Source organism: Anomalospiza imberbis, chromosome 1 (assembly GCF_031753505.1).
Source record: "Anomalospiza imberbis isolate Cuckoo-Finch-1a 21T00152 chromosome 1, ASM3175350v1, whole genome shotgun sequence".
Classification (NCBI taxonomy): Eukaryota; Metazoa; Chordata; class Aves; order Passeriformes; family Viduidae; genus Anomalospiza; species Anomalospiza imberbis.
In genome coordinates, this window is record NC_089681.1 from 48,266,220 (window position 1) to 48,324,493 (window position 58,274).

At 40.3% G+C, this 58,274-nt stretch overlaps 2 protein-coding genes and 1 long non-coding RNA gene across 3 annotated transcripts; all 3 read left to right on the forward strand.

Annotated features, from left to right (window-relative positions):
* Positions 1-2,346: 2,346 nt before the first annotated feature.
* On the forward strand, positions 2,347-10,429 carry LOC137478391 (uncharacterized). The gene is made up of 3 exons (XR_011001554.1): positions 2,347-2,485; positions 4,955-5,082; positions 10,329-10,429. It is a non-coding gene; the product is annotated as an uncharacterized lncRNA (long non-coding RNA).
* Positions 10,430-25,869: 15,440 nt separating this feature from the next.
* CLUL1 (clusterin like 1) lies at positions 25,870-42,522 on the forward strand. The gene is made up of 9 exons (XM_068191026.1): positions 25,870-26,064; positions 26,997-27,106; positions 28,433-28,581; positions 30,211-30,378; positions 32,446-32,890; positions 34,145-34,282; positions 38,603-38,817; positions 39,923-40,093; positions 41,842-42,522. Exons 2-8 carry the CDS (start codon positions 27,004-27,006, stop codon positions 40,088-40,090), a joined length of 1,386 nt encoding a protein of 461 aa, XP_068047127.1. The 5' UTR covers positions 25,870-26,064; positions 26,997-27,003; the 3' UTR covers positions 40,091-40,093; positions 41,842-42,522.
* Positions 42,523-44,232: 1,710 nt separating this feature from the next.
* On the forward strand, positions 44,233-52,425 carry TYMS (thymidylate synthetase). Its single transcript, XM_068191038.1, has 7 exons — positions 44,233-44,453; positions 44,711-44,784; positions 46,081-46,255; positions 48,445-48,546; positions 49,738-49,913; positions 51,250-51,321; positions 52,143-52,425. The coding sequence occupies exons 1-7, from the start codon at positions 44,282-44,284 to the stop codon at positions 52,278-52,280; spliced, it is 909 nt and encodes a 302-aa protein (XP_068047139.1). The 5' UTR covers positions 44,233-44,281; the 3' UTR covers positions 52,281-52,425.
* Positions 52,426-58,274: the final 5,849 nt, after the last annotated feature.

Sequence of the window (58,274 nt, forward strand, 5' to 3'; positions counted from 1 at the left end):
TTTTCACATACTGGAAGCAAAAACCCATTAGGGTATGGGACAAGCCAATGAGTTACTCTGAAGTAACTTAAGGGCTGCGTCCTGGTGATAACTGCAGTTGCCTTCTATTTTCCCTTCATGTGGAGTAGTTTATCTGCAGTCCCAGCTGGACAACCTGCCTTCTGCTGGGCTGCAAGGTAGGAGCCCACACCAAACGGAACAGCAAGAACATGGCTTAGAGAATTTTTTTCTGATTTTTTAAGGTGCACCACAGTGGAGCCAAGATCACTGAAACACAGGCAAAGAAGTAATGAAATGCCATGGGAAAGAAAAAGGAAGATGTATGTGCTTCGTTTAATAAATGCATCTTTGTGTTATGCTCCTTCAAAGTGCAGTAAATGAACACGGCACAGAAATACTGCTTCATGTTTCCTTCAGATGTGGGATATTTGTTAACATTGTTAGATGGACACAAAGACAGATGACTTCATTTTGAATTGTTATATGGTGTTCTTTTTCCACTGTGCCTAACAAAAAATCATTTATGAAGCAAAAGCAAAAAAAACCCTCCTTATATTACGTAACTGTTAATTCAGCCTCAAAACGAAGAAAAGGAAAAAAAAAAAAAAAAGAAGCCATTTGGGATCCCAGGGAAATATTATTGGATTGTTGCTGAAAATTTATTGCTTAAGACAAACATTGGATTAAATGACAACTATTATAATGGCACCTTCATGGCCAGTACATGTATTCATAGGAAAGTGGTTAATATTCCCTGCAAAGCAGCTGAACTTTTTCCTCTCTTTTTTCACAGAGGCAAAGAAATGTACAGTTTTTTTTCAGAGGCAGTCAATGTTGGCTGAAAATTCACACTGCTGTATGTGCCCAGGAGTTCTGTGAATATCTTCTGCTACCAAAGCTTTCCCAATGGTCCCCAGCACCAAGAGCACAGCCCAGAGTCCATCAGAAACAGCACTGTTGTGTGGGAAATAATGAAAATGAAGCAGAGAGGAGCTGTGCATTGTGTAATGTGATGGTGGCAGGGCCAGGAATAAACCTAGACCTCCTGGCTCCCTACCTTGTGATCTCCCTGCTAGACATCTTCCTGTTTTCCTTTGAAAATGTTGACAGCTTACTGGAGAGGAAAATCTACAAACATTACACATTCCATTGTCAAAAAAGGGGCTTTGTTATTTGATATAGGAACTCTTTTAATTATTGAGGTAGCTTCACAGCATGAGGTCACAAAGGGCAAATTTGTTAGCAGCATTTATGAGTGATCTGTCCACGAGCAGCACACAAGTCCAGAAGAGCTGGCTTGACATGCTGGAGTTTTTTTATGCAGTCTCATTCAAGAACATTTTAAGAACAAGCATCATAACTTTGACTGGAAATAGTGAAATTGGTACTGATCCAGTAAGAAAACTGACCTGAATTCTCATGCACTGCTTGAATCAACACCAAAAACTGTTCCAGCTCCTGATTCCTTGGATTTTAATTTCAGACAGAAAGAGATGCACACAAATCCAAAGAGACAGTTTTCCCGGTAGGAACCAAAAATTTAAACAAAACTTTGTACACTTCCATCACACTGAATGTACTTCAATAGTTTAACTTTTCAGACAAATACAAACTTGTTATTAGCAGGACCTTTTAGACAACTGGATAGTTAATTTGAATGCTTTCATTAGTCACAGAACATTTTTGTTGTTTCTTATGAATATTTCTAACAAATTACTTCACAATAAGCCAGTTTTGTCTCTTCATTATAGTGGGAATATTAAAGGGGTTAGAACTAAAATATGTCACAGGCTAAAATTCTTCACTCATGCACACTCCATGTACACCAAACACACAGTAAAAAGAAAAAGTATTCAGCCATGTGAAAATATAATAGGAAAACCTGATTGCTCCTAATCTGTCACATTTTTGTCTTATAACACTTAATGGCACCAGGCACACTGAATTCAGCACTGTGACAGACTGGGAGAACCTGGAAAGTGTTCTTCTTAAAAAAAACCCTTGAACATCAGCCTACACCTAACAAGCCAAAGCACACACCTTTGGGAGTTCTGCAACGTGCTCAGAATTTGGTTTGGGCCTCAATAAGGCTCACGGGTTTAATGGGGTATCATGCTGGGGCAACTCTGTAATCACTGGAACTTGTAATGAGCTCTGCACCCCATTTCAAGCAGGTTGTACAGTGACTGTGATATTACAGTGGCTGTGCTACAAAAGGATGCATTTTTTTCCATAGCTATATTAAAAAAGAGCTACAGTAAGCAGTGCTGATGCAAATGAAAACAGCAACTACAATGATGACATCATAAATATCAGCTCTTAAAGAATTCCACAAAGGGAGGTATAGATCTGTATCTTCATATTGGTGATGGAAAAACCCCCAATATACCATGTAGCTTCTTATGTCCAATCAAAGAGCGAGAGATGGAAATTCAGTCCGGTATCCTTCCCATTTCTGGCCACAATATTCAATATAGGTGTGTGGGTATGTAATTCCTGGGGGTGATCCTGCACTTCAGATTCCCCTCATCATCTGCCTTGTCCTGGATGTTTGTAGCTCCTGGGCAAGGCTCCAAGGTTGGCAGGGTTGGGGCTCCCAGGCACCACAGGTCATGCAGTCTGCTGTGCCCATGTTGCTGCTGTGGTGTCATCATCTGAGATCATGATGAGCTCTTCTCTTCGGAGCTTGCTCATATGCCAAGTTGCTTGGTCCTGGCTTGTATGGCCAGAGAAAGAGGGTTGTGACATCACAGCCAAGAAAACCCTTCTCTAAAGGCACTTGTGTTAGTGTAACCACTACAGCTATGGCATTACATTCAAGAGCAGTGAGGCATTGGTGCTCCAGTCCCTGTGTTATCCCAGCCTGCCCTGAAAGAGTTCAGAAGAGCAGTGGTGGGCTGTGCTAAAACTGACCATTCCAGGCTTTTAGACTAGATTTCATGGCTTCATTTTCCCTTTAATATAGAGGATGCTAGGATTTGGCAGCCTCAGGTTGTAGGTGGTGCATCCACAGGTCTCATGAGGCTCTTGAACTTTGACATCACAGTGGCACCAGTGTCCCTCTTTAGTACTTTACAGCAGCTCTGAATGTGGCCAGCATGTCCTTTCTAGCAACATGATCTGTAATTGTAGACCTTTATAATCAACCTTAGACATTCCCAGAGAAGGTATGGGGGGCTGCACATGAGCCGAAGAGCCTGAGCTTGAAACATCTCACCCTTGTAAACCTTCATGGTCCTGGCGGATGTTTGTGCGAACATAGTACCGCACCTTCAGGAGCAGGGCTTGTTTTCTGCCTTCACTGACCTGAACTTGTGAAATACTTTGGATCTTCTATATCATATAGCAGGGTCAAGCATTTTAATTTATAGAGGGTCACAGTTGTTACTCCCCTTAAACACCAATGGAATTTTTCAATATCCTTGAAGTAAATCCTTTTTGCAAAACAGTAAATGCTAGTATGACAGTATGTCAAACATGGATTTGTTCTGAGATTATTTACTTACAATTAGACAACTGTGCTGGCTCTCAGAGAGACTAGTCAGCAAAATCAACATTATTTGAAAGAGCAGCGGGATGGCCAGTGTTTTAGAATCCAAGGAATGTGGTTTTCATAAATTCCACAGCCTGGTGAGATGCCACAGAACCAGCTAATTTGTTCTTCAAAGTTTTTTGGGAGAGGCTATTTTACACATATCTACATTTTAAAGGGTTTCCATTTTGTAAGGAAAAAAGCTCTCCATTTTAAGCCTTGGGAGGTGGATATTTTCCCATTAAGAATAAAGTATTTTCCATCCTTCTTTTTTTTTTCCTATGTGTATGTATACACCTACATAACTCTTGGGCAGGGCAGAACAGGGAATCAGCTGTAGCTGCAGCAGCTGCCAGGAGTGAAATTACTGAACACGAAGGGACAGTCTGTTTGCAGCTCCAATCTGCTTCAGGTCACCGCTAGTAATTTTGCATCTCTCAGTTCAGACTATTCTTTGAAACTCCTTTTTCTTAATAAGCATTCCTTGTAAATCCTAGCTGCATGGTTTGTTCATTCCTGAGCTGAAAACAAAAGGTAGAGCCTATAGTTACATGCATGGAGGCAGCTTTTAAGCAGACATTCTTACTGGTGTATGTTTTCAATAAAATTTTAATTATCTTCTTTGCTAAACTGGCATGTTTGCCTTTGTGGACGCAGTGTAGTTCAGCACATACTTGTAAAGAAGGGCAGGGACAGCAGAGAAGCTGCAAAGCCCACTTGGGAGTTAAAAAATGGGTGTTTGGACATCTTTTACACACACATTGAGGGGCTGGCTTTTGATTTAGCACAACCCAACAGAGAAAAGGCAAAGCAGACATGGAGAGTTCTTTTCCAGTGCCAGGGAGAGCAGCAGACAGCAAACAGAGAGCTACTGGGGCAGAGCATCTGCATGGGAAAATGCCAGTGACCTGGGTGCCTCCCTTGCCTGGGTCACTGTTCAGGACACACAGACTCGCTGCTGCTTCTGCTACAGCCTTCAGAGCAGCAGTTTTGGCAGGGCCAACCTTCCCAGGGATACTTGGTGAGACCTTTGTCCCTGCCTGCCTTTGCTCTGCTGTCCCCTTGCTCCCCACAGCAGCCCTGCTTCTCTTGCCTCCTCTTTGAGACCATCTCTGGCCTCTTTTTTTTTTTTTTTTTGTGGCCATCTTGCAAATCCCTCAGAGCCTCTGCTTATCTACCCATTCCACCATTCTTTGATTTTCTCTGCAGAGTCAGGAGTGTCTATTTGTTGTATGAGAGGCTCCATATATAAGCAATATTCTGGGCATTGCCACTATTTTTCAGCTTCATTAAAATTACTCCTTGAAATTCCCCAAGTCTGGTTACAATACCCCAGTAAGTTATACTTGGTATTTTCAAAATTTGCCTGACACTTAAAATCTAACTCCAAGATAGCTTCAGTATTTTTCATTTACCTCTTAGTGATGAATTCTGTGAGGAAACACATTCCCTCCCTTTCTATATCCATCACAATCAGTGAGGACTTGGATCCAAATGGAAAAGCACAGATAAATGTATCAGACAGCAATGCTTCACATCAGGTGTGTCAGGTAAGGAAGTACAAAAGGGAGAGGAAATCAGAATTTTTCATGTTACAAAGCACTTTTCTAGTTGATCCTAAAGGGTAAAAGGGTTGGTGAAAAAGACAGCAGATTTTCTTACAGATTTACACATTTGAATTCATTTGCTAAGCTAGGTACAGTCTTGCTGAAACATTAAAGACATTTTTGGCACTCTGTGTTCACATAATGATGTGGAAATGCATGCCAGAAATAGTCTCAAGGGAGGAAAAAGAAACAGTGAACTAGGAAACCAGGCTCCTGTTAGGGCAGATAATTAGAATATCTGAAGAGTGACAAGATTCCAGTGCCAAAACAGTTCATTTCACATCACGGAGGAGGTTTCAGGAAGATGGACTATAACAAATGCCTAAGAGAATTTCTCCTAGTTTCTGTTAAGCATTTTGTAAAGAGCCCCTGTGCTATGAACTTTGCTTCACCAGCATACTCCCTCCCTTTCTAGCCTTCCCCATTTACGCGGTTTGTGCCTCCACTACTTCATTATCTATTCTTCAGAATTTGCAAGTAGACACTGACCATCACCTTGAGCATGTGAAATTTCAGGTGCATGTACCACAACCAGACCAGACCCAGACCAGCACCAGAGCTGGCTGTAGATGAGAGGGGTTCAACACTGCTGCCTGAGATCTACTCACACGAGCCAGCTCGATTTCACATGAGGAGATTTAGGGGTACAATAACCATCAGGACTTATTTTCCCTCCAGGAAAGGAGAAGCCTGTTAGTGCAGATCTCTTCTTTACACTTGGCTGTGTAAGGGAAGAGGAAGAAGGAGGCAGCAGGCAGCAAGGAGCAGAAAAGCAGGAAAGAGCAGGGGATGTGTTTTGCACTGCTCCATTGGGTAGCCCTGTCCTGGTCCATTTGTTGTGTAATTTAAAACTGTCTGTCAGCAACATTATTTATGGGACTGCACAGGCTGAGTCTCAGAATCAGGAAGCCAAATCCAGCTTCCCCGATATCTTTCCCCACCCAGACTATTACATTGTTAGCCTTATTTCTTAAGAAAATGATTCCTACGTGACTTTGGCAGCCTGTTTGTACAAGAATCTGTGTGTCAACTCTCAAGACTGGTGTGTCATCTTTTCTTAGAACTTTGCCCTGCAATTCACCCATTTCCATCAGATTTAGCTGAAAGGCACAGGCTCAAAGTCGCTCAGCTCCCAAACATTTGATTGAACCATTTGTCCACATAGGAAAACAAGAGGCAGAGGAGCATCTGTTCCTGATGGGAATGCAGACAGAGCTCAGCCTTTTCCAGTCTGGAAATGGCCATCTGACCCATGCCCACGTGCACATTAGGCTGGCCAGCTGGCATGCAGGCACATCCCAGCCGGCCACAGCTTCTGCTGCCCAGAAGATTTAGGGACACTGAAACATGCTGGAGGGGGTATCCATACTGCAGTGGTGGAAGCATGTGGGATGTGAGGGGAATGGAAATGTCCTGTCATGAAGACACAGAGAGGAATTGGGGTGATTCACCAAGAGGCATAGAGGCTATGGGGTGCAAATCTGAGTTGAGGCACTTCCAGAGTGTACAAATCTGAGGTGAGGCTCCCTACAGAGCACCTCAGTCATTCCATGGCTCCTGGGCTCAGCACGACCTGGCACATATCCACCTCAAGTGTGAGACAAGTGGTGATACCTCCAGAGCATAACTGAGCACATTTTTTGCTATTTTGTGTCAAAATGGCCTGGACAGCACACTGGTGATAAACCAGATGATGCATAAATTCACAGATCATAGTTCAAGAAGACTTAGGAAACAGGACTTTTGATATAACAAAGGACCCAAAGGAGCCTTCAAATTGGAAATAGTAATAGGACAGGTCCAGAGACATGTTGATAGCAGTGAGGGTTGCATTCCTTATCATAAACCAAGGGGCTCTGATTTAATCTATGGAATGACCAGATACAAAAGGAATTCAAGAGGAATTTTCTGCCTGCAGAGCAGTGGACAGAGCACACAGGAAAAACAGGGAAAGAAGAAAAAGGTGTAGTATGCAAGCATGAACTGAAAACTATTGTGGAATTTATCTTGAGACTCAGAAAGGGGCACACTTAATTAGAAAGGACTCCTAGCTTCCTTCTGTCCCAAAATGTCTCTCATTTGCTATTAGCAGCTCAGCAGGCGCTGTATGATACAATTACTCATTAAGTAAAGGAATTTCAAACCTTTGCCCTAAGAGGAGGTTAAACTTGTCACTCAAACTCCATCCTGCATTTTTTGATGAGCCTGAGCAATACTCAAACAAGGATCACAGAGCTGGGCTTTATTTTTGTTTTGTTGCAAGTGTTCAGGGTTTGAAATGGAGAGTTTGCTTCTGGTCGTAAGCCTGTGTTACACTGCAGCTGTCCTGCACACACCATCCTCCTGCCTGCTCCGTGGGCTGAGACAGGCTACTCTTATCTGCCTGAACTCATTTCTCTCATGAAATACATCAAATAGAGCCTCCCCTTTTCTAACAAAATTATTAGCTCTGAATGTGCTAACCATATTTTATATTTGGGCAGAAGGGAGGATGTGGACAATGAGGTTACAGAGGTTTGTGGCCATGTTTGCACAAATGATTCATCTTTTGTATCATCATAATGGTGTTGCTGTAACTTTTGTGGTTTAAGGGTACTGTTTTATTTTATTCGACTGCAGGACCTAATTAGAAAAATGGGCAGAGCATTTAGACTTCTCTCCTTTTTTTTCCCACTCTGGCAGCTAGGCTAATAAAAGATACTACGTCCCTCTACAAATCTAACTTTTCTGATTAAATCTCTACAAGATAAATACTACACTGATCTACAGCACATTCAACATTATTCCTGTGTGCCACTCTTTTCAATAACTAATAAATAAAATTACCAAGTTAATGTGCAATCCAAGGCATTTAGAATAAAGTCTTTGGATTAAACAGGAACACATGTAGCTCGCATATCTTTATTTGAATAAAGTATAGGGAAAAACTAACAAAGGTTACTATTTCAGCTGATTTGTTTTCCTCAGAAAACTTCGCTGAGTAAGACACTGAAATGTTAAACTTTGTTTCTCTTTCCACTTCTGTTGCTTAAGGAATTTTCTACAATACTGGGGTGGGGGGGGTGTTGGGGAAAAAAATGCTGCTTTAACATTTCTTTGTAAGTCACTTTGATTCTCTTTTGTTATGCCAGAGATTTACTGTTTCTTTTGACATCACAGTGGCTGTTTTTGCAAGGACTGCTTGGGACAGCAGCAAAGCAATCCTGCTCACTTCCACCCCCATGTACAGAACAAAAAGCTGAGAGACACCAAGTAGTTTTGACAATTGTTTGGTGAATAAAAAAGAATTAGCAAAATCATACAAAATTTTCAGGCAGGGATTAAAAAAAAAAAAAAAAAGAAGGAGCAAAGGGAGCAAAGTTATCCAGGAAAAACACGACTTAGTTTGTGACCAAACTTAAGAGCAGCATCTCAGGTTTCTTTGGGAGGCCACTGCCTGCGATCAGGTGCTCCTACAGGATGTACTCTGCAAGCCAAGTTTTCTCGCCAAGGCTTGTCAGTGGGACTGCTTGCTTTCCTCAGTAGAAATGCCACCCAAATAATCCAAAAACAGGCTGAACTTACCACATCTGATATTTCCTAGGATCCCTTAGTGGGCAGAAGTACTATCTCCCCTAGCAAAGCAGGTTATCTGTCAGCAGGCGAGCCATCACTCTGCAAACACCTGCCCTTTTACAGCAGGGCTACTTTTGTGCAACTCTGCGGTTTCAGACAAATCCCACAGAAATCTCCATCAGGAGATTCCCCAGACACTGAACTAATAATGTTCATTGCTTAATACATTGAAATCCAAGCCTGAGCCTGGAGAATTGGTACTTTCCATCTCTAAATACTCCCTTTTGTACAACTCCTTACAGAGGCAGTAGGATTAAAGTCCCTGAGACTTCCTTAAGAGGTTGCTCTTGTTAATGAGACATACTGAAAAAATGGAAAAGCAGATCCTAGTTTTTGGAAAAGCAGCCCAAAAGCTTTCAGAAAACGTATATTACCTCCACAATCTAAATAGATAGAAAGAAAGCACATTCAGAAAATATGATGAGGAAAGCAGTGAAGCAGGTGGCCTTAGACTTGGAGTTACGGAATATTGTGACAATGAGCAGAAATACCTTTATTTCTGGCATGCTAGGCAATGCAAATTTTCCTGTCCTGACTAACTGGGAAGAAGCTAAAATTAAGTGTGAGCTGGTTGTACCAAGCAGTTATTGCCATATTAGAGCCAATACTCCAGGCAAAGCAGAGCAGGCCTCATCTCTACAAATATTCTGGGTTACTTGAAGAAGAAACCAGAGAATAAAGTGAATGTCTCTGTTCTTCTCCAGTTTAGGCTCGGTATGTCATCAGATAGGAGGAGGCATTTACTTAGAATAGGCACTTGCTGGTGGGGTAAATTCCTCTAGTCTTTTCTCAGATCTGTTGTGCTTGGTGTTTTGATGGTGTAGGATTAAATAAAATTAAAATGCAAGATAATGCACCATATACCAAGTGCTCTCAAGGAATATAAAGCATCTACCTTACTGCAATCGCATTGGCAATATGCAGACATTGTCTGCAGTTTGCTATTATCAACACAAACAAATTTAAAGACAAGATGGTGAACAAAACACACTGTTTTGTGAAAGAAACCCTAAGAGCTAGGCGAGAAGGATAGATTTACCTCTATAATGGCATAAGGTCAAAACTCTTTACCCTGTGCGAAGACAGAGTGCTCCTTCACGGGTGGGAGCATAGCAGTCTCTCAGCAGTGGGTAATATCACTATTGCAACCCAATGCCATTCAGTACCACACTGCCACCTTGACCCACAGCATTCTAAAAGAGATAGAAAAGGTAGGAAATCCCATGAACACTTCTCCCAGCCCTAGGGTTTCCCCAGGGAAGTCTTCCTCCCTGGGCAGTTCCACCTTTGCCATACAGAGCCAGTACAGCTTCCTTTGGCATGGAGGGGTTAGCTGCAGCTCTTGGGGTGAATAATCCTTCCAGTGAAACTGCAAAATGATTTATAGAAAACATTTGTAAAAAGCTTTCGATTGGAGAGGCTCTGGGGATATCTTGGAAAATTTGGAGTGGAAAAAGCAGCCACATAACTTGGTTCTTAATATAAATGCCCTCAGCTGCATATGCAAATAGGGTTTTCATATAATCACAAAATGGGAGCTGTCTGGCAATAATGCTCTTTCATTTAACCATCAGTTTCTTGGCTGCTTGGAACACAATGAATAAGAAATGGAAGAGCAAGACCTTGGAGGATCCAGTTACCAAGTAAGAAATAGAAAAATTATGTGCTAAGGATATAGACTTGGTATTTCTGACAAATGTCCACATTTAAGTGGACTTTTCACATGATATGAATAAAATGTTGTGAGTTGTTGACAAAATTCATTTTTTCTGTTTTATTCATGACATGAAAAATCCCTTTTCTATTTCTGCAGTAAGTTCAAACACCAAGGATAGCAGATGCTCTTTAACCACAAGCAAACAACACAAACATTGAGTAAAGTATACTGCTTTGTTTGTTTGGGGTTTTTTCATGCAAAGAGCAACTACCTTAAGTGTACATAACAGAGTGAATACAACTCCTTGGCTGCCCCTACTTGGAAGACTGTTGCTATATGTTTCTCTTTAGTATTGACTAGTGTTGAAATAAGTTGATGGTAAGGCTTTATTCTCTAAACTGCTTCCTGCTCTGACAACAGGTGTAAGTCAAGATATATGAGGGATACGAGAGCACTTTACACGGCTCTTTCAGTCCTTGCCAGAAGAGGATGTTTCTGATGAGGTTACACGTGAATATTCTTCTGACAACCACTCATTGGTTCCTCACAGCAGAAGTGAAAGCATTTCATTGAAGAAGTTTCAGTTGAAGTTTCAGTTGAAATGTATCTATACTCATGTCTCTGAAAGAAAAAGAAAATATCATGTATTAGCTCTGAAGCTAGAACAGGAAGGAAGCTCTTCCTTGAGAGGAAAGGAATGGAAAAAAACTTCCCCATGTGAAATTACAAGGAGTGAATAAAGACAGTAGCTATCAGCAAAATTAAGCACACATCTTTCATTTCCAAACCCACTTCCGTTCTTCAAGAAAACTGGAAGTGAGTTTTGGACACAACCTGACAATTAAAACAACCACCATTTTCTAATACTGCTGTGTCACAGAACAGGACTTTTTATCATAATTTCTTTGAAAGCTGTTCCATTCTGAATTACATGGAAGTGTGTGCACTTCTCAAGTGACAAAATGTCCTAAATCTGTTGGAATATGTGAGAACTGAAGCCTGACTTAGACACCACAATCCTTGTCATGTGTAGCAAGAACAGAGATTAGCTGTGATTGCAGTAGTGTAAGCCCTTTGTTAACACAGTGACCTATAAGAAAAGTAGGGAGCCCCTGCTACTTACATGAGAGCATCTTAATCTGCTGTGCCCTTGCACATGCAGCTCTTTTAACACACACATTTCAGGCAGATGGGGAATTGCAGTGTATTTTTTTTTCTCATTAATGCCCCCAAAAATTATGGGACAGATTTGATTTTCTCCAGGTCTCAAGTCATGGCTATTTACACCTGTAAGAAACTATTGCAGTAGAAGATTATACTTCTAGTGAGAAAGTATAGATGCCATGAGATGGCAACAAAGGACTGTGGCAACTCTATTAAATGATTTTATTGAAACAGTGATATCTGAGTGCCCTATAGCTCCACAGTATCATGACAGTTGTTGAAGAAATAGGGATCATTTGTCCATTTGCTGCTTCCACATTCTTAACATGAAAACAAGTTTCGGTGATATTGCTAATATTTCAGAGGTATGCAAGCTAAACCACAGGTTCTTCTCTTAGACCCTTGTACTCTGGGTGGCTCACACAGCTCTTATCTAAAATCCAGATACTTGGGACCTTGGGAATGCTTCTCCTAGCTGCTTATCTGTATGGTTCCAGCAGGATACAGATAGCAGCTTTCAGTTGCAGTTTGTTGCCTTGGCTGGTGGCTGAAAGCAATGTCTAAAATTAGTGTCAGGCCTTTTCTCTTAGGTAAAGATTTTGTTGCATTTTTGTTTGTTGGGCTAAAGATTCAGAGGTGGAAAACATTTTCTTAGGAGAGCTCATAGGTAGAAACTTCTGCTAGGGAAGTTTTCATGAATAAGTGCCTGGATTTCTCAGTACTGCTGACTATCACCTAGAGAAACTATATGCAGAAATATCTAAACTGACTCCCTCTTGGAGCCATTGATGCCTTGTCAAGGCTGACCTAGAACGGAGGCTAGACAGAGTTAAAGAATAAAGTAGGTATTTATTAGAAGGCCTCAATGGATACACCTTGGAAAGCACAAGAGCCCAGCCAGGGCTACACCCAAGATGAACCCAAAATGGTCACAAAATGGACAGCTGGTCCCAGTGTTTCTCACTTTTGTAAGTTCTGGTCCATTAGCATCTTGGAGTTAATTGTCCACTTACAGCTTTACGTTATGAAGTCCCATCCTTCTTGTTTTTCTCTCTTCAGTCCACGTTGTTTATGCTCTTGGGACTGAAATTTGGATCAGTTGTCCTTGGTCCCAAGCTAGAAGAGGAATTGTTTTGTCCACCTACTCTGTGAAGAGAGCTTACTATCCCTAATATGAAGCTCAGAACTACACACTAAAGCAGTATAGAATTTGAAAAATATAAAAGCTAAAACTTAAGATATCACCATAGACAAACATCCATTATAGCTGGAGAGGAATCCATCACAAAAAAGAAAATTATATGCAAATGCTGTCAGCGGATGCCTTAAGTGGACTTAGCTTCTTTACACAAGGCACTGTAAGAATAAGAGACTCATGCTATGGCTGTAGGAAATGGTGAATAATGGCAAAGTGTGAGCTCCCATCAATCATGGTTTGGATGAGGCTGATAAATTTGCATTTAGTTAACCTATGTTAATATAACACCTGATCTTACCTCCTTTGCAATTTTATATTCTACCACAGGACTGACAGAAATCAAAAGTGCATCTGTGTTTCCCAGTAATACTAATTGCATCAGATTTCATCTAATGTCTCCACTGGCAGATAGTTTAACTATAGTTGTGGCCATATTCCATGAGAATGTCAACATCACTTCAAACTCCACCTAATCAATCCATAATGAAGTTTTCTGAAAAAGTCTCAATTTCATTCATCCTCACTTTTTTTTAACCAGGCACAATACTCCTTCCCAGACTGAAGAAATAAAGAGTAAATGACTGTTACTGTATTTTAATTTTGGAAAGATTCATCTGATTTAATGTCTTCTGTATGGATATATGTACCTGCCCCCAGTATTCCAGACAAAATTTAATGGAATAATGATGCCACCTTGCCTATTAATAGAATCAGTTCAGCTGATTAGTCAAGCTTAACCTACTTGTTTTGACAAGGTCTTCGAGTTTATTTCTGTTTACACAAGCATAGAAAGCTTCTCATTGATGTTTATTAAGTATAAATCCATATTTTTCTGTAATAGCAGTGAAAAGAAATAAATAGTTCAAAGGAGCAAAATAAACATTTTAAAGTATACTTTGTAAAGCAGGTGACCCCTGTTTGGTTTGTTTCCTCAGATGTTGTGAAAATATTCAACTCATTTAATAACAGGAGACAATCCAGCATCAAATTCCTTTGTTGCAAGTGAGCAAAAAATACTATTTTATATATTTATAGGTAAAAGCATGGGTGTCATTTAGTCTTAAAAATGCAATTTAATGGAAGGAGCTGCATTACTACTAGGAAACTATGAGTTGCAACTCTATATAATAAACTTAAATAAATTCTAGATAGTAAAAATTAAATTGATCTTGAAGACACTGAAAGTCTAAATGTTAGCCCAGGTCAGATGCACAGAAGACATTTAAGAAATCTGACCCTACTGAATTTACCTACTGAATTAAATGTACTGGCTAGATACTTTGTTTTCCACCAGTTTTCCTATGACTCTTTCTCTGCTATATCTCCCTCCCACAGACAGTGACAGCCAAGGAGACAAATAAGCCCTTAATGGAGGAATGTCACTGAGGCAGGAGAGGACAGGAGCCCTTTTATTTGGTAATGCATAACAGTGGCTGGCAAAACTACAGTTCCCCCGGAGCTATGGCTCTTAAAAAGCTGCAGATGAGTTCCTGTACAGCTCCTATAGCTGCTCTTCATCTCTCTTGGTCTCATCACCCACTTAGTGAAAGATACAGCAAGTCATGTGTGTTTGAGGTTGCACCTATGCCTGGATCCTCAGAGCCAGTACCTTGGCTGTGTAGGCTGAGTAGGTTGTGCTGGCATGTCAGGGTTGGGGGGACAGGGGAGATGGCTGGCTGGTGCACATCAGTGCCTAACATCAATCTGGAAAGAGGCCACAGCCTGGCCCCAGAAACTGGAAGTGAAGACAGCTCTGATAACTTACACATTGCCTAAGCATCCTCATCTGCAATGAAATCATTGCTTATGAGTCTGAAAGAAACGCAGCTCCTTAATGATCCAGTTCTCTTTCAGTCACAGCTCTGAACTGTCAGAATGAATCTTACCTGTCCTGGCTTGTAATAATACCCAGCCCTGTGAGGTGGCACAGAGGAACAGGGGGTGGCACCGACCAGCTTTCAGGTCTGGTGGTGCAGGGAGGAGGGAGATGTCTGTGCAATCACTCACAGGCAGCTCAGCTCCTGCAAGAAGCTTGCTGGAGGCAGTTTCTAACATCTGGATTGAGAAACAGCTGTGATTTGCTGATCTACATAATTGAGATGCCTCCCTGGAACTAATTGTCTCCAGAGGAAACTCAGCATCTGAGCAAATAAGACAACCAGGAAGGATGTGGTATTGAGATATATGGAAGTCAGGTCTCCCGTCTCTCTGTCCATGTGCTAAACATATTTCTCATCTTTCATGGGTACCGTGCTCCTTCACAGGGGATTTATAACAGGCAGTGTGAGTGCTGCAGCCTTGTCGTATCACTGTGTGGAAGCTACTAGCTCATGACCAGTCCTGTGTCTCTGGTTCTGGTATTTGAGCTGATGGGCATGCATCCATTTCTCTGTCAGTGCAGTGTTCTTGCCCAGGAAGCATTCTCAGATTCTATGTCCAGTCTCTGTCTTCAAACACTAAACCTGCCCTTTGGACTCTATACCAGCCCAACAGTGCCAGGATATTATATTTAGGCTTTTTTTTTTTTTTGTTATTTTGGTACCCCCACACTGTTCTGCTTGCTCCTCAGCTGCCAGCCCCTATGGTGGAGGTCCAGCATTTCCTTCCACACTCCTGTATCAAATGCTCAATTTCCTCTGCTAAGCCTGATCTTGAAAAAGCCTGTTCCCCCTGTCCTCTAATCAATATCTATTTTCTATGAAACTCCATGGGAATGCTTGTGAATTCCTGATAAACGTTTCTCCCCTCCCAGATGTTACTTTGGGTGGTGAGGGGGAAAGGATAGACAGAGGAGGCAGGGAAAAGCAGAAAACCAAGAAATGATAATGGAAATATTTTACATTCCTCCAAATGCATGAAACTGTGCCTATCATTTCACAATTAAAAGTGGGATTCAGCTGTCTTTCCCCAGAGTGTTGTGAAATGACAGGCAGCATTTTTGCAGTTTAGAGAATTCTAAGACATTTCAAAAATACACCATATAGCAAAGGCAGTCTTCACTGGATTTTTTTATTTTGCCAAGATAATTTTCTGTGACAGCTAATTTCTTATTAAAAAGCAAACACATCACTTTTAATTGTCTTGAGTGCATGCCTCTGGTTTTACACCATATGTGCCAAAGTTATAACTTTTCAGGAAAATGCAACAATTACAAATAATAGAATTGAAAAGAAATGCAAACAAAGCATAACTCACAAACAAGCAGAGGAAAAAAAAAAACACTTATCTTATGAAAACAGGTTATTTTATCACCCACAAGTAAATTTTCCAGGTTAGTCATCTGTCTCAAACACACACAGTCCTGCTATCTGACCTGCTACCACATTTTTTGCTCACATGTTCATAATTAGTACTCCATGTTTTCTAATGTTTCTCTATCACACCCAGTGTCCAGGAATGTAGTCTCCTCTGCTTGACAGTGCTTGAGGCTGAGCCAGACCTTGGGCTCTCACTTGTGCTCTGCAAGGGGTCTTTGTTATCATGCCTGGCTAACCATCTACCTCCCTAATTTAATATACCCACTTTGAGAAAACAGAGCCTAATCTTTATACTCTTTACAATTTTTGGTCTCATGTGGGAATTTTGAATTGCCAAGTAGAACAGGGTTACGTCTCAAATTACCTTTGCCTCATAAAGTCCTGAGCTTTTATATTCCACAGATGGAAGGTGTAGAAGGCAAATCTACTCACAAACACACAAACCCACCGTATGTAAATCTCTCTTACTATTACTATACATAAAGATAATAATAATGCCAAGCTGAAAGGTGTATTATTGTAACTTGTACAAAGTGAAATATTCCTTATTACCCAACTAACATTCCTAAATATATAAATTATATAAATGGGGTTATTTTAATGGCACACAGATAACTGCTTTATAAACACCTTTCTTATGACAATGATGACTTCCATTTATATGCAAAGATGCATCTATCTCTCAATGGTTCTATATCACTGCATAAAGAACAGGAAAATCACAGCTCAGTATTTAACAAAAAGCCCAACATTTAAACTGGGATCACTTCTCTACAATGAGAGATTAAGGCATATTTAAGTTTGGTATTTAGGGTAAAAGTGCACAGTTAATTGCTCCCAACACTCTGCCATGTCTTAGGTCGAAAGCTTTCATACTGAAACTTGCAGAAGCTCTGGCTTAAAATTGCAGAAAAATATTACTGCTATGAACTAGATCCTTAGGGTTATACCAGATGTGCTTCTGGCCTAAAGCATGAGTCTTTTCTCATTTAGAACCCTTTAAATTATGTGGGCTGATGTCGGTTTCTTCTTGGGAAATGGACAAACAGTGGTGAAACAGCTTTTTCCCAGTGGCTGAATCCTGTAGGGTCCTATAGTCCATCCTAAATTTTTGCCCCATAAGTAACTATAAATACTTTTAACTTCAGCAGACATTTCATACAGAAAGCTGAGAAGAATATCTCCTGCTGATATCAACAGCTAATTGAGCTTTCACACATTAAATTTCTGTGACTATGCTGTTACTAGTCCTTTCTGAATAGCTCTGCTTGTGGTCATTTAGGTGCATGTATTTACTGCAAGCTGAGCCACATTCTTTTTGGACCCCCCTTGGCTCGGGCATAGTCTGTACACTGAGCTGAAGTCTTGTTCATGCAGAGTGAAGTCAATACAAGTATTTCCAGGGGCTCAGATGGACTTTGATGGGCCCTAGCCCAGGACAAGAGTTTACAGCATTTGGAGCCAGAAAAAACTGAGTGAGGTCATCTGGTCTGGTCTCTAGTTAACCACAGGATATGCAAGTTTAATCCAGATATGACAGTATTGAAATAACATTTTTTTTTCCTTAGGAGATTAGAAAGCATGTGCCATGAAGAGGAGAAATGGAGGTCCCTCTGTCACAGTGTGGCACCCTGGCTGCTGGGACTTGCTCAGGAGAGCAGTTCTTGGATGACTCCAGCTCCAAGGACAGCCACTGAGTCACAGATGCCTGTGCAGTGCAGTACCCACTTCCTTCCCAAATCCTGAAGGAAGCTCAGGATTGTCAAACAGCGCCAGGAAATTTAATCAATGCTGTTTCCTATCAAACTCATGAACAAAGGGGGTAAGCACAAGTCAGGCTGACATACTATAGGGCCAGAAAAGACTGCAAATACCAGCAAGCTTAATACTCTCATGATGTGTGTGTATGTATAGTACAGTATTGAAAAGAAATATGATTGTACTAGATTAAATCAGAAATATGTCCAGCCAAGTAGTACTTCCAAAAGCAGCAGATGCTTACAAGAGATACAAAAAGTAGAGCAATATAAAATCATCTGTCTCACAATCAGTGGTTTAGGAGTCTTTTGAGCTGGAGGTTGGATGTGGACCAGTATGCTGCAATTAACTGGTGGAGGTGTCTCTTCTCCAGGAACTGTGCAATTTAATTTTTTAACTCCTTGAGTTTTCTCTCAGAATCTGGATTAATCTCCTTTTTCTTTTAATATGTTTAACCCCATCGTAAAAATTCAGTGTGAGGGTAAATCCACTCCCTTCTCATAAGCTGCCTCAATATTTTCCTCACAGCTACAAGGAAATGTCTTATTCCAAGGCTGGATTTTTCCAACTCTAACTTCCTAGTGCTAGATCTTATCACGCCTTTGTCAGTACACTTGAAACTGAGGATGGCAAAGAGATTTTTCTCCTTTTCTTCCTCTGTTGTACTGTATCCATTTTTAAGTAACAGCCATGCAGATTTTTAAAATCCCAATCCACCGGACCACTTAATCTCATGATTTGCTTAAGTACCTAAGTAATCCCATTGACTTCCACAGGACTGCTCTCAGGTTAAAAGTTAAATGCATGGTTAAGTGCTTTGCTTGAATAGTATTTAAGTTCTTTCTACTTTCTACTTTACTTTCTTTCCTTGCTCATGCTACTTGATCTGCACAGCGTTGGAAGCACTGTCTTTCAAGTAAATTATTCAGTATGGGATCACACAGGTTACAACACAGCAATTTCCATTGCGGCTTTTGTCTAGGACTGAAAGAATTCTGACTGATGGATACCAAGGGCTTTTCTTGATGTTATTTTCTCTGAGGATCTAATGCTCTTCATTCCTGCTAATTCCCTCTGCTGCTTAGTTTATTTGTTCAGCAGTGCCCTAAACAAGAAAGGTTTCCTTCAAACAATAGGCTGCTTTGCACTGTGTGTGTGTGTGGTTTACTGAATCCAGACCTAGTGAAAATGTACTGGTCTTCAGCTGGTATGAATCAGAGCTGTCTGCAGAGACAAGGGAGCTTTGCTTATTTACATCAGCTAACAATCTGACCTGTTTCCTACTGTTTTAATTTATAAATGTGTCTATGTGTGCAGTTAAATATGTAAGATCCAGGCAGAGGAACAGGCCTTCAACCATCTGCTCTTGGAATATGAGGTATAATATTGGAGGCGCAAGGGCAAAGGCTGAAATGAAAGTTAATTTCTTCCTCAGGTCAGGTGTGGAAATGCATAATGTGATATTGCCTCCCAGTACCAATAGCAAAATACTTCTGAATAATATTTACAACATAATTATGCCTGTTCCATGGATATTTGAAAGTTTTCTAGCACCTAAGGTGTTTCAAATGTGTCTGCATTATTGATAAATTTTTAGTAATACTCACTGACCATTCTTGTGCCCTACATACACACAACCAGGGATTTTGTCTGCTTTTGCAAACATTGTGAAGCAACCATTTCAGATCAGTCAGGAAGCTAAGTATTATCCAACTCACGGTTTCAATTGTTTTCTGAAGATTCCTGTATCTGGTCTGTTGACAAGATGCAGGGCCAAACCCCTGCTATAAGGTGGTGAGAATATACAGTGAGATTACTCCTTAAAATACAGTACTACCCCAATACTTCAGATTTGCATACCCCAAATATCCTTCCAGCAGGTGAAATTTCATGGATTTCTTCATTTGAGAAGCATTTTGTCCATTGAGAGCATTTTGTCCATTGTGCTAAATGTTCACAATGACCCTATCTTCTAGGATTTTTAAAAACATACTTTATCTGCAGAAACAAAATAAAAACATAAGGAATGAGGAACAAGGAATCCCTACAAACCACTGTCCACAAAGTAGGATGTGTGATACTGTTCTGGACACTATAATGTATCTGACCCACGTGAAAATCTACCATGACTTTGAAGTGTTAAGAGCCTAATGCTAAGTATATTATTGTGCTCTGTAGGAGTTTGCCTTCATCTTTTATGAGTTTAACACTTCATGTTTTCAAAAAGATAATGATTTAAACATGGTAGCTGCCATCTCATCTGACTGCAAGTTGTGCTAGAAAATGGCAGACTGGATTTTTTACAACTTGAAATAATTTCTATATTTGTTGTGCTGTAAGTATGAATGATCTGACCCTGCCAGCTTCCATGCATGATAGATGTTGCACAAATCCATATTCAGCAGGATATCCAAGTGTCCCATTTTGGCCTGTATTGTACATGTCACAGAACAATAGAATCACAGTATGGTTTGGGTTGGAAGGGACCCTAAATAATCATCTAATTGAACCTCCCTGTCACAGGTAGGGGATATCTTCCTATAGATCAGGTTGCTTCCTGCTAGCTGAGGAGCACACACTCACTGTGCACACACAGATATGGACTGGTGAATTCCACAATTCTTTTCTTTGTGTTTAGCATTTCACAGTACCTGAAAATGTATTGAATCCCCCCATCTTTCCCAGAATGGCTTCATACCAGAGCCAAAGGAAATATGAGGAACAATGAAAGATTTCAAGAGTTATCCTGTTCTGCCACATGCACATCTTCATGGGCATCCTACATTAGTTTTGCATGCAATAACAATTTGGCTGTTGGTAGAGGATATGAATTTATATACTTCTAATAAGAAACATTATTCTTGTCTGTGTCTCCCCTGACATTTTGTAGTTTGTGGTCTTTCCCATTTCACCTTCCTTTTCCTTTCTGCTCTTTTTCTTTCATTCCTAATTCTCATTTGCTCTGAACTCAATTTTTCTTTTTTTTTATTCTCCTCCCATTTGTCAGGTCTCTGCAATTACTGTTTTTTTTCACAGTGCTTTAAAAAGTTATATAAAAGAACAGCTGTAAAAACATGTGCAATGGCAATTAAGCAAGAACTCTTAGAAGCATGAGGTCATTAATCGTAATTGCAATAAGGGTCTTCTTAGAAATTGTCCTTAATATTTGAAATGGAGAAAATGTCAGCTTCAGGCAGCATTCCAGGTTTGCCGGAATCCACTTCTGTGCTACTGCAAGCAAGGGAACTGTGTGTGTCTGATTATCAGCTACATGAGGAAGCTTTATATTCAGACATCCTTCTATGGGTTTGCTGTCCCATAGGCACTGGAGCACAGTCCACTTGCAGAAACAAGAGTCCAAGCTAAGCAATTTCCAGTTTCTTCATTGAATATTATCAAGGCCCTATCCTGACTGCCTTCAATCCATTTCCAGCAGGTTAGGGCAGCTACCATCTTCAGGAGTTGTTCTGCACCTCACAAACTGGTAACTCAGTCCTCCCAATTTCAACAAACTCTGGAGTTGTTTTCAATAATCAGTCACTCTTTTAACTAGGTGACACAAGCTGAATGACAAAGATATGCTTAAGCAAACCAGATGAATACACAGAAGGAACCCTGTTCCTTTCAGTTGCAGGCTGAAAGCTGATATATTACATGTCTGCATGCAATAAAACTTTTTTGTGTTTTATGTTCCTAGGGAAGCTTGAAACTAAACCCTTGCAAAACATCTGGTTCAAAACTTCAGCATTTTAATATTAAATGCTTCCTGAAATCTGTTTGTGTAACTCTACCATGCAGGTTTGCTTCAGAGCTTTCTAATAAATTGTTTCTAGCTCATTTTGTTATCCTTGCACCAACTTTGATATCTCCTGCTGATAATATAATGTCAGTAATAGTGCTTCTCCAAATTTAATAGTTAGCTGATATCCTAAGCATAGATTCTGAAGACAACTGCATAGTTTTTAGCTTTTAGCTTTATACTGTCTTTCATTCAACCCTAAGGTTTAAACTTTTACTTTGTAAAGTGAATTAAATTTTTGTTACAGTTTTGCCTTCCCAAACATAGTCTTCGGTATCACCAAAGGTTCCTTCCTCAGTGCCTCTGGATAAGGTGGGAAAAAACTTTGCATGGCCCTGTGAAACAACAGTTGTCATGTTACAGCTGGGACTGGTATTCAGAACTTTGTGTCAAAGCCCTGAAGGGCTTGGGAAACAAAAAATTTCAGCAGTGAAATGGAAGATTTTTTTCCCCACACCAAATTGTCATCCTTATCATCCATGGATAGACGAGCAAAAGGAAATCAGAAAAGGAAGTTGGTCTTGCTGACCCCAAAAGCTGTAGCTTAATAATTCCAGCTAAAGCCACATTAACTCTCAGTGTGATGCTCTAAGTTTCGCAGGCTGATTTCTGTCTTCTGCTGGTATCATGTTTGTGCTGAGCACAGCGCAGCATCCTGACCTGACCCTCCACCAGACAGGGTGATTGTGTCAGCCTAACTCTGAGCTTCAGGGCTTGTGAACTTCGGGATCCTGTCATGCTAACACAGCTGTGCTACGCTGGGGGCCTAAGCTGGTGTTTTTGCAAGATGTGTAGCTTAGACTGACTGTAGCTATTCAGCTTAATGCAGCCTCATTAAGCTGTCTGAGGCCTTCCAGCATGACTGAGAGCACCTCAGGATCATGCCTCTCCCTCTGGGCTAAAGAAGGAGCCTTGGTTCCTATCTTCAGGTAACCAGGCAGAGCTCAAAGACTGAATACAGAACTTCAGGAGAACTTCGAGAGCCTGTGAAATACAGGAGAAAGCAGAAGCCACTAAGGGGCTCCTGAAGCACTGGGAAGAACCAAAACAAAACAAAACAAAACAAAACAAAACAAAACAAACTTTTGCAGCACAGAAGTTCAATTCTATACCCTTAAAACCCACACTAACTTTTAGCAAAGCTTTGTGCATGCTTTAGATTAGCCATGTAATTACACCACAAACCCCCACAAAGATTTAATTTCAATTGAAAGCAGTAGAACTAATAGTGTGCTTACAAATAAAGCTAATTAAGATTTCATAGAACTAGGGACTATTTCATACAAATACCAAGAGATTTAATGTCAGTATATAGCACTTTCCATGACTCATAGAGTCTATAAATATGTACAGGTATTTTCAGCCTGATCATTGTATGCCTGGCCCAGCTCAGATAGAAATGCTTAGGAAATGTATAGCATAGTAGAAAACAACTCTTACAAACAGAAAATAATTGTGTAAATATCTGTATGGAACAAAATCCTATAGCTGATGTACAACACAGGAAATTCCATTTCAACATATTTCTTGACGCTTAATCCTGCCAGGTGGAATGGATCAACAAAAAGGGAGAAGTCACAGTACATGGTGAAAAAATGTTACACATTTGTGGAGGTCATCCAGCGGGACCTAAGAAAAATCCACAAAGCAGCTACAACTCTCATTGCTCAAGTTCAGCTTGGTTCAAGCTCAATGTCTATATATCTTGTTACAATTATTTACTTTTCCATTTATCAGTATCTTGCAAAAAAAATCTATTTTAACTGAAACTCCTTTTCAAGCTATTTTCCTTTTTTTTTTTTTTCAATAAATAGATATTATTTCAATTAAAATAGAGTAGTAGTGGAATAACAGGGGTAGGAAGTTGGGGTAGGAAAAAAGACACTTTCTACATTTCGCTCCCAACAGCTTCTTCAGACTGTCTCTAGTATGACTCAATATTAGAAGAGTACCTTATTAATTTCAGCAGCATTGAATCATCTGCTTGTATAAGAGTGGGAAAAATTGAAAATGTCAGCATAATGTCATGACATGACATGCTATACTATGGCTGATCAAAGCACTCAAATTCAGAGGAAAATAAAATATTAAGAGGAAACTGTTGAACATGGCAGCTGAGATAAAAAACTGAGATCTCCACAATAGGTCACTGCAAATCAGATTTAGAATGTTAAAAGAAAAGAGAGTGGATATTTTACATGAAACCTGAAGGTATTATTGATGAGATTTTTGTTTAATTAAATTCATAACAGAAATGAGAGAGGAAAAGCTTTTCAGAGTAAGCATGATTAGGAATTGCCTTTCAGAAACAGGGTGTTGGTTTCTTAGGTGCATTTCTAAGGTTAAGTTTAAGCCCAAGATTAAATTTAACAGACATACTAGCTCTATCAGTTTTGTCCTTGGGTTCCTTACACCTCCTCTTTCAGCCATTAGATATATATGAAATAACATGAAAGCAAGGAACTAGGATTTTGTGGTTTTGTAAAAAGAAATAGATACATACAGTAGGGCCTTTTTCCATGTGGTTACATAATGGTTATAATAAAGTATGAGGAGTAACACCTAAGGTGATGCAAGGCACTTTGCAACGTTCAAAATCAACTGAATTGAGAACAGGAGCTCAACACACACCAGGACTCTGTCTCAGCATCAGCTTAAGGACTGGCTTTGCAAGGTGCAAGTGTGTGCTTGACCAGAGACTCCCAAGGAGACCGTCAGAAAGCAGACTATTCTGGGAGTAAGTGGTGGGATCTGTGCCACAGGCATTCTCCAGCCTCTTCCCCTGAGGCAGGAGTGCAGCTCTCCCTCCCCACAGGGCTGGGGCTGCCTGCTTTCTCACAAACTCCTGTGAACTACAAGTGATGTGCTGAAATCACCCTTTTTACTCTAGATTGAGTAAAGCTTTCTCTATACAAAGTCAGGTTCAGAAAGACCAGAAAATGAATGCTGCTAGTAAATTAATATTAGCAAAGAGAAATGTTAAAAATTAGTGGACAAACCCTTGCAGTGAAAGATAAAAGTCTTTGTTAGGATTCATTATACATGTAGGCTAATAGCACATGTTTTACAACTGCCTGTAATAGATTGTCTTCCTTTGTGTAAATGTATTTTCCAGTTTCACTCTCTCCTGAGCTGAGTGTGAGGTTCACAGGGGGAGAGGGAGATTGCCCCTTCTGCTTCAGTCCAAGACCCAGGGATCCTTAACAAACAGTCACCAGGGCATTGCAAGGTCTGCAAGGGTGCCTGCTTGGTTTTTCCACAGAAGAGAACTTGAAATGTTTTGGGTAGTGATGAGTCTTGGTCAAGGAGTAAGCAGAAACTCAATGAGACAGCAATTCATATAGATTACAACAAAATACACATTCCATTCCATACATAATTTTCAGAAAAAAAGTGAAGTTACCCTAATTTTTAATGCAAACTGGGGACTTGCAGTTCCCATTAGAGCTAATAGATTCTCCACTCTTGCTGATAATGTGTTTAAAACTAAATCCCTGAAATCTCTTGCTTAAGCAGCATTAATCATGCTAGATCTTAGCCATCAATCATCAATTGGCCTTTATTAATGATTAGGTAAACAGAATAGAATAGAATAGAATAGAATAGAATAGAATAGAATAGAATGTCTTAAAGTTGCTGTTACAGACCATGGGCTACAAACATCCACTCTCCCCATCTCCTCTTTGACTACAAGGGAGTAATATAGCAGAATAACACAAGGTGGGATATGATTTGCTAACAGTACCTGTCCATATGCTATATTAAGCACCTGTTAATATTTAAATACCTCATTTTAAAGTACCCAAAACCTTGTACAAGTCAGATTTCAGACATATTTCATAGACATGGAGAAACTGAAGGAAATAGCATTAAGTGGGCAAACCCCCAAAATATTGGCAAGTACAATGATGTACAAAATGCCAAAAATTGCTTATCTAGTTCCAGAATCTGCTCATATGCCAGCCTGCATGTGGGTTCCTAGTTTTTTTCAACTCCTGTACCTTCAGAAGGTGTACAAAGAAGGCCCTTACATAATGAAGTGTTTTTTATAGCAAGCTAAAACCATACAGAAGAGATTAAATGTTGAAAGCTATTTTTAGCCAAACTAATTGTACCAATTTCACTAATATCATAAGCTGAAGTGTCTCCTAAAGTAAGAAGGAAGATGATGGAAGACCTAACACGACAAAAGGCTACTAAGTACAGAAAAGTAGCAGTTCCAAATTACATAAAATCAGGCAATTCTGCCCAACACTCCCCCTGGTGGTTTTGCCCACAGAGATGAACGTGCAGTGGCATACACGCAGAATCCTCCAGCCTAATGACTAAATGTCCCTTTAATAGGATTAAGTACCTTCTCATCAGATAAGTAGAACATGGCAAAATCCCTGCCACTCCCAGAAATAAATTCAGAACACAGCTCAGACCCCTCCTGACACAGGAAGCAATTTTGCAGAAGAGGTGCAAAATATTAATGGTAAATATACTTGGGTTTTTTTTTTTTTTACTTTTATTTGGTTGTGCATTTGTATTTCTTTGCAGTTAATTGGTCTTTCACTGTAAATGTGAAGGTACAATATGCAAGTCATTATAGAAGTAAATCCAGGCTGTAAACAAATCCGGGCTTTTAATTTACCTATGCTTTTGTGGCTGGTAATTGCATCTCCAAAAAGGCTATATTGGCTAACTACAAGGCATCTGAATAATGTGTTCACTTAATCAGATGAGAACCATAAAGTGCAATTGCATGGTTTCTGAAAAATAAACCTTTTGCCTCTGCTCTTAGGAGGGAAATAAAGGAAATGGCATTCTTTCCCCTTATTTTGTAGAGATTTCTTTCATTTGGTAATCTGTTTGTTTACAAAATTGATCTAATTGCTGATTTTGTGACACACCTATTGTTGCATCACTTATATTAAGTCTTGTTCTGAAAGACACTGAAAGGAATTGCATGCTTGGACACAAGAAAGGGAACAACATTCCAGAAACTTCCCTCTTTAAAACTGTCAATAGTGTTTAGCATGGATGTATTTATAATATGAACTAAGGACACGATATGAGATCAGCAATTGGTGTGTTTCACAAAGTAAAAAAGGGACAGACTTAGCAGCATAAGCTTTTGATTTTATATATACATGTCCTGATTCTGTTAACCACTGTGCAAACTCACTGGAATTCATCTAATTAATCTAAATAGATAATTACAAATGAGGTCAAGCTTCTTACTCATGTATTTTCACCTAGGTGCACACTATACATGGCAAAAACCATCGTTAGAGACAAAATTAACAGGATCTTGTAAGACACTTGGTATTATAATCAGTGTTTATGTTTACTTAGTATACCTAGACATCTGAGCTTCCCGACAATGTTTACATGTAACTGCACCGAGCTGTTTTTCTTTAACAGAAAGAACATGAGGTCCTCTTGGATATTTATGATACACGTGCTGTGTCTGAGTGGCCACCAGTGCGCACCGACGAAGCAGGAGGAGATGAATCTCCGCGACAACCTCAAGCGTACGTATGCTTTTCCTGCAGGGTGTGCTGGAAGCCCCTGGGCCCAGGTCTCCAGCTGGGTAGGGCATCTTGACTTCCACACTCACTGGCATCAACAAGTTCCACTTCCATGTGTGGAGCTTAGAAACCATCATAAAGTTGATTGCATGCCTACACACACACACACACACACACACACACACAATAGGAAGATAAGAACAAGCAGAATGAGAAAGTAAAGGGATTAACAGATAAGCATCACCTGCCAAAAGAAAAAAGTATTTACAGGATTTTTATAGGTCATTTGGTTCCTTGTAGATCATCAGAGTAGAAACCAAACCCAAAATTCAACAGATTTTGAACTATTTTGTTCATTCAAATAATCTTTGAAAATATTTCCTCTACACTTACATACTTCACTGAAAAAGGTGGCTTTTACAAATAACTGAAAAAAATTACCTAATTTAGAAAATAGCAGCTATTCTGCGCACACACACACACACACACACCCCTTTAAGCATGGCTTTATTTTGTGGTGAGAAAGAGGATCAGCCACTAAACAATCCTGTGCTTCAGTCTGTGTTGACAAGATTTCTGTAATAAACAAACTAGAAGTTAGGGGTGAGGAAGAAAGATATAAAGGAAGAAGTGATCAATGTGGTTTTGGCAGTCTCAAGGTGATATGGTTTACTCATTTTTTATTGTTGATAGTCAGGGTGTTTCCACAAAGAATACAGATAAAGGATAGAATATTATACAGAGCTTCAGGATGCAATGCATGGGCCAGCCCAGGTTTTCACCAAAGCTCTATGGTCATTACTTCATAGGAAGTCTAGAAATTCTATTTTTATGAAAACAGGTTGAAGGCACTTGTATTCTACATTTTCAAAATGTAGAGGGAAGCTGTCACAGGCTTCTACCAGGCCAAAGATAAATATAAAGGTTATGTCATTAGGAAACTGATGAGTGATCCTTGGAGATACTCAAAACCCAGGATGATGTCCTGTGCAACCTGATGGAATTGACCCTGCTTTGAGGGGGGCGGGGGGCAGACTCAATGATCCCCAAAGGTACCAGCCTCAATTGTTCTGGTATTCAGTATTCAGCAGTGGGACAGTTGACTATATCTTTTGAGTTACATACAGCTGGTCCTTGCAAAAGCTCTGGGCCAGATTCTTATCTGATAGAAATTGACTTGGCTCAGTGTCATTCAGCATTCACTATCTCAGATTTGGCTCTGCCACTGTAGGGAAACATAGAACTATTTCATTCTCCATCATCAGTGCATGACAATTTGCAATAGTGTTAAAATCTGATTAAGTCACTGTATAATTTGGCTTTTTTTAGAATTATCTGAAGTTGGAGAGAAGTATGTAGATGAAGAGGTAAAGAAAGCTTTGATTGGTATTAAGCAGATGAAAATTATGATGGAAAGAAACGAAGATAAGCACATAGATCTGATGAAAACCTTGAAGAAGAGCAGTGAAGAAAAACAGGTAACATAAATGCATCTGTGGGGATTTTATGTTTATTCTGGGAATAATGTAAACCATACAAAACAAGCAGTGTACATCTTTTCATGCAGTCATGGGACTGAGAGAAAATCTGCTTCTGCCCCTTTGTCTCAGTAGCAGAGGAAAATTGCACATACTGCTTGTTTCTAAAAATCCCTCCTTCACTGAATTCACACCAAGGCAACTGCAGGCCACTGCAGTACAGTGTTTTGTGCAGAAGGTCCAGCAGCTCTGCCCTCCATGTTTCTATACTCCTGGGGCCACAAGATGTTTTCCAGCTTGCTTCGCAAAGTTCAGACATGCAGGAGAATATCAAAGCCACAAATGATAATGTGCTCTAAAGAAAGTACAGTGAATCAGGGAAATTTCCAATGTCTTAGTGCAATGCCTAGGCTCAGAGCCATGTGCTCAGATGATCTGAAGAAACAGAGGTTTATTCTATATTTAAAAAAACACAAATATCCTAACTTTGTTTCAACAAAGTTGAAGGAAAATTCCCTCCTGGCTCAAATCTGGTAGTTAGTTTAAACTAAAAAAGTACCTGATAGCTTTCTAACATCTAAAGGAACACCAGTGCACTCCCACAATCAACACTCTTGTTAGATCTTACTGGATGATTTAATTTACACAGGACTTACATCCACAGTGAGAGTTCATAAAACACTGAATAAATGTATTAGAAAGATCAGAAAATAACTAAACATAGACTATGAAAACTGTAGTCACTGTCTCCATCAAGCACATTCTGACAGAAGTTTTCTTTTATGTGAGTCTCTTCCCTATTGGAATGCTGTCAAAAAGGAATAAACTCCATCAATTAAAAGGTTTCTGTCATACAATAACTTGGAACACTGTTTCAAAACCAAAACTATTGAAATATGTTGCAATTGGAGAGACAAATTGATGATCTCTAATCTACTTCAATAGGAAGAACTTTTCTCTTTCCATTGTCAAGTCTATTCCAAAAATGCTGCTTCTGATCTGCTCAGCTTTGTACCCTAACTAATGAAGTAAATAGAAGCAGCATTGTAAAATGCATCTTCAGTATGGAAGGAGTTCCTCACACTTCCACAAGAGCAGGAAAAAATTCTCTTACTACAGCCTTTTGATTAGTACACTCACAAACAGCAGAGATGCTATACTTTTATATATTTCTGCATTAGACCTTATGGCAAGGACCTACCCTCATGAAATACCAAACCCTTAAAGGTAGAGAAAAGCAACAGAAAAGGACTATTTGTGGGACAGATGATATGGAGCAAAAATAACACGAGTTGAACATATGACCATGGGGGAGGCTGAATTCTTACACAGAATGATGCGTGAGTTTTTTTTCTTAACATCAAAAATCCTGTTAGACTGTAGAGATCCATTTGTTCCTGTCGGCTGTGCCCCCTGAGATAACAACATCAGAAAAATCCTATAAGGAAAAGGTTTGTAATTTTCAGTTCCCTCCATGTGTGACTGCAGCTGAGAAGGCAACCTACCCTAGTGGTTAGGGATTAGCAAAAAAAGGAGCAATAAATAACCAAAATGCGTGATGAACATTGGGTAAGTACTCAGAATACTGATCTGAAAATTGCCCTCAACTGAATCTTTTTCCTTACTTAGCAAGCCTTGAGACTTATGGATGAAGTAAAGGCAAGACTGGAAGAAGAGGAAAGACAATGTCAAGTGTCCTTGAATAATCTATGGGATGAATGTGAATCTTGTTTAGAAAGTACCTGCATGAGATATTATACAACTTGCAAACGTGGTGTGTCAACCTTTAAGAGAAAGGTAGGAAGAAATTTTGCATCTGGAGAATACTCTTGAGTTCACCCAAAGAGACAGCACATCTTATTTTCTCAATACCTAGGCCTGCCAGTTATATCAGCTTACTAAAATTAATTTCATTTGGAGGTCTGGAAATACGAAGTTATATGGTAAAGATTACATGTGATTACGGTCATGAAATGCTGAGCCAAAATGAGTTCAGTTGCACCTTGGCAAGATTCCATGGAAACTGATGACTCCCGTAACTCCAACAGACTCATTCCAGATATAAAATGTTTTCTCTCACAGTGGGACTTGCATTAACATGATCAATAACTGCTTGTGAAAAATACCACATAGATTCTTTATGGTCTGTCTGAAGATCAGCAAACTTAAAAGTATAGATATAGTTAGCAAAATTACATGGGAGAAAAAAAAATCACCTATTTATTACACCATTCTTTCCTATATTTATCTTAAATAAACTCTTTAAGTAACAAGCAAAACTTTAAAATGCTTAACTTCTTATAATAAAGGAACCTATCAGCAAAGGAGAATCGCCTAATTCTACTTGAAAGAAAATATGGTTTCCTGACTGGCCCTTTATTACTACAAAATTAAACAATTGTAATTTTTTTTTTTGTTTGTTTGAGCATATGCTTTAAGCTCAACAAACCTCTGAAGCAAAACTGTAATTGCTGCTACTAAAATGTCAGCCAGATTCCCTAGCTTTTACCCCTCCATGTACTGAAAAATACAAAAATATTAAACGTGGTGTTTCAGGCAGGGCTTAGAGCACAGGTATTTAATATTTGTGCTTGTTCTTAAAATAATTCAGGTTAAAATGTGGGAGATATTAAATTTAAGACTATTTGTGATACTTTTAGCTTTTTAGTTATTGCTTATGGGTAGCTCATATAAATATTTCAGATTTTCAAGAGTCTGTGGATGCTGCAATTACTGCAGTAAAAGTTACACACTGCATTGTCACTGTCTTTGACTCTCTTGGTAACTTCCCTTATGAGTTATTTGGTTTATTTGAACCCTTCCAAGTAAGAATTGTTTTGTGACAGAAAGAAAAGAAAGAAAAGAAAAGAAAAGAAAAGAAAAGAAAAGAAAAGAAAAGAAAAGAAAAGAAAAGAAAAGAAAAGAAAAGAAAAGAAAAGAAAAGAAAAGAAAAAAGAAAAGAAAAGAAAAGAAAAAAGAAAAGAAGACAAAGATGGTAGCTATGGCTGAGGACACACAGACAGCAGGAGCAATACTGGTTAGGCTGCTCCTGCAGTGCTGTTTCGCACTTCACTTTCCCTCTAAGCTGCTCTAGTGGTCAGATCAAGCTGATGATTAAGTTTTCTAAAAAAAATTAATATATATAACTGTCTTTATATATATATATATCTGTGTATATCTATCTACATCTATATATGTGTGTTTTAGCAAGGTGCTTCTTAACCCTTACCCATTTTCTAGTGCCATGGAGTGTGGCTCAAAAAGCCACTCCATTGGCTCAGGCCAAAGTAGTGCCTTAGAGTGGGGAGCAGGGAACCAGTGGCCAAGACTCAGGAAGTGGAACTCTGTGAGAGCACAACTGACACTTGGCCTCTTACATGATAAAACCATGGACTCAGAGCCACTGCTTTATTGATTTTTTGCTTGTTTCCATTCACACAAGGACATGAGGATTTGCCCAGGGATGAGAGAGAGCAGGCTTTTTACAAATCAAGGTGAGAACAATCACCTTCTGCTCGCTACACTGCACATAAGCAGACAGAAACGCATCTCACATCTTTAAAAGTCCAAGCTGTGTGTTGGAAGAAACCCAAATGTTGACAATAACTTTGAGCCCCCACAGATTAAAGGGCAACTGGCAGACTTTTTACTTTACATCTGATTTGGAACTGATTTAGAATGAATGCACTTCTCCTCTTTGGGGTCTAGTGTCTTAAATTATTTCAGAGAATATGCTGTGTTGGCAGGTATTAAGAGGGCATTGTTTCTTTGAGTATTTGAAAGAGAAAAATTAGAGACACTTACCTGAGAGAAGAGAAACTGATAAGTTGTCTATGTCCTGATCTGTCTCCTTCTTATACACAGGTTGAAGATTTTTTGAGGAAAATACCTCCACTCATATTTACTTTTCATGAGGATCAAGGAAGAGACATCCAGTCTAATGAAAAGCCTGAGAAAGAGGATACCCAGCTAGTAAAGATGGAAAATTTATTTAGCCAGCTATTATCAGATGTGGGCTCAATATTTGACAGAAGTTTCATTTTTTTCAAGCACATGCAAAAAGAATTTGACCAGTCTTTTCAGACTTATTTCATGTCTGACCTGGAGTTGAGTGAGTCCCCCAGCATGCCAGCTTTACCTGAGGCCACCACCAGAATCGACGGCTCCCAGAGAGGCTGGGGCGTGCCCGGCTTCTTACAGATAGTTTTTGATTTCAGTAGGACGGTGTTCGAAGGTGTCAGTGAGGTGATCACCGATGTGTTTGATGAATACAGAGATTATAGAAGAGATGTGCCAGAACAAACCAAAGGCAAGTGTTAGAAGATGAAAATTGACAGCACTGTCAATGACATCAACCCCCTTGGGATGGCTAAACTACAGTGAATTACTCAGTTTCCAGTATGTGAGTCTGAGATACATAAGGAAACTCTGGAGGCTATGGGTCAAGGATAGCTATCAGTTAAATGAACAAATAAATATAAGTCAACTAGAAATCTCAGAGAAATGTTGCAGGGGGACTTAGGGGTCTTACACAGCCTGATTTTCATGACAATTTTCAAAGCATTTGCAGGAGCTTATCAGAAGCACGTAAATTCAGGGTGGATGCAGGTTTTCACAAGGCTGACTGACAGATTTAATCTCAGCATTTGTCAGGATATGATTTGTATCATCTCTTATTGACATGGTCATCAATTCTAAAAAATTAGGGTAATTCTGTGAGATGTCAAGGCATATTCCTGCCCTTGCCAAATGATGCTAAATTCAGCTTGACAGCTGCAAGTCCCGATGCAGGCTACAGCAGCAACGTAATTTGACAATCAAATACCAGCCAATCAAAGACCAGCCATCAGGTTCTCCAGTGACCAGAAAATTCTGGGCATGCCATTGGTGATGACACTCAGTGAAGGAAAAGGACCATGGCCAACTTTTAGAACACAAATAAGCCTCATATTTGACTATTGCAAACAGGACAAATACATGCTGGTGCTTGTCTACAGGGAAATCACAGTGAGCACATGCCATAACTCTTGAGTGGCAGGTGACATAAACATTACGTGATCATCAGGAAATACAAAGTTCAGTGACTCTTGAACAGTGTTTTTTAATTTTTCTCTATATCATAAGCCATGTTACTTCAGAAACAGACTTGGGTACTATGTTCTTATGTAACTGTATGTGACTATGAAACATCTTGACTTCTAAGAGTCAAAAAGATCTTACCAGAACTCACATGTTGTAGAAATAATGTGTAATAATATTAGTGATTGTTTGGTTATGTCTGGGGAATACACCCCAAAGTCTTTATAAAGGAATATACTACAGCATTAATTCCTTGAAAGAAAACACAATTTGAATATTCTCCTGCCTTCTACTTTTTAATAACTTATTCATTTTATTTTTGTGGGGAGGAGGGGAAGTGGAGGGGTAGGGAAGGGGATTTATGCAAAATACTTTTGATTAAGGACAAGGAATTATATTCTAGCACTCAGGCTCAGTAATGAATGCATACTTATAAAGACTCTAAGTTTAACAGCAGTCTAAAAATACTATGACTTAATTCTAGATCCTGACAGAAGTGGCATGTTTTCAAAAATTGAGTCAGGGCGCCAGAGACTTCAGTGCAGGGAGCTCCGGGAGAACTCCTCTGGATGCCCACAGTTTCATGAGAGATGCCAGAAATGCCAAGACAATCTTTTGCATGGTAATTAACTATTTTCCTTTTTTTCTTTTTCTTTCTGCAATGCATTGATTACTGGTTTATAGATTTTGAGTTTTAATTTTCTACTGGAATTAACATTTAGCTATTGAGTTTTTACTGTAACCACGGCTATAATAACCATTCCTCATTCCAGATGATTTCCATTTCCATTTCCCACTGTCTCCACAGAGTGTCAGTATAGTTCAGTTCTTAACATACCACTGGTGCTCCAAAGAGACGTCCCACAGCCTATAGCAAAATGTATAGGTATTTTGTTAGAGCTGCAATCCTGCAGAGAAGCAAGATGTCAGGCAGCAGTCGATCCTGCCTGGGTGCAGCAGTGCTGAGCAGAAAGTGAGGAGAAGCTCAAACTCCTGACAGTCGCTTGTCCTGCTGACAAGCAGGTGTAAGCTCAGGTATCATTCAGCTCCTCGCAATGAAAGCAGGTGCTGAAGAGCCTGTAATAACGTTTGTTGAACCCTGTCTGCAAACAGAACTGACCTGAAGGACAAAAAGGGCACTTCATGTCAGTATATAAGGAGATGGCAAAGCTCTGTCAAAACCATCCATGAGCACCTGAAAAACCTTCAGACTTATCACTTAGAAATGCTGTCAGGACTCCCACTGCAGCATATCTGTCTTTCCAGAATTATTTAGATCTTAAAATCTAAGAGCATTTAAGCATTAAACTTAATGCTTAAACCTAAATGTCTTCAGAATATCTCCAGTGGGGCAAACATTAATGAACAATGAAGCACTTTTAAAAGAATATCTGACCACTTATCTTTTTATCTACACCTATAAATTAAAGATACCAGTTTATTACTGTACCATCAGCTTGAAGCCCCCTTGATAATCCAGAAAAGAAACTGAATTTTTACAGAACAGTTATTGTACAGAAATTTTTCTTGTTTAAAATCCATATTTTAATAAAGAAAAAAACCAGCAATCTTCAGTTCTGAATTTGCGGCAGATGGTGTTAGCCTCATACTACTGCCTAGCTATTGTAAGATAAATATTAGGTCTTAACACTCAAGAGGAATACAGGCTTTCTTGCAATAATGTCTATCACAGAATCATATAATAATTTGGGGTTAAAGGGACCTTTACAAGTCATCTAGACCAACCCTCCAGAAATCAGCAGGGACATCTTCATCTAGATCATGTTGCTCAGAGCCCCACACAACCTGACCGTAAATGTTTCCAGGGATGGGACATCTACCTGCTCTCTGTGCAGTTTGTTTCAGTGTTTCACCACCCTAATTGCAAAAACTTACATATAATCTAAATCCACCCCCTTTCAGTTTAAAATCATTACCTCTTGTCCCCATCTTTCTTACAGGCACCCTTCAGTTGCTGATGGTCACAAATTTTATTCAAAGGCCATAATAAGTGTCCCCAGAGTGTTCTCTTCTCCAGGCTGAATAACGCCAGCTCTCTCAGCCTGTCCTAATAAATAGGAGAGGTGCTCCCACCCTCTAACAGTTTTTGTGGCTCTCCTCTGGACTTGCTCCAACAGGTCCATGCCATTCTGTGCTGAGGAGTTGTCGGGGTTTGACACTGGTCCAACACCAGGCACCCACAAGAGTTACTTGCTTACCCTCCCCTGCCACAGATGGGCAAAGGAGGGAAAAGAAAAGAAAAATAATGAAGGCTTCATGAGTGAGATAAGGACCAGGATAAATATTTCAAGGGCAAAAAAGACTCAACTTTAGTTGCAAAGTGAAATTTATTACTAACAGAAACAGAGGAGGATAATGAGAAGTAAAATAAGCCCTTAAAACACCTTCTCCCCCCAGCCCCTCCCTCCTTCCCACCAGCAGTGCAGGGCATGGGGGTTTTTTGGTTCAGTTCATCACTGAGATTTTCTTCCATTGCTCTGGGAGAGGAGTCCTTCCCCCATGAGGCCACAGGGTTCCTCCCATGGCAGACAGTTCTCCATGAACTTCTCTGGTGTGGGTCCACTCTCACAAGCAGCAGTCCTACCACACTTGCTGCAACATGAGTCTCTCCCACAGGCAGACAGTCCTCCCAAAACTGCTGTGATGTGGCTCTCTTCCCACGGAGTGCAGTCCTCCAGGGACAGGCTGCTCCAGCCGGGAAGCAGGGGCCTTCTCTCTCCACCAGGTCTTCCATGGATCCCAGCCTCCTCCAGGCATCCACCCACTCCAGCATGGGCACCTCCCCCATGGTCTGCGGGGGGATCTCTGCATCCCCTGTGGATCCCCACGGGCTGTGGGTGGATCTCTGCATCACCCATGGATCCCCAGGGACTGTGGGTGGATCTCTGCATCCCCGTGGATCCCCATGGGCTGTGGGTGGATCTCTGCATCTCCCATGGATCCCCAGGGGCTGTGGGTGGATCTCTGCATCCCCCATGGATCCCCATGGGCTGTGGGTGGATCTCTGCATCCCCATGGATCCCCAGGAGCTGTGGGTGGATCTCTGCATCCCCCGTGGATCCCCACAGGCTGCAGGGGCACAGCTGCTTCACCATGGTCTGCACCACGGCCTACAGAGGAATCTCGGCTCCGGTGCCTGGAGCACATCCTCCCCTCCTTCTCCACTGACCTTGGTGTATCCATGTTGTTTCCCCACACATGTTCTCACCTCCTCCTCTTCTCTGACTAGAAGCAAAACCCTGTGACTTTGTTTTTATTTTCTTCTTAAATATGTAATCACAGAGGCATTACCAACCTCTGTCATTGGCCCAGTTTTGGCCATCTTCAGTGCCATCGACCGTTGGATCTGCCAGACATGGTGGGAAGCTTCCAGCAGCTTCTCACCATCTTTGTGGCCCACTGCTTCCTAAAACCAGGCTGTGGCAAACCAATACAGGAATCCAGACTTGGATTAAGTACTTCAGGGGTCTTATGAGAGAAAAGTAGGGGAGCAAATCACCTCCCTTGACCTGCTGGCCATGATTCTTTTGATGCAGCCCAGATGTGTTCGGCTTTCTGGGCTGTGAGCACACATGGCCAGTTCATGTCCAGCTTTTCATCCACCAGCACCCCCAAGTCCTTCTTGGCAGGGCTGCTCTCAATCTGTTCATCTTCCAGCCTGTGTTGATAGCAGGAATTGCCACAACCCAGGTGCAGCACCTTGCACTTGGCCTTGCTGAACCTCATGAGGTTCACCTGGGCCCACTCATGAGCTTGTCCAGGTCCCTCTGCATGGCATCCCAACCCCTGAGTGTGTCAACCACACCAGTCAGCTTGGTGTCTTCTGTGAACCTGCCAAGAGTGCACTTGATCCCCCTGTCCATGTCACTGATGAAGACATTAAATGGTACTGGTCCCAGTATGGACTCCTAAGGGACACCACTTGTCCATGATGTCTATCTGGGCATGAAGCCATCGACCACTACCCTCTGGATATGACCATCCACACAATTTCTCATCCACCAAACATTCCACCCATCAAATCCTTATCTCTCCAGTTTAGGAGAAGGATGTTGTGGGGGACCATGTTAATGGCCTTACAGAAGTACAGATAAATGACTTCTCTAACCCTTTCCTTCTCCACTGATGGAATCACTCCATCATAGGAGGCCACTGACTGGTCAGGCAGGACTTGCCCTTGGTGAAGCTCTGCTGGCAGTCCCAAATCACCTCCCTATCTTCCATGTGCCTAAGCAGAGCTTCTTGAGGATCTGTTCCACAGTCTTTCCAGGCACAGAGGTGAGGCTGACAGAGTGGTAGTCCTCAGGGTCCCTCTTACAACACTTTTAAAAAAAATCAGTGAAATATTTCCATTTTCCCAGTCACCAGGGACTTCACCTCTCTTCCATGACTTTTAAAGTATCATGGAGAGTGGCAACATCAGCCAATTCCCTCTGGACTCATCAGGTCCCACACACTTAGATATGTTAAGGTTCCTGATGCGGACTTAAAACTTCTTTTACAGTGGAAGGAACTTTGCTCTCTCAGCCCCTGCCTTGCAGACTATATACCTGGGATAGATTCATAATGGAATATGAGCTTCATAATATAAAAGAAGATTATGAAGTTGCTATATGTAAAATTTATCAGCTGTTATTTAGCATTAACAGAAAATCTATTGCCATGAAATATTATATAAACCTTATATTATATGATATAAACTTGCTAAATGACTTTAATACAGCAAATGGAATAATGCATTCATTTAGTCATTGAGTCTAAACTAAATCTACCATAATCAGTAAGCAAAAAATATTCTCCTTTTTTCAGCATTATTTAAAGACCCATCCAAACCATGCCCCCTCGCTAGGCTTTTTTACAGTTTTCATTTCTTCAGACAGAAAAGACAAAGTACAAGACATAACACTGTCTTTTCTAACAGATTGCCCAAACGTTCCTGAGCTGCACATAAAGTTTGATGAAGCCTTTAAGCTGGTTAATCTCTCAGAGGAGCAGTACGAGCAGATTCTCCAGGTGGTTCAGCATCACACGGAGGACACTTCCTACTTGCTGAACAAAATGAAAGAAAGGTTTGGGTGGGTGTCTGAGTTATCCAACATGACCATTGGACCAGAAAACATTTTCAACATAGTTAAGGTAAGGGTTGTCTTCTGAAGGGAGCTATTGCTGCCTTTAAACTGCATTTTGCTCATGTTTACGCTCCTGGGGACTGTGGATCTTGATACATGTGTAATGTTTGGCTTTAAAACATGACTTTCCTATCATCTTGAATTTGTGTGTGTTTGGTAATCCCTCAATGAGGTGAAACTCCTGAGATTAGAAACTATTTTCCTCTAAATCCTTTTAGTCTGATGGATGGCTGACAGGCTAACCTGAATCATTGTCTGATAAGAGTAAATTGACACTAGCAGGTTTGACTGGCCTCACATTACCTTCACAGATAAATTGCACTGCACCAGTCACTAACACACCTCCATTGGATCAATGGATGTCTAGCTCTCTGTGTCTGCACTTACATATTCCAAAGTTCAAAGAAGGCAAATGTTATACAGATTTTTGCAATGGAAGCTGCACATGCTTGACAGCATTGGTCAATATTTCAGTAAATACATAATGATTCATTGTGTCTCACATGCCGAGATACATCCAAGGTAAATTCAATCCATTTTCCTGGGCAAGGGACAGATCTTAGTATCTCTTCTAACTTAGAAATCCACTCATATATAGTGAATTACTAGTATTACTACTAGAACTTTATACAAAATGATGGTACAATCCACCAAAAAAAAAGCACAAAATATGAACAGGAGACAGGCACACTTTCCCAACTGAGTCTGAGATATCTGTTCTAGGAAAATAAAGCTACAGAACTAAGTCTGATTTAGCAAAACACACAGGAATGAATAAATTCAGTCACACAAATGTTGTATTGAACTTAGTGGGACAGCTCAGAAGTTTTCATTAGGAGAACAGAAGCTCTTTATAGATGTAGCTCATGATATAGACATTAGCATGCAGTTCTTTAATATGGTCTTGGCAGTGCCATGTCAGCTCTTTTCACCACCTACATAAATTCAGACACCCACTGTCTTTTCAGAAGAAAGCAATTTAAATAAAGTAGACAAGTCTAAAATATTCCCCTATTTAATGTTCCCCTATTAAAGAGAGTGGGTACAGCAGGTATAAACAAAACTGAAAGCACACAGCAGTTTGTGGTGTCTAAAGTACTGATCTCTTCTAGGTGGTACCCGGGGATCTCTCCAGTAAAGATGAAACTGTGGTAGATGTGAACGTTCTGACTTCACCTACTTTCACCATTAAAGTTCCTCCCAACTTAGATCCCAAGAGTCCTGAGTTCATTGAATACATAGCTGGGAAAGCACTTCAATTGTATAAGCAGAATTTTTAAATGGTAAGTTCATTCTTTCTGCTTTCACAGAGAACACACTTCCTCATAAAAGCTGTTTACATTGCAATGAACTTAAGTTGGAACAAGATTCAGTCATGGTGTATACAAGACTGCCTTCTCAGAAAGGACACAATGAGAAAAAGACAAGCATTATGGAAAACAAAAACACTCAATGTTCTAGCTTGCAAAACACAGACACCCTGATATTAAATGATTTGACTTATATATCTGTGAAACCCCCAATCTTTAAGTAACAGCTGGGATGAGGTAATGTGATCATAAATATTTCTTCACAAAAGAATTACCTCACAACCACAGCCCAGTGTCTTGGCACCAAAAACCATCTCTTTGTGTTCATTCATCATGAATGGACTGGAATTACCACTATTCATTATGGTTTTGTTTTTTTTGTTTTTTTTTTAAATTTATTTTCAGTAGTGTTTGAGAGCATGCTCATATTATTTTTGATGATAAAGGAGGGCAAAGTGAGAATCACCACCAGGACTTGGAAGAGCTGTCTTGCCATAACATTTCTGCATTAGCAGCACACTGCTCAGATTAACAGTGTTTACTAATAGAGACTTCAGTTCAACTTGCAGGATCATGCACAGAAAGATCCTGCTCATGGGCTTCAACCCATGCTGTAAAAAGGACACAAAAGAAGGCTCTCTCATTGTTTAAGACATTTCAAGAAGAGGAAGGAAGAACCAGGCAGAGAGGCAGGGAGGACAAATGCTTCATATTCTCTAACCCCACAGGGAATCCCCAGGAAAGATGGAATGGTTTTAGGTGGCATCACACTACTGTGAAACTTGTAAACCACCCTTCCCTGTGTTTCCCTTCCAGGGGAAGAGAGCCACAATACACATGAGACTTTCAGGCAAATCACTGCAGCATCCCCAGATCTTCTGAGAAGGACCAGATTTGACATTGTTTCTCTTTAGGTCATAGCTGATTTCCTCAACTGAGCAATTGAAGCATGACCTGCACACAAAGAGAAGTCTCAGGAAGCAGGAAAAGAACATTCAATGTTAACAAAGTAGATGAAGAAAATTTCAGCATTTTGTATTAAATACGCTTATTCTTTTGAGGTCAGAGGCACACTTTTTGAGCCAATGAAAGAAATCACTCCCACCAGAGAGGCTGAGGTGGGCTGCAGAATTTAGACATACTAGAATAAACCATGTACTTTGCTTAGGTATATGTTGGTGAAATTACATGTTGATATTTATAAACATATGAAATAAAATGCTCCAACATTTTCTCTACAATTTTTCTTCAAAATTCTCTGTAACTTATATGCAGTTATAAATATAAATGATAAATACTCTTTCAGATTATGGAATACTAATTTTAAGGGCCTAATGATGGCAATAGTTATTTCTGTAGTTTGATGATGATTTTTAGCCAGAATCTTAGTCTGATTTTCCTGTGGACATATCTTGTGTAGCCATTTCATACCTGGGAAAAGTGCTGATTTCAAAATCACACCACCATTCAATTTGCACAAGGCTTAGAGTACATGAAAATGTAACGGATAAAAAAAGACTTAAAACTCTACAAGAAAACTGGACAGATCTATAAGAACAGAAAGGGAGGGAAAAAGAAAAGTTTCTGTCTTGTTTTTATGTTATGCATGTTTGTATAGCAGGACACTGGTACATTCCACATATACTTACTTTTCTAATATATTTTTCCCCATTCAAAACCAAAATGTATAATCTTTCTTTTTTTTTTTTTTTTCCTCCTAGGAAAGAAGAAGTGTGAATTCTTTCTTCCTGATATTAAGTATATGCTCCTTAGTTGAACTACCCCTATGCTCAACATAGCTAACTGTTATATTACTGTGGTTAAAATAGTTGCATATAAATAAAATGTTGCTTACTAAATACTGTGACATATATCAACCAAAGACTGTAGAAATCTTTAAACTCAAACCCAAAACCAAATCCATTTAAATATTAATTTATTTAAATAAAATGTTATTTATGTTGTCAGTAAGGTAATCTTTGATAACAAGCCATGGCTCTGGTTATGCAAAGATTTAAGGACATAATCAGCTGTAAGCATAAAAGTAATTTCTATTTGCATACTTGCATTCAAGCACATTCTTAAGCCTTTTCAAGACTGATCCCTACAGATGTTGCACATTCAGCTAAGTCTGAATGAATCAGATTTCCATTTGCATGTAGCATATTATTTTGCAATGAAAATATTAAATTTTTCTTCCAGTTGGTTTTGAAGCTTATTGTGTACATTAAATGACTTATCTGAATATGCACTAATGAGTAAGTCTTCTGCCTTTGGCATTTCTTACAAACAGTAGTCTGGCCCTGGAGTTAATTTCTTAATTAATTCAAATCCTTTATCAGTAAAGAACTTTGTTTCTCCCTAAATTATACACATCAGCTTTCAATGGTATTTGTAAATTATAATAATGGTTAAGAACTGATACATCTTTCAGCTAGAAGCAGAACTCTAGATAGGTGATTTGGTATCATTTGCCATGCAAAGCTTTTCTAAGCATTTTTTGCACACCATATATGGTATATGGTATATGCACCATTTCCATCTGTAGCTCTGCTAAATGAAGCACACTAATTTCAAAGTGTACAAAAACGTCTTTATCAGATACGAGCAGAGAAAAATATCCACACCCTACTTACACTTTATGTTTTCCTTTCCTTCTATACATACACATTAAGTATATGAGAAAAAAGCTATTTCACTCTTTTAATTAGTGGAAAAGATGATTTTCTGCCTGTTGCAAAGAAAGGTAGCATCTCCTAATCTACAGTCCTCTGTGTTCCTAATTTCCATCATATGTACCTGTATTTCAGGCCCCTAATCACGAGATATTATCAGTCATAACTCCTGCAAATACATCACTTGTCAGAAAGCTGGGCTTTATCTCAGAGATAAGTGACTTGTGAAATTCTTGACTTCCAAGAGACACTAATGAAGAAATATCAGAGAAGAATCAGTTTCTTCTGACTAGCAGAGATTATACCTAGAAAATTTTCAGAGGACACCATGTTGGGAACAGTTGCGATCAGACACAGGTTGGGATGCAAAATAACACAAGGACATGGGAGAAGCTGAGATCAACACGATGACACCCAATAAACCCAAGTGATGACTACTACCCTTAGTGAGCAGCAAATGTGCCAATAAAATATGAAGCAGGAACCTCATGACATGGCACGGCATGAAAAGAACCTGGCTTTGGAAGCTCAGGTCAGGGTGACTGCTGGATGTGGAAGGTGAGCTGTGCATGGGGCATGGCACTGCAGGGCCACCACAGCAGGGGAGACAAGGGAAGCTGGCACAGGGGCTTTGGCCATTTGGGATATCCCGGCTGGGAGGATCTAGTGCCAGACGCGTGCAGCCTGCCAGGCCCAGCTGAAGGCTTTGGTCTTGTTCAGCTCCAAAATGGGGTGCCTGAGGCTGCAGAGAGAGGGAGAGAGATGACAAATGTCAACAGCACTTTCCAGCACGGGATGAACCTGGAGAGCGCTTATGGTGCCACTAGAGCAGAACGAAGTCACAGAATGACACAATTAATCAAGTACGAAAAGACCTCTGAGCTCATTGGGTGCAACCTTTGACCGAATACCACCATGTCTACTAGAATATGGCACTACGTGCCACCTCGTCTTTCCTCAAACACCTCCAGGGACGGTGGCTCTACCACCTCCCTGGGCAGCCCATTTTGATATGTGATTAACCTTTCTGCAAAGAAACTCCTCCTAACATCCAATCTAAACGAGCCGGTATGGTTCGGGGCACTGGCTCGGGCCAGCCCTCCCTCAGCGGGAACAGCGCCGTGCAGGACCACACCAGTCGGCTGCGGAGGCAGCGGCGCTGAGCAGCCACAGGTGCTGGAAGAGGAAAGGGAGGGGAAAAGGGAAGGCTACGGGCGAGGGAGGAGGTGGCGGTGGTTCCGCTCCGCCCCGCCCCGCCCCGCCCGCCCCTCGGCGCCGTTTGGCGGGAAATCGGGCTTTGGCGGGAAAGCCGGGCTTTGGCGGGCTCGGGAGAGGCGCGCAGCCGGAGCCCAGCGCGCCCGCAGGAGCCGCTCGCCCGCCGGAGCCGCTCGCCCGCCGGAGCCGCTCGCCCGCAGGAGCCGCTCGCCCGCAGGAGCCGCTCGCCCGCAGGAGCCGCTCGCCCGCAGGAGCCGCTCGCCCGCCCGCCATGCCCGCCGACGGGGAGCGGCTGAGCGGCCCCGCCGCCCGCCCGGAGCCCGGCGAGCAGCAGTACCTGCAGCAGGTGCGGCACATCCTGCAGCACGGCCACCGGCGGGAGGATCGCACCGGCACCGGCACCATCTCCGTGTTCGGCATGCAGGCGCGGTACAGCCTGAGAGGTGGGCACGGCCGGGACCCCCTGCTCCCTGCCCCTGCTCCCTGCCCCTGCTCCCGCACTGAGCCGGGATGAGTGGGGGGTCACACACGCCGGGGCTGTCCCGCTCCCCCCCACCCGAGGGGTCTGACCATGGAAGCTACACATCCTCTTCCTATTTCATATCCCAGCCTCACAATGTCAGGTGGTGGCATTGCCCTCCCTCTGTGTGGAGAAAAGCCGAAGTCTTTTCCCCGTTGACGCTCTGGAACTCTTTTCCAGATCAGTTTCCACTGCTCACAACGAAGAGGGTTTTCTGGAAGGGAGTGCTGGAGGAGCTGCTGTGGTTCATCAAGGTTCAGTATTTGGGTGTCTCTGTGGGTGGTGGGCCCGAGAGTGGCATAAACAGAACCAAGTGCTGGGGAGTGGATTAAGGCATTTGCATTAACTGCAGAAGCTTCTGTTCTTATTACAGAAGAAGTGCAACCCCCTAAAATACTGTGACTACACATGAAAGGCCGTTATCTTCAAGACATTCTGCATTTTCATGCAGACTATTGCTGCCAGTGCAGTCAGAACACTTTTTCTTCTATTTCTTTTTAAGGGAAAAATGTGAAATAGTGAGGGCTTGGACTAATTTGAGTATACTCCACAGCTGTAAAGCCTAATGCAGTCTCTTTTCTTTGTTTTTAAATCAGAAATAATAATATGAGACAGATAGTAGGCAATTTAATGATCTGCTTTTCAATATTGAGATAGCTTGATTTGAACAGAAACAAGCTGTGTGGAACGACGGGTGAAGTAAGATTGATGTAGATGCTAGACTTTTTAGTAACAAAAAAAGCCAAGACCTAATAGAGCTAATAGCTGTCCCTAGTATAATAAAATTAAACTATAGTTTGTTCATTATAATGTAAGTATTCCTTTCTATGTTGTGATAGTGTGTAAATATGGGAGAATCTACATAAGCATTTGCTAGATAGCAGGACTCAAATACAAATTGATTTTTTAAAAGCTTTTGGTTTTGTTTGATTTTTGTTTTGTTTTGGTTTGTGGGTTTTTTTTTTTTTTTGTTGTTGTTGCTCGTTTTTTTTGTTTGTTTGGTTTGGTTTTTTTAATGTAAAATACTGGACACTCCTCAAAACAGCTAATTTCTGTGTTGGATTTTTGAGTGTGCAGATTTGGACATTTGCAGGATTCAGTGACATTTTTCTGGGTTATTTTCTAATTTTTGTCATTTTAACAAAAGGATTTTTAAGACTTTAGGCTTATTATAGATGACTTGGAAAAGACCATGCTTAGGCCATACTTTTTTTGTTAGTCTATTTTCATCAATCTGTAAAGTAACATCTTGTTCTCTGCAAATATGAAATGACATTCCACAATTGACCTTGAGGGCTGTTTGTGCATTCACAAAGTATGAAAATCCTGAGTTAAACAACAGCAGCATAGCACTTCAAACTCCATCCTAGGGTGTTGCTCACAAGTTTTGTTCTGTCTCCATGTGCAGGAAGCTAATCCAGAACATAAATTACACTGTTCATCCTTTATGAGTGGAGAAATACTGTGGACTAGCAAAGCTTAATACAACTGTTCTAAATCATGCCCTCTGTGTTGGAATTAGGATGTAGACATCTCATTGTGTTTTGTAGGGCTCTACAAATGCCAAAGAGCTCTCTGCAAAAGGTGTGAAGATTTGGGATGCTAATGGATCGCGTGAGTTCCTGGACAAGCAGGGTTTCAGCACCAGAGAGGAGGGTGATTTGGGACCAGTGTATGGTTTCCAGTGGAGGCATTTTGGAGCAGAATACAAAGATATGCATACAGGTAATCACATCCAAATACAGTCTTGGGTGCTCAGTGAGACAGCTGTGACACATCACTTCCAGAAGCCTGTGTGGATTGGAATGTTCTTAAAGAACCATTCATGGCAAGCTGATAGCCAGAATAAAGAGTGTTTGACAGAGTTAATTTAACTTTTTTCCCTTACTCAATCTTAATTATCCTGAAAGATGTAGCTTTGTATACTATAGTTTGGTATTTGTGGAACATATAGTTTGGTATTTGTGGAGTCATAAGGCACACACTGTTACTCTTTTACCTAGAGCAGATGTGGTTGCTGATAGCTGGAAGGATGTGTGTGCTGCAGTCCAGAAACGAGCTAGCTCCATTTGATAACAGAACACAGGCTGCCATCTCTGTATACCAGTGCAGAGTCCATGAAATTGTTGTGCTGGAAAGAACTGGCATCAGTACACTACATTCACTGGAGGCTGCGAAGAGAAAGATTTTTCCATTCTGCATCTGGAACAAAGTAGGGTGTTTCCACAGCTGATGATGCTGTGGACAGAACAGCTGTGACAAGTTCTGATGTGATGCAGTACCTGTTGGTTTTTTCAGTGGAACTGGTTTATTAAACTGACTCTCAAATGTATTGATTCCTTTTTTCCAAGTCTCTGAAAGAGAGTCTATAGAAAATGCTTAGAGGACTGCCATTAAGAAAAAGGGGCCAAAAACCAGATTGTCACTCTCTAGTGTGATTTTTTTTTTTTTTTTTTTTTTAACTTGGATTAACAACATGGTTAGTTTTCTAGGTGGGGTTTCTTGTTTGTTTGTTTGGGGGTTTTTTTGGGGGGTTTTTTTTTGGGGTTTTTTTTGTGTTTTCAAAACAGCTTCAAATTGCAGTTCACATTAATTAATAATATTAGACTTAGTATTGGCATGTTGGCCACTAGCAGAATACAGTTTTATGGTAACACAAAAGATGCAAATTGTGAACTGACAAATCTGAAAACTTACAGATTCTCATCTTAAAAAGTCTAAGGCACAAAGTAGCATGGAAAAAAAGAACAAGATAAATTCCCACAGTTTTCCTTACAAATAGATTTCCTTAAGTTGCATTACTAATGGATAGGTAAGTAGCTTCAGAAACTAACATAACCATTTGACAAGGCTTCTGGCATGGTATTGCTGGCAGGAGAGTTCCTTGAGATGCCAATTGTGTATTACTACCTTGTTTGCCAGCTTGGGTCTCCCTGTAACCATAATTTGGTGTTGCTGCAATTAGAGTTATTAGAAAAAAGTAGTTACCAGCCATGCTGATTGACTGACATGAGTCAGAACAATGATTAACAACTAATGATGTTATTATTCTGAAATCCATTCAAATGGTCAGTTAATTTCAGAAAATTTCTTACACAACTGGTATTGAGCCTAAAATTCAGCCTGTGAGTGTCATTGGGTGAAATGTAATATCCTGTGCTATACATGATTAAAGTTCCTTTCTGGAGCAAAATGCTGTTTAGTTTAGGAAATTTAGTTTTCATACATGACCTTGAGAGTGCTAGATGGATGCATTTATTCATCTGTCAAAAACTTTCTGCTTTTGAGTGTGTAAAGAATGCTGGCACACTGGTCTGGGCATAATTTTTTTTTTATATATACATAAGAAGGAGCACTGTGGCATGCAAATTGAATGTTTAGAAAGGCATTTTAATTCAGAAATGCAATAAGCAAATCAGTCTAAATACCTTGACTGACTAGGTGGTAATACCTTGTCCTTTCCAGTACAGCTTTTGTCCTATTTAGGTAACAAGTCATCATGAGTGATAAGATATCATACTTTGCCCAGCTAGTTTTTTGTATTGCAGCTTCTGTTTCTTGGGGATTAGTGATTATACAGACTTTTTAGTTGGTCTTAAAATAAATCCAGTGGTTGAAAATAGAATAAATAGGAATGGTCCTATTTCTGTGCTAAAGGTACTCAAAGCACACAAAAGAATTGGGGGGACATACAGAATATCATCACGAGAATTTTACAAGCTCTGGAGCATCCTAAGACCAAGAACAGGCTATGTTTGGATGGTGCCAACTTGTTAATCAGTTTGAAAGTTGCAATAAAATCTTCAGAGGTTGTCATTTGGGTATCACTTTTCAGTGGGACATGGGCTGGGTGTTAAGAAAATACCATTACTTGAATCTGTCCGGTTTAGATCTTATTTGTTATATTTCTTCAGATTACTCCAACCAAGGAGTTGATCAGTTGCAAAAAGTGATTGAAACGATCAAAACCAATCCAGATGACAGAAGAATCATTATGTGTGCTTGGAATCCCAAAGGTATTGAACAGCTGGTGTAAAGTGAATGCAGTTGCACATTACATTGTTGTGTGCTAAATTATGTTCTGTTCCTGTGTCAACAGTCAGCTCCATTCGGTGTCCTTGTTCATTCTTTATAAAACTACCAGGAGTGCAGTAAAAATGGCCAGGGGTTATAATCTTGATTATCTTTCTACTTTATCCTCATGTTCAGACCTCAAAAATAATGAACCGTTGCTTCAAACTTTTTCTCTCCAGGTTAAAGTGAGGGATATACCAGTGTCTTTGACATACAGTCTATTAAAGCAATGTATCTGGCCTTTAGCCATATAATCTATTGTAAACTTAACCCTTAAAACTAGAGAACAAAAATATTATTTGTGTTGTAATCTTCTCCTTGAACGTGGGTTCATATGATGAACCTGTATCATACAAATGATAGGGTCTATTTATACATAGATATCCATTCACTCTGTAGGGCAACTTCTAAACAAGAGCTACTGCAAGAGAATGTTTAACTTTCATCAGTGATAGATCCATGCTCCAAAAAAATCACACAGCATTTTCCACGGTTGTCTGAAATGGTATGCCACATGCTATTGCTGTTATTTTCAAGGGTAAACATTGCCAGGTGAAATCTGCTGGTCCGTCACTGGCATGTATTCTCAGAAAATATCTGGTGAAAGTTTTCTTTGCCAAGCTGTAATTTTACTCTCTGCACTTTTTAAGTGTAGAAAAACACTCAAAAGGTCTTCTGGTTTGTTTTTTTTTTTTTTTTTTTTTTTTAATGATCATTACTTTTATAACAAGCACATTGCAATGGGAAGAGAGTAAGATGAAGCAGTTGGAATTTGCTTTAGGGTATATGCTTAATTTTACTCTTAATGTCTTCCTGTAGGGAATTCAGCAGTCTCACCAAGGTGAGTAGAAATAAACTGCTGTGCAACATTATGGCATAAGTCTGTTCTGTGGAATATCTGTTTATGACTTTCTGGTCATACAGCCCAGGAGACAGCTTGTCATGACCTGGACTTAATTGCTCGGGCAGCATGTGCTTATAAACAAGAGAAAAAGCAACAGAATGACAGTGCAGTTGGTTCTCTACTGTATCTCTTCACATGCTTGTTTAGGTTTTGCATCTTCTACATTCATAACACACTAATGCTCTTAATATTTTCTCCCCCCTCCAACCTTCTGTACCTCAATTCCTAGATATTTCCCTGATGGCTTTGCCTCCGTGCCATGCCCTTTGCCAGTTCTACGTTCTAAATGGTGAATTGTCTTGCCAACTCTATCAGAGGTCTGGAGACATGGGACTAGGAGTGCCTTTTAATATTGCCAGCTATTCACTGCTCACGTACATGATTGCCCATGTCACAGGGCTGAAGGTAGGCCATTTAATCATCTCATTTATTCTTGTCTGAGAAATGAGGGACTGAAAGACATGGCTCTTCATGTCACGTCCAAGGAAAACTGGAATGAGCATACTGCTTGAAATCTTACTGATACATGTGTAAAAAAGGGCCCTGTGAATTTGATGTGAATTGCCTCTGGTTTGTATGGGCAGTTAGAATCAGCAATGTAAGAATTTTAAAATTGGGGTTAAGCAGAAGATTCTTTCATGCCTTGAATCTGTCAAGAATGACCTGTTCACTAGTCTTAGAAATCTGAACTGAGTGCTTGTCCTCATGGGATAGTAATATACAAGTGATTAGATTTTGTAGCGTGTGTTTATTGAAGTGAACAGTAGCTCAGAAGTTGCTGTCAAGGTTCTAACCTGGATATTCTGCCCATCTAACTTCCAACTATAATTTCAGCAGTGTATTTCTTTGATTTCCTACTGTAGATGATTATGTAGAGTGGTAGTATGTGCTCAAGTAGCTCCTGCCCTGACTTCAGAGCTGTATTTTGTAATTTGGCCAAGAAACTTAAATGCACAACAGTCTTGTACAACCCCTTTTCTTTAGGGCATGTAAAAATTATACTAGAAAGGCCTTCAGTGCCTAATCCTCCTGCCACCAGCAACACAAAGGGGAACTTCTTAAAACAGGACAATAGGAAAGAATCAGACTTCACAGCAACCACAGAAATTAGTCCAAAGTACTAAAAAAAGTGAAGTTTAACATTACGTCCAGCTGTTGCCTCTCAGCCACCTCCTCTCATGGCTTTGGTGGTTTTCAGTGTAACACATCTGAGGGCTGATCAATGCTGGTCAGAGGCCAGTAAAAGAGCTGATGAAACTTCCCCATGTGAAATTCCATTGCTCAGGGGCTGATAAGTCACAGAACCTGCAAGTTCTGGGTGCTTGCCTGTGCCTGGCACCTCCACTGCTGTTTAGTAGTGGCTGAGGCAGCTGCTCTGAAGCCAGCTTTGGTAAGTTGTACTTACTAGAAGTGGAGTGGAAAAGCTGGATGTCACTGCTGCACCTGTTTCTGTCTCAGTGTGCAGATCAGTATTGCTCCATTCATTTACCAAAGCTACTGTCATAGCAGGATTTGAAAGATATTTTTTGGTAAGCTAGTGGAAATTTCATTATATTCTCCATTAATTATGCATTAGTCAGAGAAGCTTGTGCCCTTCACAGCTTTCAAGGATACAATCCTGTACAGAAGTGGCAATTCCACACTAGCCAGATGCTGAGAATCAATACTGTAAGCATTGTAGTGTTTTGCTTTCTTAGAACCTGTCTGTTTGAAAACCACATGTATTCTTCATTCATTTCAGCCTGGAGAGTTCATACACACCTTAGGGGATGCTCACATATATCTGAACCATGTGGAACCTCTAAAAGTTCAAGTAAGTACTTATTCTGTACTCTATCCTTTTATCTTCCACAGTGCTTATTCAATGCAAAATCACCTTGATATTTTAAATATCCTTTTGCAGATATTAATTTTTGTGGGTTTTTTTACCTCTTTTCTATCCTAATAACTGCATTAACATCTGTTCAGTTCAGGTTGCAAACAGAAAATACAATACAAGCATGATTGAAGTGTACATCTGTGTACTACTCTAAAACCAAATTAGAGAGCCAGAATCTGCACTTTTAACTTTGAAAATAATTCCACCTAATCCAATAACACAAAATTAAATGCATTTCTAATATATCAGAAAAAGATAACTTAAAATTCACAGAGTTCATCAGTAGTAGTAGGATAAAATCAGTGTTTGATTTTATTAGACTAAGCTTGGACTGAGTGTCCTCAGCATTAGTATGGTTCAAAACCATCAAGAGAAGTAGTTATTCATTCAGACCCTAACAATGAGAAGTGAGAAACTGTAGAATATTTGAAGCATGTTTGGGTCAGATTTTCCAATTTAATTTCCCCCTGGAAGGAATATAATCTGTAACCACCAGAACTGATTTGCCAACTGAAAGTACTTGCAGTGCATTTGGATGATCAGGGAATTAACCTGAAAATAATGCTACTGCTCCATGTGAAAATACTAAGATAGATTCTACCTGTCTTGGAATTTTCTTCAATTTTTTTTTTCTTAGTGTAAGTCTTCTTGGTGGGAAGGGAAAGCCTACATGGTGTAATCTGATTTGAGATTGAGAACACAGAGTCTCTGGTTTCAAGTAGTAGCTTTATACAGTAAGCTTGCTTTTATTTCAGCTTCAGAGAGAGCCAAGACCTTTCCCCAAACTCAGAATTCTTCGTGAGATTAAAGACATTAGCAACTTCAAGGCAGAAGACTTTCAGATTGAAGATTATAATCCTCATCCACCTATTAAAATGGAGATGGCTGTCTAATGCTATAAACCAGCAGTAAATATTAACGTGGAAATGCACCTAAGCTACTTAGTTTCTCCAAAGTGGTGTGGCTTTTATGTACTTCAAAAGGTATTTGCTTTATTGTTAAATAGCCACAGGCCAGATCTGCCTTCGGTGCTCCTACCCCGTAGTTGTACAGGACAAATGATTATTTCTGATATGCCATGCAGATGCTAACCCAGTTTTAAGTAGTTTGAGAGCTGCTTTTCTACACGTTGTTTCAGTTACCAGTGGCCATTTCTGTTACCATCCTGTTACTGTGTGTGAGTAGCACAGGCTTACATGCTTGATTAGGTACTGAAAATAAGAACTTGTCTGTGTGATAGAGGATTCCTTTAAGGTGGGAGAAATCGTTAAATATCGTCTAAAGAGTGTATGTTTAATAAAACTTTTTTTTAAAAATCTTCTGGAAGGCATTATGCATATTTAATTCTGGTGTGGTTTTTTATAGTTAGTAGTAAAAAAGGGTTGGCAAGCAAAATGTCTTGGAGGGTAACATCTAGCAAGGAAAAACAAACTTCCCATGGTCTTCACAGATGAACCATCAGGAAGGCAAAAGATTTTAATGGAATCTTGCTGGAAATGCAATCTCTGCATAATGTCTCTGTAGCAGCAAATATTTTTTTTTATTCCCCAACCCTGCAGAAATTACTATTTTGATATAAATCAAAAAGAGTTGCAGTTAAACAGATCAGGTTACCAGATAATATTAGTAAGCAGCTGGCTGTCCCCATTTAAAACCAGATCTCACAAACATATGGACTAATTTTGCAGCTTGGAGCAGTAAAACCTAGAGATCACAGTATTTTTTGGAATGGAGTTCATTAATTCTAGCAGAATTCAGCTTTCAAGTCTTCTTATCCTTGTACCTTCTGCAGTAACTCATAAAACTCCTGTTCATCACTTTAATTGTGAGTAGATATGTAGTTAATATTCATAGGAAAGGCAATACATATTTGAACATGTAGAAAAATGCATAGTAATTTTTAAAATTAAATTTTAAAGTCAATAAACTGGTAAGTATTGGAAAAGTGTACAATTTCAGATAATACAAATAATTGATTAATCAGTGTGCTTTCATTCAGGGTCCTGCATAAGAGGACCACTGAGTCTTTCTTAAACCAAACTGATCATAACTTTGAAAATCATACTTTGTATAAAAATCATTTGCATATGTCATTAGGCTGATTTTCCTTATACTGATCACTGAAATTGAGACTAAGTTTTTTGTATTTTTTTGTAATTTGTTCTCTTTTCCTGACATTTAGCCCAACACAAGAAGACTGCACAAAAAAAGCCATCTCTGCCTGTTGTAAGCACACCAAATGTAAAGAGACCATTGCTTATTAGAAAGTTTCTTAGTGTACACTGTAGTGCATCATTCTTGAAGAGAGATGATCAGACTGAGCTCTGTCAGCTTAGATACTGTGAGAAGATTGGAATGGTCAAACCTCATCCTTTTCTGAGGCTAGTACTTGAGTCTTCTCTCAAATTACTGAGCTCACAGGTAGTAGCAGCAGTTACCACACCTGAGAGCCTTATCACATGTTCCTCCTAATAACCTTCATCTCACCTCTACTGGTCTGATAATCTAAAGTCAGACTAGTCTATTCCAGTTCAGGTGGTCCAGGTTTTACCTTTTCATTAATGGTATGTCCCAGCTGTAGGTTGTCAGCCACTTCTTACCATGTGCATACTTTTTTAAGTTAAAGGTTCTTGAGTGTTCCTACAGTCCTCTGAAGTACAAGGAAACAGATTAAGCTGCACATTCACTTAACAGTTCTGCCTACACTTAGCAAGTAAAGTTCCTTTTGCTGGAATCCACTTTATGTAACACTGCAGATAAGGTAGATTCTGCAGGACATTTTAGCAAGTGTAGCCAGAGAGGATGTGAAATAAAGCTGGCCTCAGGGCTTTACTAGTGGGAATTAGCAGTCTCAGTGGTTATCCAGGACAGGAATACCTAGACAAGAGAAGAATTCAGAATGGGAATCATTTACTTCTCTTCATAAATTGCAGAGGAGTTAGGTGTATGGACATACATAGCATATATAAGCAGACCAGTCTCTATAGCTCTGGAAGAGCTAGTTTTTAGTATAGGAATTAATTACAACTTCACTGTTTCTCTTTATCAGCACAATTTACTACCAATAGCAGTTGAAGTGAAGCTTGTACCTTGAAGACCAAGAAGGTTTATTGTGCTCAAAAGATCAGAAAGATACAAAAAGCATTTCAACAGCACACTTTAATGTGAGTAAAAGTAAAAATACTTTTTAAAATTTTAGGTATGAGAATTCTAGGAGATTTCATCCAAAATATGAATATTCAAAGAATTTTAATATATAGAGCTAAACAGGAGGTACTCAAGGAATTTTGATTTGCAGAATATGAACACTGCTTATGCTGCAAAGATGACTACTATGATTGCAGGCCATATTCAGAGCAGTATTTTAGACAAAACATGGGATATTGCTTGATACTTTCAAGAGATGCATCTTTGTATCATTTCTCCATTTTCCAAGGGCCATTCAACAACTCAGAGATAGCAGTGAAATTTCTTACCACTTTGGTCAAATACCAACTTCTATATTCCACCTTCTTAGACGAGTTTTGTAACCCATATTATTTCTGACATGTTATGTTATGTTGCAAAATTTGCCTTACTTGCCTTCCAGTACCACAGAGAATATTAATTATCTGATTATGGTAGATGAAGGATCAGAAAAGAAAGAACAGCTGAAGTTTTGAGACAAACATCCATCTGATCAACCATCAAAATCAAGTCATCTAATGAGCCTGACTTGGTAAGTTTGTCACCATAGTGACTGGCACCTGTGAAGTGTCTGAATGTGGAATGCAGCCCAGGTTTCAAGTGCCTTTATTAAAACCACAAACAGTTCTTATCCACCTGCTTGAAGTTCAACCCACCCTTCTAACTTCCCTTTGCAACCCACAGGAAGGTGAGCTTGTGGGGTGACAACACAAATACATGCTGTGACCACCATGTAGCAACATGTTTTTTAAGGGGAAAAAAAAAAAGAGCAATCACCATAGTCGGTTGTTACTGGCGTTTTTTTATATAACTAACTTGTTTTCAAGCCTTTCAGGTACTTGGATATGGTCAAACACGATCAAGTGCTGGACTAATTGACAGAGGCCCCAAAATCCATACTAGAGATGACTGCCACACTGGGACATGCAAAACCTTTCGGTGCATAACATGAAACAACAAAAATTACAGCAGTGCATGCAAGCTTATGCTCAGAAATCACAATCATGACAGCTGAAGAAACTAATCAGACTGCCTTGAAGGATGGGGAGAGAAAGATTTTCTCATTGCTGCTGCAATTTGCAGAGCCTTTCTCTGGAACTTTTTGGCCATCAGCAGCACAGACAAGCTTTCATTCACACTTCCCAGCCTGCAGCTGTCAATTTAGAGACAACTCAAGGCCTTGGCTTCTAGAAGATGTTTAAATATCACTCTGTTGTGGCAGTGTAAAGGAGAAAATGGAAAGTTAAGACCAGGAGACTCCCAAATTAACATAAGAACTGCTGGCAACTCCTACAAAAGCATTTGTACAGTGTCCCTCCTGTGTGTGTCTCTGTAAATCCAAATAATTTAAATTTAAATGAGAGATCACATGAGAATTTGAACGAACTTCAAGGATGTTGTCAGTATTAAAAATCAGCTTATACTTGTAATGTCAAGAACACTACAGCTGACACAATGAACTGAGGTACACTGAATAAAAATCAGTGTGTGCCAAGGGGCATAGTTGTACTGGATTGAGTTTGGAAATTACTGCCACTTAACTGGAAGTTGAATCCCACAAGTGAAAGTGAAGTAAAAATGCCAAGTGAAAATAGCTGCTCCATTCCAGGCCACGGACATGAGCTTAAAGTGCACAAAGGCACGCCGAGTTTGTAGTGAGACTATTATGTAATGCTCACACAAACTGATTGGGCAGCTCTGCCAGATAATTGCCTCACACACTCCCTCAAAATCTTTTTAGCATGTAGGCTCTTTTGGGAGCTAACTCACACCCCTTTGGTCAGCTAACTGTGTCCACAGGCAGGAACTAGGGGCACTCTGGGGACAGGATTCAGCATGCTTGGGACTGCAGAGCTTTGGGATGTGCTTGCCTATGTGAATGAGCAGCTCTTCCAGTTTTGAGGCAGCTAAAGTGAAAATAGCAACGATTCTGCTGTAGGAAATCACTCTTCCTCCTGGAGACCAGTCCAGCCACATGAGAGATGGCCTTGTAGCTGAGATACACTTGGAAAAGAGTCAGGATTCAGTTTCTAGCTGTGCTACAGATTTCCTGTCTGGAGCTGGACTAAGTTGTTCTGCCATTTCAGGCCTCATATTAATTTCCCGTGTTTCTAGAACAGATAATTGTATTCCCCTTATTCATGAGAAGTCTGTGGATAAATACATTACATGCTTATGTGGTTCTCAGGTGCTATGGTGAAAAGAAGAGAAAGGTTATATAAAACATCCAGTAAAGCCAAAATTCAGGACTGGCCTTTAATTTGTAAAGCAAGGCTATACTAATGGGTAATTCAAACTCATCCTATTAGATATTCATTATAAAACACCACCTGCTGCAAATAAAGTGTCCTCTCTACTGGTAGACAACAGCTGAGAGTGAGAAGTAAAATTAAATATTTTTATAGCAGGGCTTGGCATGAGAAACTGGCAGCAGAGAAATTATGCTAATGTCATCACTGTTGTTTCCAGTTGCTGCAGAGAACCAAAAATTTGTTAATTCACATTGTTTGGCTCTGTAGATTTGGTGTCAATACTTGGCAAAAAGATGGGTGCAATAAAAACCAATTTACTTTAATCTGGAGACTGGTATTCTAAAAAGTATCAGCCTGTCTGCTGACACCTTGCTATTTATGATATATCTGTGAGTTTGTCTTTTTAATGAGTCTTTGGACTCATTAAAAATATTTCATACAAAAAGTTTTTAAATATAGCTGATGGCAGTGACTTACTACTAATGCTAGCAATGAGTTTCCTTGGGGGAAAAGACAGGTGTCACCCTTTTCAAATAGCTGCAAATGCATCAGATAAATTCCTCCTAGGGCCAGATGGGGCACTGAGAGACCTCACTGTGACCAGTCTCACCCGGGGCTCACACCTGCCCATGGGCCTTAGTTTCTGCCTGGGTTGCATGCCAGGTGTACCTGCCTCCAGCTGTGCTACAGCTGTGCATGTGTCTGGCCATGGAACAACACCCCATCCTAGCTGGACACACCCTGGGCCATGTCTGACCGTGGTTCACCTCACCCCTGGCCTCTGCTCATCCCCATCCCCAGGGATATGAGGCTGGGGCCACCTCACTTCTCCCTGCCACCCCTGGAGGTGGGACAAGTTTGGCTGGGAGGACTCTGCCCTGCTGCCCCCATGGAGCAGCTGGCCCCCATGGCATCCTGCCTGCCAGGTATCTCAGGCTGCCTCAAGCCCTAAGCCAGCAGTGCAGAGCCAGACCTGCAGCTGCACAAGACCTTGCCCTACAAACCTGGCATGACTCTGGGCTCTGACCCTCTCTTGTGGTTTAACCCCAGCCAGAAACCCAGGCTCAGGCAGTCAATCACTCACTCCCCACTATCGGGGTCAGGGGTGGGATTGGAAGAGAGAAATCTGGAAAATTCATGGTTTGAGATACAGACAATTTAATGGAGAAAGGAAAACCTGTGTACACAAACAAAGCAAAACAGTTAATGAATTCACTGCTTCCCATGGGCAGGCAGGTGTCCAGCCATCTCCAGGAGAGCAGGGCCCCATTACACATAACGATTACTTGGAAAGACAATCGTCACCACTCCAAAAATTCCCCTTCCTCCTTCTTTCCCCCACTTTATACACTGAGCGTGACACCACATGGTCTGGAATATCCCTTTGGTCAGTTTGGGTCACCTGTCCCAGCTGTGTCTCCTTCCAACCTCCCAGGCATGCCCAACTTC

Bases quoted from the DNA above. Each gene is read 5' to 3' on its own strand.
- TYMS (XM_068191038.1), top strand. From the start codon at position 44,282: ATGCCCGCCGACGGGGAGCGGCTGAGCGGCCCCGCCGCCCGCCCGGAG. The intron at 49,914-51,249 runs GTAGGCCATTTA...CATTCATTTCAG, and splicing joins CCCATGTCACAGGGCTGAAG to CCTGGAGAGTTCATACACAC. The intron at 51,322-52,142 runs GTAAGTACTTAT...CTTTTATTTCAG, and splicing joins TGGAACCTCTAAAAGTTCAA to CTTCAGAGAGAGCCAAGACC.
- CLUL1 (XM_068191026.1), top strand. From the start codon at position 27,004: ATGAGGTCCTCTTGGATATTTATGATACACGTGCTGTGTCTGAGTGGC. The intron at 27,107-28,432 runs GTACGTATGCTT...GGCTTTTTTTAG, and splicing joins TCTCCGCGACAACCTCAAGC to AATTATCTGAAGTTGGAGAG. The intron at 38,818-39,922 runs GTAAGGGTTGTC...GATCTCTTCTAG, and splicing joins ACATTTTCAACATAGTTAAG to GTGGTACCCGGGGATCTCTC.